The following is a 59,343-nucleotide window of genomic DNA, read 5'->3' on the forward strand; positions in this document are numbered from 1 at the left end:
GAGAAACCAGGAGGTAGGGGAGCCATGGGCTCTCTGTCTGGCAGACCAGCTTGCAAGGTGGGCTATGGATTGCTGGCAGACACTTTGAGCATGTTTTGGGGAGATTTTAGCTGGGGGCTGGGGAGCAGAACTCAGTCAAGTACCTCTTCGTGCTGTGTTTTTTCCATCCTGCCCCACTCGGGGGGCAGCCAGGTTCAACCAGAGCCCAGATCATCAGGCAAGGTAGTGAGGATGAGACAGGTCAAAGGTCAAACTGGGAAGTCACTCCACAGGTCAAGGACAGGTCCAGCAATTGCCAGGCAGCTCCGTGGAGATGGGGCAGGCCCAAGGTCAAGCCAACGTTAGGCCTCAAGTCAGGGCCCATGGCCAGGCAGGGCAGGGCTGCGGGAAGCTGGAGCATCCTGGAGCTCTGCTGCGGCATTGGGGACTGATAGCCCTGGGGGGCTGAAATCGGGTCCTGGGCCATGGGCAGGGTGGTGGGAAGCCCTGGGAGGGCAGTCAGGGCCATTACAGCCTGGTGGTGCCTGACAGAGAGGAGGAAAATAGGCTATGGCCTCCCAAATGCCTTATCCTCTTTCTCACAGGAAATCCATATATGCTAGAGTTTCAAAGTCAGAAATACCAAAATGAAGTATTTTTTAATTTGTAATTTTTGTAATTTTACCTTGCAATTTGTAATTACTTTGTAATTCTGTAATTACTTTGTAATTTTACTTCAGAACCCTTGTGCATGTGCATCCTGATGCAATATTTCATTACACAATCACATTGTTTCCTCTGCTTCCTTCTCCACTCATCTGCTTCCTCATTCAGGAAGGATAAAGCTTATGAAATGATCGACTCTTCAGTCTTTTCCTTTAGATATCTCACAGGCACCCCTATGCTTTCTTTTTCTGTGCATTTTTTGAAGCTTACGCTGAGGAAACATTTGATACATTCATGGGATTTTCTGTGGCATCTATCACTACAAATGAGTGGAATGGATCATCTCCAGCCTTTAAGAGAGATGGTGTAAAGGGGGTATGATAAAGGTCCGCAAAATCTTGAATGGGATGGAAAGGGTGAATAGGAATCTGCTGCTCACTGTCTTTTCCGATTCAAGAGCTAGAGGTTCTCCAGTGAAGCCGGTAAGAGCTAGACTGAAATCAAACAAAAGGAGATGGTTTACCATGCAGCAGCCAGAAGATGTGTGGAACTTTTTGCTTTTCAAATGATGTTCTAGATGAAGCAGATCAGATGGGTTCCAAGAGAGACATTTGGAAGAGGGATCTATTGAGAATCACTAGACAGATGCAACCTGACAGATCCAGGAAGCCTTCTGAGACAGAGCCTTGAGGAATACTTGTATGAAGGTGTCATAAAGGCTTGCCCTTCTTGTTTTTCCCTGGTCATCCATCTGTGGTCACCATAGAATGCAGGATGCTGGGCTGGATGGAGCCTACCTTTCACAGATACAAATAAATGTATTTTTACAACAGACCTGTGAGTTATTGCAGCAACATTTATTGCCTTTACTGCTGCAATAGGTTGAGATTCATGAAAAGCAGGGAGTGAGATAGAAGCAGCTGGATCTTCCACTGAGGTCTGTACTCAGCTGTGACATTTAATAGGCACTGCATGTCTTTGAGGGAATAGATTTTTCCTATGCAGAGAGGGATGTATTTGCCAGTGCCAACTACACAACTCATGCCTGCTGTGTTTCAGTGAGTCCATGCATACATCTCCAGTGTAGCTGTGCTTCAGGATATATGATTCCCAGCCTGGTCCAGAAGTGAAAACCAGAAAGCAAGAGGTACTGTAATTTTTTATTGGCAAGGCCCATCTCCATGATCATCAAAAAGATTTGCAAGGACATATGTCATCTGGCCTACTCTTTGAGGGGACAGATGATTCCAATACAGGGCTAGGTTATAACTACAATTGTTTAATCCCATCGGGCTCTGAGGACCCGGTGGTCATGAAGGGATCTGGGCACACCAGCACCAAACATGCCAGACATCTGCGTAATGGCTATGTGTTTAGGAAATCTCCTGCCTACCTCTGAGGACAAGCAAACTGCTTTCTGCTACTGAATGTGACTTTTATCTGCTTTTACCTACTTTACTCCCTAAGCAATTCAAACAATTGAACAATCCCTATCCCTCTGGTTCCTCTTTGCAGACAGTGTATTTCCTCTACCGCCATAACAACAGGCAGCTTTCTGGCCACAGTGGCTAGACCATGAAGACATTCCCTGCCCTCTTTTATTGAAAAAAGAGACATCCTTAACTGGAGGGAAAAAACCCCCAACACTTCTGAATTCATTATCAACAGGTTGTAGTAAGGAGAAAAGTTACTTTCAGCTTCAGGTCTAGCTATTGACTCAAAAAACAGGTTCTCTAGCACATCATGGGGTGCACAGCAGTGATGGTGGGCTACGTACTGGATTTGACTTCTCTGCATGAGAGCCCTATGAGCTCTTTTTTTTTCTGAGAACAGACGACATACTTAAAATACAGAAGTGCCTATTGTCATCAGAGTTTTTCTATACTGTAAAATGCAAGCAAGCAAATTCATAGAAAGATTGTTGGCTTGAGACAGGCCTCACTTAACTGCCCTCTGGGGACAGCATGCCCCACGAGAAGACTGAAAAAAGAGACACTGAAGAAGAGAAAACACTAATAAGTCTGACCAGCCCTTATTACTGGGATAAGAACATGGTAATTGGGATATCATCAGGCATATATCCTTTCTTTGCTATGGCCAGATGAGGTTAAACATAGGTCTCTCCCAAGCCATGGAAGGACAGGCTCCCCTGTCGCTATTGCTTCTTTCCTCCGGAGTCCTGCAGCCGTGCAGACTGCAACCTGTTTTGCCACAGTGTTTGAGATGTTGACATACATTAACTCTGTCAGTCTCTCACACCCAGTTTAAGGGATGCTTACCCATTTGCTAGTTAAATACTGTCCATTTTCACAGTCTATAGCCAAACATAAATAGGATAGGCAAATAGCAGAATAGCAAAAGATACAAACAGAAAAAGAACAAATCCTGTCTCCTTCAGCCATCCGTAGAGAGCCTCCAATGGCCTCATTCTTAGCAGCTTTTACCTCCTTCCTACTTTCTAGCCCTCTGTTGCCAGCTCAATGCCAGCCACTGAGTTGTGTTTCACTGCAGTAAATGTGAGGATGTATCCTGCCTGTACCACAGTTTTGAAGAGACATGCACTGTGTGAAGAAGCAAAAGCATCGTAGCAACACTCTGGGATATTGGTGCATGGTACTATAAACTATGTGTTATGCCCGGTAAAATGTGTCTGCTCTTACAAACTCCACCCCAAGGAATGATACTCCTAAATACAGGTCATCCAGCCTGCTTGAAAAGATGCCAATAAGGTATTGACTGCAAACATGCTGGCAGGATCTCTCTTAGGTTATTCTGGAGGGCAAGGACCTGAACCCATAGACTTTACAGGATACTGTAGTCACAACAGGAGAGTACGGTCGAAATACCAAGGAGTTTTGAAAGCACACTGGAATACAGGGAATCTGGTCTTTTAGGCAGTGGTTAGGATATTGTAGCATTTTTGGTTATAAAAATTGCCCAGCATAACATGGGACATCTGTGCATGAGCTGTGGTTATAATCTAGACTTCTGGAGCAGTGATTATCCATACGTATCACTTGTCCTTTCTTTGATCACTGTCTCCTCTGAGGAGTCCCCTCTAAAAACCTTTCTTTCTGGACTAGGCAGCCAGCTTCTCCGAGTGGAAGGTCCCAGCTGCCTGTGCTGGGATGCTGGGAAGGGGGAAGGCAGCATCATGGCACTGGCCATGACCTACCACGACAATAACCCTCGCTGATCCAGCCGGGATTAACCTTCCTGCCGATTCCAGATGATTTTCACCATAATGACTTTTTATCCTTTCAGTGTTAACTGTTGTCTGTTGATGCCAGATCTTCCTTTGGCATGCCGAGTTATGCCACCTGAGATTTTTGGATTTTCACATCCACAGTCTAGGCAGGAGTGATAAAGCAATGAATGCTAAGTCCAAGTAGGAAAAGGAAACTGGGGAGATACATTATCAAACATTCAGGTGCTTGATATATTAGGAGTAAAATTCACAAGACTCTGCAAGGAAAAGTAATACAGTTATTGATTTAAGGATCAAAAGGTAAAGGATATGTATATCAGGCTGAATTAGGCTTCAAGAACACGTGCATATAACTCTCTAAAGCTACTGGATCCATATATTTGCAAAAGGTTTTGCTGAACTTCTTTAATAAGTGGTGAATGGAGTTACATCCAGTTGGCGGCCGGTCACGAGCGGTGTTCCCCAGGGCTCAGTACTGGGGCCGGTCTTGTTTAATATCTTTATTGATGATCTGGATGAGGGGATTGAGTGCACCCTCAGTAAGTTTGCAGATGACACCAAGCTGGGCGGGAGTGTTGATCTGCTCGAGGGTAGGAAGGCTCTGCAGAGGGACCTGGACAGGCTGGATCGATGGGCCCAGGCCAACTGTATGAGGTTCAACAAGGACAAGTGCCGGGTCCTGCACTTTGGCCACAACAACCCCATGCAGCGCTACAGGCTTGGGGAAGAGTGGCTGGAAAGCTGCCTGGCGGAAAAGGACCTGGGGGTGTTGGTCGACAGCCGGCTGAACATGAGCCGGCAGTGTGCCCAGGCGGCCAAGAAGGCCAATGGCATCCTGGCCTGTATCAGAAATAGTGTGGCCAGCAGGAGTAGGGAAGTGATCGTGCCCCTGTACTCGGCCCTGGTGAGGCCGCACCTCGAATACTGTGTTCAGTTTTGGGCCCCTCACTACAAGAAGGACGTTGAGGTGCTGGAGTGTGTCCAGAGAAGGGCAACGAGGCTGGTGAGGGGTCTGGAGAACAAGTCTGATGAGGAGCGGCTGAGGGAACTGGGACTGTTTAGCCTGGAGAAAAGGAGGCTGAGGGGAGACCTCATCGCTCTCTACAACTCCCTGAAAGGAGGTTGTAGCGAGGTGGGTGTTGGTCTTTTCTCTGAAGTAACAAGCGATAGGACGAGAGGAAATGGCCTCAAGTTGTGCCAGGGGAGGTTTAGATTGGATGTAAGGAAAAATGTCTTTACTGAAAGAGTGGTGAAACATTGGAACAGGCTGCCCAGGGAAGTGGTGGAGTCCCCATCCCTGGAGGTATTTAAAAGACGTGTAGATGAGGCGCTTAGGGACATGGTTTAGTGGGCATGGTGGTGTTGGGTTGACGGTTGGACTCGATGATCTTAGAGGTCTTTTCCAACCTCAATGATTCTATGATTCTATGATTCTATGACCTGCTTGACCACAACACTTGGTATAATCATATAACCACACGTTTGCCAAAAATCTTTCTTTCCCCTTTCTCTCTGCTACTGTATAACGCTGCAGTGCAACTTGCCATAAGCCAGGGAGTTAATTATTAAAAACAGGTCCCTATCTTCAGTACAGTGCAGCCTGATTTGAGTGGTGGCTTGACGTACTAATGTAATAAAATGACAGGAAGTAACGTGTGTATATAAAATGGAAGAGAACATAAAGAGTCTTCATTTATTTGCACATTTTACCTCACATACAGGGTCAGCACAGTAGTGCTGGGGAACACATTGAAGTTCATTGCTAGTACTGATACAAAGAATAGCAACCTGAAAAGGCACGGATGTGGACTGGGGTGTTGGGTTGCTCAGCTCCGGTGGTTTGCAGCTTGTGATCCCTGGGCCTCTAGACACTTCTCAGGGGACCCACAGGAGGTGACCAAGAAGGACCACATTTCATTCAGTAGGATCCTCTCTCTCTAAGGATCCTTAGATCTGAAAACCACTGCCCTGCCAGCTTAAGAGTGGCGTGGAGGCAGTGTGGACTATCTGCAGCACACAGCTACCAGGAGCCCGGAGCAAAAATTGTAGCTAGGTGACACCGCAGGGCAGCCTCACAGACTCTGACAGCACCACGTGTGGTTTAGAAGCCACACAGGCGGCTGCTAAGGAAACAGTAAGCCTGCTTGAAGAGGCAACTCTTAGGATCCAAAAGCAAGTTTAGCCTTCACATACAGGTGGCAGGGCAAAATGTAATCAACGGGTATGGGTGCTACAGTGAACAGATTCTGAGCTCAGCAAAACTGGAATTTCACGGCTGACTTTAGTGGAGTTACACCAAATTTATAGCAAAAATGCTGAAAGGACGTTTTGTGTCAGGATGTGGTCTGTTTAGCTAGAATATACTATTAAAAAGTAGGTGGTCAATGTGTAATTTTAGCGTGTACATAAAGTCTCATGTGAGACTCTGTGTAGGCTTAGAACGCAAAGCAAAAATGTACACATAACTTTTCTCCTTCGGGAGACAAGAATCTCTGTTTATGAGAGATATGCATTGTGCTACATAACCATGTTACACTCATTTCATTAGAAGAAGTAGCTGAACCACTTTGATTAGAAGGCTATCATGCCAAAACCCTAATCCCCAAGAGAAGTTCAGATTCTGAATGTGGCGACATTATTGTAGATACATTCCTAGTGAAATTGTTCTGATTTTACACGTAGGTCAGACTATGGCTTTGCTTACGGAGCTTCAGTGTATTTGGGATTCCCTAACACAGTTGCAAACCAGAGAATAAAATACATCATGCATCTGGTTGTCTTTGTAAGCCCACTTCAACAAATGCAATCAGTAGCATGACAGCAGTCTTCAGTCCAAGCATTTTGCCACATGACCTTAATTTATGCCCTTATCAGGCTGGCACCCCAGTAATGACAATTCAGAGTAAATCCACTGTGATAATTACCTACCTGAATTTCTTCTACAGTGAACTTGACATCCTGCACTCACCCTAAAAACCATTTTTCCAGTCTTCGCTGACAGCCATTAATGTTATGTATTTTCCAAAGAGTTGCAGCAAATAGTATTTGTTTTGTTATTAAAGAATTAGTAACTTCATGTTAAAAGGAAGTTCACTTGTCAAATAATACTTACCAGTTAAATAAAGTAGGGACAGAAAAGATAACTTTTTTTTTTGTCTAATTCAACCCCTGTGAATTCCACTGCTGTGAGCAAAGCTGAGTGGAGGTGAATGTTGCATCCTTTGCAATTATTGCATCCTTTGGTCGTGCTGAAAAACAATTCTACATCTTCATTGTTCCTGAGAGCTCTTAAAATGGAGGTATAGGGGCAGTTAGGGAGCCTCAAGTGATATAAAGAGGGCAATTCCTCTTCATGCTTCATTCCTGCTTTCTTGCAACCTCCTTTAATTCAAGACTAAGCCTGATATTGTTCTGTTTGAAGTCCATCTAACAGTTTTTCAGATCCAACATGGTCTGCAAATATGGTGCTTAACAGATGCATGTGTGCATGTATGTGCATGTATAGACGCAGAGATACACACACACCTGTGCGCGCACACACACAATTTGTTATACACCTATTGAAAGACAAGTTAAAACAGTGCAGTTTGGTTCATCACTTTTAACTGCAGAAATATGACAATATGAACAACAGACAATAATCCTACCCTTGCCAAATTATTACCCCCCTATGCTTCACTGGATTCTGTCATAAATCCAGTATTTTCAGAGAACTATTTAGCTATCACTGCTTAGATGCTTAACTCTTAGGAAAAATCAATTGTGATGAGCACTAAAAGCATTTTTTAAAAATAATAATAAAATTCTCTGGAGAAACCCTAACATTTTCCTCAAAATTTTCTTGCCAAAATGCTTATGAGAAAGGAAGAAGACTGTAAGTCCCCTGCCTTCACGTGTTTCTTTGTTCTAATACACAGGCATGTCACTAGTAAGAGATGCCTGTGCCATGACTACAAGTGGGCTGACCCATTACTATCTAGCCTCACATTTGGCTTGTAAACAATAGTAGGAACTGAGCCCATAGAAAATATCTCACTCTCGCCAGCCTGCCACATTGTTTGAGCTGGGAAATCGAGACAAACTGCTACATTCTTGGTTAAAAATAAGAGGCCTTTGAATTTTGTCTCTACTCTGAACTTTCCACCAAGGGTTGACTTTTGTCATTTTGGCACATCTTTTGAGGTCTGAATATAGCTTAGCTTTCATGTAGGGCTTTCTGTACTTAAAGAATTGTGCAGTACCGGAACAGGCTCAGACCTGTTAATAAAGGAAGTGCAAAATGTGTCTTACTGCCCCAGACACCAGCATCCTACCATGCCCTAACGTGGGGGCTTTGTTGTGATGGGGGCAAGACAGTGTTATGGCAGGTGCCTCAGCCCCAGGCCGCTTCGTTCTCCTGGAGGAAGCCTAATCTTGGTTCATATTTAGCTCTAGAGCACCACTGACTGCAGCCACACCTGGGCTGAATCTGTCCCATCTGTTATTTTGATTTTGCATCCTCCACAAATCCCTCACAATGAGTGACTCAGCCTTTCCACCAAGCAACAAAGGCATTTAGAAGGTCACAACTCACTGGCACACTCCAAAAATTGTTTCAAGCTGCAAATGATAAAATCAGTTAAATTGTGTGTGTACAAAGTACAATACTGCAAGGGATATTCACAGAGAAGGATTCATAGAGAAGGTAACTTCTAATAAAATGTACATGTTGTGTTGAGCTTATTATTGTCAAGCCCTCAATAAAGGGATTTTCCATGATGGCTACTACATGTTCAGATATTATTTCTTTATTTTAATTTTGGTAGAGAAATATCATTGTTTAAAAGGATTATAAATTTCATATTCTACCTGGCAACAAGGTAGAATAGTTGTAATGCTATGTTACTTACCATGTTATAATACCTCAGTTTAGCATTTTGATTGACGTCAAATACATCAATATAAAAATATGTATATTATAATATATATATAAAAAGATATATGTCAGTGGACACTTGCAACATGTTATATGTACTGGCACACTCATAATTACCACATGCATTAACAAAAACCAACACCGAATCTGTAAGTTTGCAACTTACCTGAATTATAAAAGGACCTGAGGGGCCCTGTTGCTGCAAGCTTTTAATTCCCACTGATTTAATAGGGAGTAAATTGAGATCAGTTTTTGGTTATAGTATATCTATTCTTCATCTTTTTGCACTGATGTATTTACACTATAGTGAGTTAAATTTGGTTTATAAAATGCAGCAAAATCTTTTCTTCTGTTAAGCTTGTATGGGTTGCCTTGCTTGAATTCAAATGAGAGGTTCCATTACACATCTGTCTTTTCTCATGGTTCAGGTTTTCCCCTGAAACCTGAAGACCTGATGGGACCAATCTTGTGTTTAAAGTTAAGCATGTGCACCAATGTATTGCTTGTTAATGTATTGCTTGTATTGGGAATGTTGAGACTGTGTAGAACTGCAACTTGAATGTGGAGGAAGCTGGAAAACGTGGGACTCGGAACTCAAATCCTTCCCACCTCTGTTACCGCAGCAGCCCCACAAGCACGGGCCATGAACAAGGGTAGCAAACTCTAGATGGAAGACAGCTGTTTGCCCCCACTCCCCTCAATAATGAACAATTCTAGATTATCTGGTGGTGACGAGTCTATTATCGGTTTAGATTCAGTGGTAGCTAGTTTATACTCACTAGTTCTCAGCGTAGTATCCTTTGACTTGCATAGTTCTTCCTACCCAGTGTTTACCCTTGTTACTCTCTGAAACCACATCTGGTAGAGCTAAACAAGACACTTTCTGGCCTATACTGAAGGTATCAGTATTTCCTTGGCCATTTTAAGGTCCTCTTTCCTGAACTTCTCCCAGTATGTATTAATCTTTCTTCACTGTGAGAGAGTTGTTCCGAGTACTCTGCATAAGATCTCAGCTTATACGGTTGCATAAATATTTTCCTTTAACCTACTTGAAATACAGCACCTACAGATCTTTAGATTTCATGATGATGTCACAGTAGTGGTCTTTAGACATCCTGTGATGGACAACTGACTAAATCAGCCAGGCCTTTCTCTTCATCTTTTGTCAGCAGCTGATGGACCTGTACTTACTGAAGAAATTCTTCCTAGTCTCTGAGTCCCTTGCCTTTGTTGTGTTACGAGTTCTGTGAATTGAGCCCTTGCTTTATGGCAGTTCAGTCCTACTGTGCGTGCCAGATATCTTCTTTCTGTCAGTAGTGTATTTCATTAATTGTTTCTATTCTTTGGACATAATCGTTAACAGAAATGATAAATGCAGTCAATCCCTAATCCACAGTTACACGAATCATCTCCTTATAGCCTGAGCAGTCTCCTGTAAGTACAGCCATTGCTGTTGCTCTTCAGCTGGTTTCTTCCCTCTGATTTTCCTCCATCATCCCACTGACTTCCACGTAACACCATGTCAGTCACTTTACTGAAATCTATATGGATTTGCTTTATTGCAATTCCATTCTCTAAAAACATTGTGTATTTCAGCAAAGAAAAATATCAAGTTAATTTGGCACAATCTATCTTCAGTAACTACTTCTCCCATTTTTATGTACTTCTATATGTCTATGTCTTTCACAAAACGTTGAGTCCTTGTAGGCAATTTAGATCATCCTAATACACTTTTGTGGATCACTTTTCTCCTTAAAGATCGCTACTTCGTTTTTTATTTTTTTAATCATATGGTATTGCCATCCGTTTTAGTAAATGCATTAAAACTCTTACCACTGGCTTTATGATCTCAGTTACTGGGCCTCCTTGAGAGCTGAGCTCTTTGCCCTTTGGTTTCACCTTGCACATGACAATTTCTCTTTCCACATTCATTCTCATGAACATCCTTGGGTTTGCCTCTGTGTACTGTGGCATTATCATTACTGACGCTGAGCCAAATACTCAGGTAGTTTGGGGCGGGACCTAGATTATCTTTAATTGCAACCACATCTATGTTTTATAAGGTATCCACTTCTTTTTTATTGTTTATATGGCCAAGGTACCTTTTACTATTTGCTTGGATTTCTTTTGCAGCCTCTACCTAAGCTTGACTTTTGACATTTTCACCTGATAATATTGGGAGGGAAGCAAATAATTCCATTGGAAAATAATAGAATAAATTTGTCCTGAATTTTTTTACACCAAATTGTTCATCAAGATCCACCTACAAATGGGGCGGGGGTGGGGGGGGTGGGGTAGTGCACGAATCCCTGTATCGAGCCTACTGACTTACAGTGAGCGACCTGCCATTTCAAGATCAGATTATTTTCCTGTGACTTTGCTGAGAGCCACCACGAGAGGGCCATTTGCCTGCAACCCCTTCCAGGGGGCTCCTGCCCACCCTCCCTGCACAGCCTGCTCTCGTAATCCGTTGTGCTTTCAAAACAGTATTTTCCCAATTTGCCTCTCATTCACAAACCCTATAACATTCTTACAGTGGGAAATCTAATGATGGTTCTTCTTGTGGAGTTCAGGAAGAAGGTATGCACTTCAGGCACTGAGAAACATGCTCTGGGAAACAAATGAACTTGAATTTTCTTTTGATTTCCCTGCAGAGCCTTTCCTTTTGCTCATCCTTGCTGACAGAGGCTGCAGTGGCTAACTCAGCTCCTCCCCGGAGCTAGCTAGTTTAGTTGAGCAGCAGGAGACCACAGCGTGAATGGCGCTAGAAAAAGCAGCTATGTAAGTAGGAATGTTTTGCTCAATCCTGTGCATTATTTGTTGTTTTACCACTGTTGGGTAAAATCAGCCCTCATTTGATATATTAAAAAAAATTACCATACAAGAATCCAGAAGAAAAAAATCATGACACTGTGATAAATAATAATACTGATGTTGAAGAGAAGAAGATCAGTAAGTGTTGGGACCAGTTACACCGTAAGATTTATTTATGGCATCCTCCAAATACCAGGAATTTCTTCCACTGTGGAATGAGCGGGGGTTCCCCTCTAAGTGCTCCCAAAATCTGGGCAGGGAATTGTCAGTGCAGGGGCCAGAGCATGCACATAGCTGTGCCACCTCCCCACAGCACAGGTACGGCAGGAGCTGTCCCACCAGAAACTCTCCACACACGTTTGTACCGCCTCTGGGACACCTCCTCGGGAGTGAGCCCTGAGCCACCAGAGTGAGGTCTGTGGACCTCAGGTCCTCTGGAAGAGGCTTGCGAGAGCCCTGCTGCACAACCTCTCCCCGGGAAGGCTCAGCTTAAGTGCCCGATTCCGACTCAGGCACAACGTGGTGTCACTAGATGGCGACGGATACCTTCTGTACTGTGCAAAATAGCCACATGCTATTTCAAAACAGAAAAAAGAAAAAAGAAAAAAGAAAAAAGAAAAAAGAGGAAGAGGAAGAGGAAGAGGAAGAGGAAGAGGAAGAGGAAGAGGAAGAGGAAGAGGAAGAGGAAGAGGAAGAGGAAGAGGAAGAGGAGGGAAGGGGAGGGGAGGGGAGGGGAGGGGAGGGAAGGGGAGGGAAGGGAAGGGAAGGGAAGGGAAGGGAAGGGAAGGGAAGGGAAGGGAAGGGAAGGGAAGGGAAGGGAAGGGAAGGGAAGGGAAGGGAAGGGAAGGGAAGGGCAAAAGTTGAAGTTGCATTACACTGTTGTTTTTAATAATACAGCCATAAGCCATTTCTCAAATAACGTATTCTCGTTTTCTCTCCAGGCTCAAGTACGGAGGTAATATCTTGGGCTTCTTTGGTAATTCTTTTGTTTGCATACAGTATTTCTATTACTACAATCACCTTTAAAACTGGTCGCACATCTTCCTTCCTTGACTGTAAAACTTAATTATTTTTGTCAGTACTAGCATATTGTTTTCAGACAGAAACACAGCCTTGTTAAATACAAGTCATTAATGAATCAATTGAGCATAAACCTAATTTAATTGAAAAGTTTGGTCTATGCTATCTGTGTACCCTTTCTCCCCCCTTCAGTTACAAATTTTCATTAAAATCTAACCAAAAAGATATTTAAAACATACTAGCTTTTCCAATATGCATGTAAATACAGCATTTCAAACTTCCAACATGTTTGAAAGTTGCTCACTTTTCAATTTGCATTCTGAAGAAGATTTGGTGCATTTTCCTGTTAAAAAAATGCACAGGGAAAACTGTTTTAAGAACTTCTTGTGCGCAATGAAATATTTTTCCTTCCAGCGTTGGCTTGTTAATAAAGGTGTGTCAGGAGAGTTCTCAGTAAATTTAGAAACTTTTTTGAATGTTAGAACAGAAGATTGCTTCATATGGGTGGAGACCTATAAGGTTTCACTCAATGTTACCCAAGTGAATGAAATCACTGCAGTCTGCAAATGAACATAAATCATGAATCTTCTTGACAACAGAAAATCCTTTCCCAGTGTTCTGAGTCACTTTGGTCTCACCACAGCATTTTAAGTATGTGGAGCTCAGCAGTTTTCTAAAGAGCAATTAAGTTATTTCCAAGTGATTGATAAACATGAAATACTGGTAGCTAACTCCATGACAAAACTGAATTTGCATTTGTTAATGAACTGTACATGCAGGTATGCAAAAAATGCAAGGAGCAAAAGATCTTAAACCTGTGGAAGGTACTCAGATACCATGATGATGAACCTAGTGTGAATATTCAAATATTATGTGGGGTGTCTGCAGTGATCCGGGCCCAGAAGGTGGTGGTCAGTAGCACAAAGTCTAGTTGGAGGCCAGTACTAGCGCTGTACTGGGTCAATACTGGGCCCAGTCCTGTTCAACATCTTCAGTAATGACCTGGATGATGGGGCAGAGCGTACCCTCAGCAAGTGTGCTGATTACACCAAACTGGGAGGGGTGGCTGTTACACCAGAGGGTCGTGCTGCCATCCAGAGGGACCTCGACAGGCTGAAGAAATGGGCTGACGGGAACCTCATGAACTTCAACAAGGAGAAGTGCAAAGTCCTGCACCTGGAGAGGAACAACTCCATGCAGCAATATATGCTGGGGGTCACCCAGCTGGAAAGCAGCTTGGCAGAAAAGGGCCTGGGGCTCCTGGTGGACACCAAGTCGAACAGGAGTCAGCAACGTGCCCTTGCTGCAAAGAAGGCTAATGGTATCCTGGTCTATGTTAGACAAAGTATTGCCAGCAGGTCAAGGGAGGTGATCCTTCCTCTCTACTCAGCACTGGTGAGGTCACACCTGGAGTCCTGTGTCCAGGTTTGGGCTCCTCAGAACAAGATATACATGGAGCTTCTGGAGAGAGTCCAGAAAATGTCCACAAAGGTGATAAAGGGACTGGAGCATCTCTCCTATGGATGATGAGAAGAGGCTGAGAGACCTGGGACTGTTCAGCCTAGAGGAGAGAAGGCTTGGGGGGGGGGGGGGTGTCTTATTAACGTATATAAAAGCCTGAAGGGAGGGAGCAAAGAGGATGGAGCCAGGCTCTTTTCAGTGGTGCCCAGTGACAGGACCAGAGGCAGTGGGCACAAACTGAAATAAAGGAGGCTCTGTCTGAACATCAGGAAAGAAGTTTTTTTTACTATGCGGGTGACTGTGCACTGGCACAGGTTGCCCAGAAAGGTGGTGGAGTCTCCATCCTTGGAGATATTCAAAAGCCCTCTGGAGGCAGTCCTGGGCAACAGGCTCTAGGTGACCCTGCTTGAGCAGGAGGGTTGGACCAGATGACCTCCAGAGGTCCCTTCCAACCTCAGCCATTCTGTGATTCTGTGATATAAAAGATTTATTACAATGTTCAGTTGTGATGATAATCTTTGAAAAGAGTCATCAGTAAATTAATTATACAAATTATAAAGATTGAAGTACATACTTGTTCATACATTTTCCAGCCACATGGCATGCCATGAATACCACCCTCATTAGGAATCTCTTTGTGCAGTATCCTAGAATTGCTCTTGCTCCAGCTTTGGAGCATAAAATATATGTTCAAAGATGGTTGTGGTCAAAATGTTAACATCTTTTTTTCTGTGCAGAAAAAGAAGAGGCATATAAATTCATGCCAAAGAGCTACATTTTATACTTGATGATACCAAAGATAGATGTACTTTCAACAGCAGAACTTAGCTGGAATCTTGCCTGCCCTTCAGGCAGGCTTGTAACTTGGTAAGAAGACCAGTGTACTGAATGTGGGTGTCTCTCTCACCCATGATAGTGTCAGTAGTAAATACCTTTTTAAAATGATTTATAAAGACTTTTAAGTGTATTTACACACAGATGCCTTTAAAAAGCTCACTGCTGTTCGCAGTTTCTAGAGGACAGTTACTGAAGATGTGTACACTTGACTATTTTTGAGTTTCCCAATAACCTAAATCTAATCTAAAGGACTAAATGTGTTGTCTCACCACTGATGAGGCCAGATATACTCAGAGATATCTTTTATAAATAATTGAAGTTACAATGTTGGTTCTTTCACTAGAACCAGCTGAACAGTTTTGAAATTAATTCTGAAAGGGACATATTATGAAAGGGGCATACTTATTCCACTGTGTATGCAATGTTTGCACATACTATACATTGTAATGACAAATTATACTTTCTATTTTGTCAAAGGTTTAGATAAACACTGCCTAACATGAACATGTGTGGGCCTGCTGAACACCTCCTTTGAGAAGTCTGGCAGGCAACAACCTTCTGCAGGAGACTAAACAAAGCTGCTTAAAAACCAGTCTAGTTTTCCAGGCGTGAAGTTAAATATTTGCTACAAATGTTAACTTCCCACCATGCACCTGCCAATCTTCATATATTCTTCCCCCTGAGGGATCTTTTGTTCTCCCAGGTGACAAGTGAAATAAAGGTTTCAAAGTCAGGTTCTAACAGTTTTGCCAGATGTAAAAACAACAATGCAGCTAATTACAGCCGTGAGAAACTAACCACAGGGTTGTCCATGCTAGAGAGCTCAAAGGCCATCAGAACAAGGCTCCTGGCAGCCTTTTTCTCAGGAACCACTTGTCAGAGGGATGTATGCTGAATTATTTGAGTGATATGGAAGACTTGTTCAGGCTTCTTTTCCTTTGGAGGGAATGCTGCTCATTTCCTCTCATCACGTGAGTTAAGAACCTGCCCCACGTCAGAGAAGAGAAGCACCCATGCAGGTACTGAGATCTGGAAAATACTGTTGTGGAAATGCCGCTTTTCCCTTCCATCTCCATGTGTGTGGAAAAGATAGCATGGGCGCAAACTGCAGCTGCACAGAAAAAATCTGCAACAGGTCTAATTTCACATGCAGAGGAATTTCTCTTGCTCTTGTGACACAGTGGAAAGATTTCATTTTTGTGGCATTACTATCAACTAATGCTATTTGTGTCTAATCACCCAGGGGCCTCTGCTTGGGTGTGGTCTCTCACATCTGGCTAGTGCAAGCTTGGAATCTGATGACCGAGAAGCTCCTGGAAGTCCATTATTGACCTGATATTTAATGGGAGGCTTCTCGTCCAAGCCTTGCTGCTCCTCAGTTCTGGAAACATGAGAGGGGCACTCGCAGCACAAGAGTGAATGAGAAAGCAGGATTATGGTCCTTGCTATTCAAGCATAGACTATGGCGACTATTAACCAGTGACTCCCTTTGTTCATCTCAATTGCCTTTACTCTTTGTAAAAACATCAGATGATTCAGCAGTTCTCAAACTTTTTTGTCACTTTCCTCCCCTCCCTCCACACACCTATGGGGAGCGTATCTTGTAGGGAGAAATAATTGCTAGAGCTGCTGGCAGCAAAGTAATTGTGTCAGCAGGGGACAGAAAGTTGGGGTAGGGAATCTGGGGCACAGACAGACCATAAAAGGGGCTGGGGAAAGAAGAAGGGAGGAGGAAGAGGAAGGAGGAGAGGCAGGGTGCAGGCAGCGCACAGACCACTTGGGGGCTCTCAGAGCTGCTCCGTTACATCACAGAGGAGGCCCCTAAACATGACATAATCACCACGAACAGCTGCAATTTGACTCAGCAGCTCCCAGGAGCCTGGGACTCTTTCTGGTCCTCGTCCTCCTCCGCATTGTCTGCCTCCGTCCCCTGGCAGAGCCCTTCGTCACAGCCCCACTTCACTCTGTCCCCCTCCCAGCCCCAGCCACCAGCCCCATCCTGATCCCAGTAGCTGCAGGATAGAAAGGACCAAACTACTTCTATTGCTATTATAAAAGCATGATTAATGCACGTGACTGAAGGTTTATCGTGCCACTGACATTCGGACTGAGGATAGGTAAAGAAGAATAAGGAAGCTATATTGTGTGGTCCTGCTATAAATATTCTAAGTTGGAATAAACTTCCCTGCATAGGTTAAGACCACTACTACACCCACCAACCAGTGAATTGTCAGCAGTGTCACTGAAAGTGTCGGTGTCACAGAAGATCCTTATTGTCAAAAACCCTTTTATTGTTTTGCTTGCCTTTTGGCGGACTGTAAGTTCTGTAAGTAACTCTGCTCACAGAGTATATCTGGATTCTCTTAAGGCTTGGTACCAAACGATAGACTTAAAAGAGAATGAGCTGGATTTACAAACTGGTTTACAGACCAGTCTCCAAGGCTTGCCATTTATGGTTATTAACGTGGTATCAACGAGCAGAGTCGCACAGGGCTCAGCTCATGGGCCAAAACTGTTTAATAGTTTTATAGTTGTGACAATTATACAAAATCTGTGGTAAAGTTTGCTGCTGATAAAACGTTTATTTTGTTAGCAGATAATGAAGAGAGATTACCATAAGAGTAATTTAAATTGCTTTATTAAAAGATACCAGCCCAGAAGTATTGTAATGCAGTTAAATACTTAAGGTGATATTGGTTTGGAGGAAACAATGACATAAATTGTATTTATGGATCAAAGGCCTGGATTCTGGTGAGGACCTAACAGTAACAGTGGATAACCACCCCAGCATAAACTCTCAAACAATGCTGTACATAAAAAGATTATGTAATCTTTGAACGTATAAGGGGAGAGTATTGCATAAGGCAAGGAAGTGACCCCATCCTTGTCCCCATACATAAGAATGCTGTAGACTCGTGTCAGGCAGCCTCAACACCCCAGCAGTCCATGCACCATACCTAACACAACCCAAATACAATCATGTGGTGCTTACTGCCACCAAGCTTCACACCTCCTCAGCACACCCCACAGGTCTGAGCACCCCAGTCTCGTTTCCCTTCCTCCCTCCCTGAGCCTGGCAAATGCTACTTATCTGCAGCGTCACCTCCTGCAGACTCCAGTCCTCCTCCTGCCCACTTGCTGATGTTCTTCCTCTCCCCAGCAAATGCAGGCTCCAAAATGAAGCTGTTGAGTTGATGGAGCTCGGGAAGAGGAAAAAATTTGTGAAGGGATGGCACTAAAGGCACTGTCTCACAGTGGCATGGGGAAGTGGGGGGCAGAGCATCCCTGCGATGCCAGCACGTTAAGTTTAGAGACACAAACCCCCAAGCACTAATTCCTTAAACCTAAAGGTGTAAGAGCTTTGTTGTAGATGGCAATTTCACGTCACTTTTTATATGAATATATATATATTTATACGACATGAAAGGCTCAAGTGATATTCAGGGCACAGTTCACGTGCCTGCCACACACAGAGGGCCCAAGACCATCGCCAGGGCCTTGGACCAGGGGCACACCTTGTAACCTTTAGAGGATTCGAGCATTTTGGGAAGGTATCCCGAGGCTTCCTGTACAACTCCTAGGTGGGACCTGCGGCCCCCACGAGACGCGACGGGAGACCAGGCCACGCCAGGCTGTTCCCTCAGGAGCGAGGTCGCCGGAGGAGCCCCTCAGACGGCGCCAGGCGACGGTGAGGCAGAGCCTTCCCTGACAGGGCCGCGGAGCGGCAGCACCCCAGCACCGGCGGCCGCCCCAACCGCCGCGGGGAGCCCCACCCCCAGCAACCTCACCCCACCCCGAACAACGGGAGAAGCGAGGGCGAGCGGTGACGCTTCCGGGTTACGCGCATGACGTCAGGGCGGTGGGCCGGGCCGGGGGAGCTGGTAAGATGGCGGCGGCGGCGGGCGGATGCACGTCCTCCACCACCACCCACGGGCGCCGCTGAGGAAGCGGCGGCAGCAGCAGCAGCGTCCGCGGCCCGCCCCGCCCCGCCACAGCCCTCCCCCTCCGCGGGCCGCCCGGCCATGTAGACGGGGCGGCGCGGCCGCCCTTCTCCGCGCAGCCGCCCCTCTGCCGGCGAGCGCCATGGAGGACGTCGGTTCGGGCGTGAACGCGGACGCGGAGGTGCGGAAGCTGCAGGAGCTGGTGAAGAAGCTGGAGAAGCAGAACGAGCAGCTCCGCAGCCGCCACGGCGCCCTGCCCTCCGCCCCCGCCAGCCCCAAGCGCCTCCTGAGCGGCGGGCCCTCCCCGTCGCCCCCCGCTGCCTCCCCGCCTGACGGCCGCTGCCTTAGCCCCAGGGCCGCCGCCCGGCGGCCGCCCCCCGAGGAGCTCGGCGGCGGCGCGGCCGGCGAGGAGGGCAACGGCCTCCTGGACGACGCGGCGCTGCTCAGGCCGGAGGAGCTGGAGCGGTTGGCCGGCTGCGAGGAGGACGAGACCGGCTGGTGAGGAGGCGACCGGGGTGGGGATGGGATGGGGTGGGGGCGCCCCTCTCCGCCGGCCCCCGCCGCCGGGAGGTGGGGAAGACACCGTCGTCCCCTTACCCCGCCGTCCGCGGGAGGAAGGGGTCGTTTCTAGACGTGTGCCTGGTGTCGGAGGTGGTCTGGGGGCTTTGTGTAGGGAGGCAGCCTCGCCCTCTGGGGCTGGATGAAGGGATTAGCTCTCCAAGATGTACTGAAGCCTGCAGGGGAAGGGTGTTTTGGTTTCTGCACATCACATCGCACCTCCCTGGAGGCCTGCAGCTCTGCTTTTGTTTGGTCGCGGTGAGGAGTATTACGTCGGGTCACTTGGAGACTGGAGCAGGCTCCAGTTCCGCTGCAAAATCAATTGCCAGTGTGTTCACAAGTTCAGAAGGTGTGGAGGTGTTGGGAAGCTTGTGGGAAAATTCTGGGGTAGTGCAGAATTAGCCCACAGGTACTGTCACACTTCTTCAAATGTGCATCAAACATGTTTTAAACCTTGATTTCTTTCAGCTGTGAAGGCAGCAAATGTAACATACTCCTTCATCTCAAATGTGTTGTCCTTAGGTGTTTTCATTTATTGCTAATGATGTAGGACCATGGTTTACCTTAGGTGGTACCTCTCTTTTTTAAATGGACTGCTTACCCTGCTGCTCCAGCAGAAACACCTGCAGGTGGCTGTTCACTTTGTCTTTATTACACTTGGATGAGCTTCTACTAAGAATTAAGAAGGCTTGCTCTCTTAACATCATGCTGTTCTCCAGCTGTCTTTTTGAAGTTTTCTATGGCACTAGTTGAGGAGCAGCATTAGAGCTGCAGGAGAAGTAGTGGGGAGGAGTACAGCGTCAACAGAGAAACAGAAGGGAAGCATGTACAGGGAGGAAAAGTGTAACAAAAGCAGTCTGACTCGGGTCAGAACTGGTTGTAACTTCATCTACAAAGGTCTCTTTCTGGAGTGAAAATGCAGACAAATTTAAACAAACAAAAATATCTTTCAGAGTTAGAAACACCTTTAAAAATGCTGGAATGATTCCATACATGAGCAATGTTTTAGTTGCTCAGGGAGGAGACAATGTGTGCACTTCCTCGGAGAAGTCATTTGCCTGACATCCAGCCTGATCCACTGGAGAAGTATGAGAGCATAAGTTTATTCTCATCCAACACGAGCTTACTAAATTAACACAAGGCATCATCTTCCAGATGATGAGTCTGTGCAAGGCAGCTACTCTTATTTCTCAGCTTGTGCCTTGTAATCTACTGGCTTATAGCATGAGGGTAATAGAATATGCTAAATTTGCACAGTAAATTTGGAGTGGGATGGCCAAATTTGTGAATGTAATTAATTCTAGTGACAATAGTTGTTATCGTTTTATATATTAATCCTAAATCATGGGCAACATAATGCATCTCTTCAGTGAAAGTTAATGTCACAACAGAGCATACAGTGACAGTGATGGCATAAATACTGTGTGTTTTTGTTTATGCAGTTCTGGACACTCAGGGGCAGGCCACGTAGTTCATTGAGCACTGCTCTTGCTGGTGTCAGGTGTTTGGCATATTACTTATGCTGCCTGTTATTATGGCTTCAGTCATGTCTCTATGTAAGTTCTAGTCCTCAAAAGACAATGAAACTTAAATGCAGTCTATTACACGTCTTCATTCCTTTCCTAATATTTTAGCAACTGTAATACTAATTTTCAATCTCAGACATGGGACAATGACTGAGACACAAAAGCATACACCTAGAAAAGAGCAGTTGTTAAAACTTACTTAGTCGTACATATCAAGAAATATGGCTATGTAATTAAAAAAACTTTGTCTTTTCATGCTATAGTTTAATATGCACTTAATGATAAATGTGGTTTGACTAGATGTATGATTTTTTTTGTTTTTCCAAATTGCTCTATAAAAATGGAAATCAAACTCCTGGAATTTTTGAACACCATTTACTTCAACTGTTGAGGCACTAAATACTCTAAAACCAATTTTTTTTCTTATGAAGGTAAGATGACTTTGTATTTGTGCATTTGATGAATGGAGGTTATTACTCTAAGTGAAGTTGGAAATTTTCAGAGGGCTAGCGGAGCAATCAAAAAGAAACAAGCCTGTTAAAATAGGAGGGATGATGTAAGTGGATTTCCCTTAAACTGTTTCATAAAGATCCCACTCTTAAGGCCTCGATTATGCAAGGTTACTCAAAAAGTAATTGAATCAACTGAAAGGGTGAATGTACTTGATGAAATTTAAACCTCATGTGAACTCTTTTCAGGTTCAAATGGATTTGGATCACTACTGCTTAACCCAAAATCCTGTTTAAACTATGGGATTATACCACTGTGTAGAAATCAAAGACCACTTACAAGCTGAGGAAACCTCATGTGGAAATAAACTAAATTTAAGTCACAGTTTGTGCATAAAAAATTGCTTCATATTGTCTGTTTTGGTTGTCTACATAGAGAAGCTCAGAGACCTTGCTGTGGGAGATGATAGATGATGAAGGGTGCTGGTTATCTCTGTTCTTCTCTCTGCTTTGTGTAATACAGGCATTTTTTCAGTCCATGTATTCATATACCCCGTTATGAAATTGTGTGCAGCCTTGTAATGGCAGAAGAAATAGTTTTCTTCACTGCTAAAATTACATTGTTTTACATTTAATGCTCACATGAGATTAGTACCTGTGAAGTTTGGCTATGAATTTAAGATGGAATAGTTGAAACTGTGACTGAAATTGATACTGGAACGTAACATGGTTTTTTAAATCTACGTTTTGGAGTTGATCAGCTCATTTTTAGGTTTTAATTCTTTAAATGCTTTTAGATAAGTCTATACAGGACAGAAGTGTAAAGTGAAAAATGAAAGGAGAAGATAGAACTAGCCTAAATTAAAGTGAAAAGAACTTTGATACTGCTGCTGTAGTAGCAGCATTAGCTATTAAAACAGCCTTACAGTATTAGTGAAGTTTGGGATTGTTTATATTTTTGTGTGTTTTTTTTTCTTTGCTGTAGTTAGTTAAATCCAGGTATGTTTTAGGTTTTAAACAGTTTAGCACATAAGACAATCTTCAAATCATATGGTAAATTACTAAAAATATTTCAGTGAATTTAGATTGAGTTTCTTGGCCATATGCTTCCGAATCCTGTTTAATGTGCCGAAACTTTCTTCCTACTAGGGTACTGAAGGCTGCAAATAGGCACATATGCACATGCACACAGTACTGAGCTGTACCTAGTCCCATGGAGACTTTGCTTTAGGCCCGCTAATTACTTCCTTGAGAAGTTACCAGTGACTTTGGTAATCTGTTCTATGGGTGTTCCTATTTAGCTGTTCTTGAACCAGATTGGATAAATTTAATTTTTTTCAAATTTCAATCTGAACAGGTCTTTTTTTATTAATCAATTAAAAAGACAAAAGGGCAGGAAGGGGGACCAGAGTGGAGAAATCTTCAGAGAGGCAGGACAAGGTTTACAGCTCCTTGCCTTACTTGCTGGGTAAGGTTGGGTGTGGATGCGTAGCACATTCGAGACAACTTGGTAACAGTATGCAAGGTGGCTTGCTGAGCTGCTTTTCAAAAGTGAGCTGTCCCCAGTTTATTGCAGGGTAAGTGTGCACGCGTGGGCAATTGCTGTGGATTAGTTAATGTGCTGTGCATCCACTATAACTTGCTTTGTGGTAACTTGTTACACAGTCACATACCTAAACTTTCTGAGGAGCTTTCTTCTAAATGTGAGGAAAATATATAGTGCTTTTTCTTCAAAATTTATATGCAGTATGTGCATAAAAGAATGTAGAGCTTGCTGTGTATCGGTTTTGTACATATAATTCCTCAGCAAACTTCAGAACAGTTGCGTCCTCTTTAAATGATAGTGCTATAAAAGCTAGTGTAGCACTTATCAGTGTTTTTATGTCACTGCAATCTAAAGTCTCCTTGGTAGGGCTGAAATAGCTAACAGCTGACTGACTTCATTTACAAAGGGCAGTTACTGTGTGTTTAAAGTGAAATTACTGGTGGGTTGTTAATATTGATAGTTCAAAGTGATATTTTTAGTGTTTTTGAAGACCTCATATTGGTTTGGTATCCTGTTTAGTTAAAATGGAAAGCAAGTACTTTTACTATTATACACATTCTCATTCAGCAGCTATTTCTATTAAATTGGCACCTATTTTTAATAGTCTACGTTGCCATTCTAGTCATCCATTCCAGTTAGTTGGCTAAGTGGCTGTTACGAGATACAGAGGATGAAAACATAATTGTCATCTGTAATTACTGTCTTTCAGCTCATATTGCTTAATGTCCTTTGAGCACTAATTTTGTTTTGGAACCCTAAAGTTTGCCATAGTGAGCTAGTAAAGTGTAGGGTGAGTGATTCAGGATAGAGCTGCACCTGAATGAACCCCCACTGCTGAAATTGTATTGCAGCATTTCCTCTTCAGCTGCTAAAATGGCATTGTATTAATGTGGTTTAGGCCTCCTGGAAACTGGACAGGTTCTGATCAATTCCTGCCCTGTGACCTAAGTAAAAGAGAAATTGATGCTTTTAATTTTGTGGCAGATTAAATGTCAATCTCATTTAAAGTAGCTTTTTTAACCAAATTCAGATAATGGCTTCTCAAACTAGGAAGATAACTTGAAAAGAAGCATGTGAGAGAACTCAGGATTAGAGAAGTTAAGTTTGTCAAATGAAAGAACTAGTGTAACATCAAATAATATTCCATTTGACTAATGTCTTTGAGATATGTTTGTTGTGAAATGGATTTTGAGGACTGTAGGAAGAACTTTTTTCCATTTCTAACTTCTTGTGTGATATTTATGGCTTTTAAACGTTTGATATTTTGATATTATGAAAGCTTCATTACGAATTTCCTGTATTGTCTTAATGGTATTCCTGAAATTTACCTCATAATCATGTCTTGTTTAGACATAATTCACATTTCTACTTTTTGTAGGTGTTGGTAGAGCCTAGTAATTAAGCAGACTTCTATTTTGGAACACATTTAATAGGACAGAGAACTTCTCAACTTTTCTCTATTCCATATAAGTATCAACAATACCATGTTAGAGCATATATGCTGCAACAAATTCCTTCTGAAAAGCTTCTCAAACAGTGGACAGTTGTACAGAGTTTGTGTGACAGTTCTGGGGAAGCTACATGATGGTGTTACAGGAGTCTTCCAAGCTTTGAAGGCCCCTTTTCCCGTTCTACAACATCCCTTTCAAACAGCAACATGTTCTTTTGAGATGAGGAAATGCATAATGGCTATAATTTCCAGCAACTAGCCAGAGCACAGCTAACTATCTTTAATTGTTGGTGACAGGAAGGTAGTTGTTTCCAGTTGTGCTTTGCAACCTCTCTGAATCCTCCCAATTCTACTTGAAAATCACATCATGTATGAGATGTGCTGCTTTAATATGAAGGTTTAATGGGATTGTCAAAGCATTTTTGTAGTATTCATCTCCTTATTTTGAGAGACCTGGAGTTTTGCTGTAACTCATGCATCTCGGAACTAGAAGCATTCCGTTAAGTATACCAACAAATTAGTAATTACAGGCTGAGCAATGTGTCTCAGTCAGTTACAACTGCAGGATAGGAACTTTGCAGGGGTGGGGGAGGAGGAAAGCAGAAATCTGTGGGCCAGATATGTGCAAGGATGTCACTTAGTTTTTGTATATTTTTTCTTTACAACCAGAGATTTTCTTCAGATCTTTATCTGCAGCTGTTTATTCAAAATCCATCTTAAATACTTATTTAAATTGCTCCAAATAGGATCTCCTGAAAGTTTTAGACTGAGCTAAAAGGGTTTAGATTGACACTGTTGTATTCTAAATTGTCTATTTCCAAGACTGTCCAGTATTATTGTCTCCTGACTTATTTATTTTTAGTAGCTTTTCATTGTGGAATTTCCCTCCTGTATTTTAGGGGAATTTCTTAACGATCTGTCCTTAGATTTCTATTTTTTCTTCGCAATCTTCTCTTCAGGTTGCTTTCTCGATCCTGCTTTTGCCCGCAATGTGTTTTGTCTGCTCTCTTGTTTCATCGCCTCTATTGTACCTGCCAGTTTCAGCTGAAAGTTAATGTAGCTAAAATAAACAAGCTCTAACTCAAGTTCCTTCCACTTGCCATCTTCTTTCTAATTCAGAACTGTGACTTCATATTTATCTGCATGTTTTTCCCTCACTCTTGTACTGAGCAGTAGAAGGATTTTGATACAAAAAGACTCTTCCTTTCTTCCTGATTAGAATCTTGGCTTCTGGTTTTGTGACTGCAGCAGCTATCCTCTTGTATTTTAATGCACTGGGAGGTGTTCCTCAGGTGAGGTAATCCTTATGCAGATATTCCATTCCTACCTCAATGTTGTGCCTCTTTCTTCAAAGCCTTTTCCGACTCAGCTGTGTCCCAGTGCAACATGCTACAGCTTGCCCTGTTTGGTTGACATCATATGAGCTTGTAGTGACACTAGTCTTTCTGCAAAAGCTCTGCCCGTTGTGCTGCGTCTTCCTGGAACTAATCAGTAGAGCCCCTGGCTGCTTTAAACTTCAGATTGGTGCTGCTGTGGTATAGTTGACTAGTGACAGCTGAAGGAAGGGAATATTACTGTGTGCACCAGAATCACAGTGTCTGGGCTTCTTAATGCTGTTTCAAAATAGATCGAAGTCCCTGGGCTTCTTTTTATATACCGTTTTCTTTTACTTGACCTTGTGTCACTGAATTGTAGAGTCTACTCTCTTGTGGAGAAATTGGAGTGTAGGTTTCTGTTGTGTTAACATTTGTAGTATGGGTGGTAACTGTAAGCTGTCAGCTTCCTCAATCGTTTTCAACTTCCTGTTTTAAGAAAGTGGTTTAATAGTGTTTAAAGATGTATGAAGTCATACCAGTAATCTTCAATCTTGAAGTTGCTGTGCTGCCAGTCAGTGCTGTTGCATTGCTGTAGAATGCATTAACAGGTACAAATGTTACCTCTTCTGGAAAGCTCTTCAGCTAAGGAGGACCTATATCTTTTAGGTCAAACAGTAGTTTGACAAAGAAGATCACTTAGCTGTATGAAGTTATTTGTACATGCTTCATAGTCGTCTTTCTGTTCTTTTTCCCTTCCTGCTGTTGGGAAGAGAGGAGGAAGTAGTAGAAGCATCACTCTGATTCTTAGCCTTGCCCTTGGTCTTATTTTTTTAATCCAAATTAGGCAAAGCAAGTAGAATTAAGTCAGTTTCAAAACTTGAGATTGGCTGTTCTTTGTCAGATGGGAAGTTAAGATCACTGCTTTATAATAATGAGACTTTGTAATTGCATGATGTGCAAGAAACTGTCCTGAAAGAGCCATTGTGTTACTGCATTGATGCACATGTGTTTGTCATGAGGTAGTGGATTTGCATGAAATAGGTATATTCTAAAGTTCTGTTTTTTCTTGAAATGTAAGGTGTGGAACAAAGGATGTTAAAGGAAAAACAGTTGACTGGAAAGAGATGGGAGAATCTGCAATATATGTTTGGTTAGAAAGGGAGGTGGAAAAGTGGGAGCTGTGTGAGCCTGGATTGCTTCAGTGAATAAACTACTTGTGAAACAAATGTAACAATTGGAAATTGCAGAAAAGAATGTGTTGGTGCTTAAAATACCAGGTGCCATTTTGATTAGAGTAGTCTCGTAGGTTTGTTGAAGATATCCCTTTTGTGTGTCTTTCAAAGATGACATGCACTTTAATTTCTTGCCTGCTATAGTGGGTATTACTGTAAACACTTCAAATGTGCATGGAACTTCTCAAACACAGCAAGGCATGTCAGCTACCCAGAGAGCTCGGAGTGAGTCTAGCCTGTATGGCACAAAAGTTGGCTTTGTTGCCTTTGACATTCTTTGTATTGTGTAAACATACCTTAGGACAGAAAAGAGTACAGGCAAATAAACGCTAAAAAGACAGTAAATTTGAAGTGTTTAGAGAGCTAGTAAATGTTAAACACTACTTTTAACTATATGCAGATAATCACAGAAAGTACAGCAGTTTATGTAGTTGCTTACATAGAACTGTAAAAATTGAGTGATTCTTGTGCTTTCCAAGGATCTTCAGGGCTATAAATACGTGATGGGCTCTTAGCTTTTCTTGTGGGCAGAGTGCTTTTAAGGATTGTAAGGATTTCTCCAAAATCAGTTTTAATGACCAGCATGATACTGGCCAGAGCATAAGCCACACAGACTATAGGATGTGGGCAGTGGCTATTTGCATTGTTACAAACAGCTTCATTTTTGTTTGAAAACCTGGCAGCTAATAAAAATCCTCTCTCCTGCATTTGCAAACATAGCTTTCTAATTTCAGTGTTTATGAGGGAAGAGTGTTTCAGAGCATGCTCTAAACAGTGATCAGTGTTTCGGGTGAGATATTTGTGGTGGTTTTATAAGCATGCTTCTTGGGAAGCTTTTGTAAGAAGTGACCTTAAGGGTAGTAAATTAAAAAAAACACAACTTTTAAAGCTGTTTATAAAACAAACTGAGTTCAAGTTCTAGAATTACAGAGGAAGGATCAGCTAATAATCTCGTAATAGAGCTGTGGGAAATAACCTCTGTGTTGCTGATGTCATTGGCATAATTGTCTGATTAGGCTGTCAAATGTTCCTACATTAGTGTGGCATACAACCATATTCACTTGGAGTATGAAGTCTGTCATTACTTCTAGAAGAAACACTTGTTTAACTGTTTCTGCATATGCGTAAACTCCAGTTAGAGCTGTAGATCTTGCAGTTCACTGTTGCCTTTTGCTGAAATGCATTTCCAAGTTTGGTTCTAGTCCAAAGATAAGGCTTAAATATCCCTATTTTGAGTGTGTGATTGGTTATGACTTATCCTTTAATCTGTTTGTTGAGGGAGGAGAAATTTTCAGCTAAATTTCTAGAGCCTTTAAACTGGAATACTTCTTTCTTCAGTCATAGAATGCTGATGTTAAAATAAGTGAATGGAGATGCTGACGGGCAAAGGCCTCAGCATGTCCTGCAGAACAATATAATATCATTGTTTTTCTCTACTCTCCTATGTGCATTATCTCTTGTTCCTTGTTTTTAATGCTTGACTGTATACTGCTTAGGACAGAGATAGTTCCTTTGTTCTGTATTCAAAAGAAGACTAAAGGATCAGGTGCTAGGATACAAATTATAAGTAAAAATAAAATGTTATTGTTCAAGGCTACTGAAATAGTAGATGTGTTCTGTGCACTTTAGCACTGTTCCTGGGCTATTAAGGTGCTTATCACTTGCTGTATCTTTGTGTTTAGGAAACCAACAGTTGCGTATTGCATAGTGCTTTATTTCCTTCTTTCAGATGAATGTTACTTAAATCTGAAAAGATTAATCTTGATTTGTACATTTATGTGAAATTGTCCATACACCTAACGTGTCTGAAAAGTGGAGACTTTTTTTTCTGGCATATCAGTCAGTATATTGCAGTGTAGCAATATAGGCATCGCTTCCTGCCAGAAGTCCTTGGGTAGCCACATGTTATCAGTATTATACTGTATCCAAAATAGTTAATTAAAAGGTAAAACTTGTGCTTTCTTTATATTTTGGGATTGTACTGTAGATATAGTATAAAAATAGGAATAGCATGGTATGTGGTGTATTGTTACATGCCTGATCTTATGCTCATTTTGTCTGTCTTCATAGATATTTTTTTTCCTCTCCTTTTCAGGTTATATATGTCCCCAAAGAAGAAACTGACTCCAGTGCAAAAATGTGTCAGTCCATTAGTTTGGTGCAGGCAGGTATTGGATTACCCAAGTCCTGACATTGAATGTGCTAAAAAGTCGCTGATTCACAGGCTGGAACAGACAATGTCAGGTGAGTTCCTGCATACTAACACCGCTGGGTTGTACATGTTTATTCTGAAACAGAGTCGGAATTAGCTGATAGTTGTTAGAGAAGAGGGTGACATCCAGCAGTTACTTCTATCTAAAGTTTTTAGTATGGCTTGCAAACAGTAACTCATTCCACTCATTTTCTGGACTGTATGAATAAAATGAAAGGAAGCATTAGATCCTGAGTCATGATTTCAGAGTTTTATACTACCTGCATAGTTACGATTTGGTCAGAAGTTTTTCAGGAAGAAACAATGTCCTTAACTTGGAGGTTTTCTTGTCTTATTTTAAGAGAAGCCTGTATTGAACTATCGTAATTGTTAGGTGCTTGTCAGCATGTTAACACGGAGCTTAGTTTTCTGCTAGATGAGCTATTCTTTTTTTCATCTAAAGAAATGGAGGCTGAAGTTCTTGAATACTTTGGGGAGGTAATACTGATTTCTTTTCCTCCCATCCCCAGTAACTTAAGATCTTGTCACAGATTAAAAAAGTCCAGAGTTCATGATTCTTCCTTGATACAAATTAGTTGGTTATATTCAAAACTGGAGAAGGACTGAGCATTTGGCCCTGTGAGGATGAAAGCCTAGATTCTCCACCCTCTTACTCCCAGCCTTTTTGATGTCAAACCAGCAGCAAAACGCTGAAGGTCTGATTAGAATTCTCTGTCCATCTGGTTTCTTGCTTTATTTTAATTTCTTTGTTAGAGCCTATTATTTTTTTAAAAAAAGTTATGCTGAGACATAACTTTCTTTCTTGCTATTAATATCTGTTCTCTCCCTGTATTTCCATCTTTTTGCAGTCTTGTGCTACCTGTGATCTATCTTTTTTTAACTGTTATCTTCAGGAATTAGCAGAATGGCTGGACTTGAGCTAAGAATATATGAACACACAGTTCCAGGAGTGTTCCCAACTACTGTCTCCTTTACATGGTTATACATAAACTTTGTGCTGAGCTTATTTGACTGTAACTTTTTTCCCCTCCTTGGATTCTTTTCTGGAGTGATTCAGTCTTTATTTTGGTTTGTACTAAAATCGTCCATAATAAAATTTGAAAACATTGCTGGTAGATCACATGAGAAGTCCATTTCTTATTTTCATAAAAATCGGGGGTATAATGGTGAAAGTGCCTTCAGTATGAGTCACCTTTGATCTTCCCCTATTTCTTGTGCTTTGTGTATGCTGCTTTGACGAATGTCTATTAACAATTTTCCTGAACAGTTAACATGATATGTAGTTTGCTACAGGCAAAGACTGAAATTCTAAACAATGAAAAGTACCCAGATCCCAGGGATTTATGAACAATGATACAAGTTTGGGAATTCGAATACTACTGAGTATTTAGGACTGGATAGCAGTAAGTTAAGCATGAACAATTTTGTTCATGGTTTAACTTCTTTTCAGAACTGAGTAAAAATCTTCCCCAAGTACCACGAATTCTGTTACCCTTAGGGTATCTTTAAAAATTCAGTCATAGTTGAATCAGAGTGTCAGGAAGCTTCCCTATGAAATGGACAAACTTGAAAGTTTGATCATTCAAATGATGTGTCTGGGCAACTTTACCTCTTTTTTTTTTTTCATAGACCTGAGAATCTGCCTCTGGCAGTGATACTTGCAAGAATACTGCGATTCATCTATACTACTAATAGGGGAAAACATTAGTGGTAGAAGAGATGGGCACTAATACTGCTGGTTGGAGCAGATTGCATGAAAAAATGAATTTGTAACAAAAATACCTGTCCTTTAGAGCAACCAGCCTACTTAAAAATATAGGGTAGCAGGAAGCTCCACTGGAGAAGAGTAGTGGTGCTTGTAACCTTGTGTGTGTTTCCTACCCCACAAGTTCTGGAATATCTTGTGACTTCTATTTTACATAGTACTTGTACCTCATGGACCCATCATTTAACCTATTACTAGTTACTGGTTCAGTTTATCAATTTCAGTTCTGATCTCTGTGGATAAGGCTTTTCATACTACTGTTACTTTTTCTCCTGAATCCTTGTTGATGTTTCTTTTGCCTTGACTATTCTATCTTTGTCAGTTCCTGTTATGTCTTTCTAATCTAATATAATTTTGCTGTTTCTCAGTCTCAAATGCACTCTTGTATTCCACATTTTTCCTCTTCCTCCTTATAAAGAAATCTTTTCCATTGCATGATAATAAAGGAGGGAAGAGCGGCTTTCAGCTCCGTGCTACTGTGGGCAGTTACTGAGAACACAGGGTGCACAGTGCCTTGTCACTAGTTAGTTCAGGTTTACAATTGCAGAGCGAGTCCTGCTCAGTGTTAGAAGCATGTTCAGACTAGAGGGAACCTTAGGTATATTATGGTGCAAAGACCTCTCTTAGCCATGCCTCAAGTCCCTGGTGAAAAGTGCAAGAGTGCATTTCATGTTGGCTGGAAACCATGGCTTCCACATGGTGGTCTAAAATCGTATGGGGTAGAGCACATCAAGAAAGCAACTGCAGGAACAGAGAAATACTAGGCGGAAGAATTTCTGGAAGAGATCTTTCTTAAGACATAGTTGCACAGAATTAGAAAAGAGTAACTTTGGTCATATTGCAGTTTTTACTGAGGCAGCATTTCTATTTTAATTTTTGAAATCAAATGCATGATCAGTATAGCTGGTAGGAGAACTTTGTGGCTGTATGTGTAAAAACTGTCATTTTCCATGCTGAGTTTGACTTTTCAGTTAAGCATTGAGCTTGTCCAAAACCAACTGTTATTTAGCTAACTTTGGTCTCAGTGATAGACTTTGCTAATGATTGTTTTGAATTACTACAGGGACTGCTAGAATAAATTTGTCACTTAATCATAACAAAAATAAGTATCAGGCCTCTAGCATCTGGAAAGATTGCACCTGATTCATACATAGATCTTCTGAACCACCTAAGCATGAGTTTTCTGCACTCAAATTCTTCTATTCCTATTTTCTAGAGCAAAAGAGAGATTCAAGACCAATTTAACAAAATGTTGACTAAAATAAATTAGATGCTGCATTCTGTTTCTGAATGTTATAAAAGAAAATTTACATTAAAATAAAAATGTTCATCATTAACCCTCCCCTCTGGTGTTTTGAAGCTAATGTGTAATCTCTTGTAAGCTAATGTTTCATCTAATATAGCATTATTTTAGTGTTAAAATGAGTTATGTCTTGCTAATGTTGTCTGACACTCCTAATAAAGACTGTATCTCTAGTTGTTGTAAAAATAGTAATGTCTTCTGAAGTTACAGGAATTGCTGTTGGAAAAACTTTAGGAATTCTAGCCCAGAGAAATGGTTTGAATCCAGCTTTTTTTTCCTGGGGAAAAATACAGTGCTGAGGAAGGTAGAAGTTCACATTAGCTAGGATGAAACCTGCTGTACCATATAAAGTGTCATCATGTACCGGAGCATACTTTTTATATGTAACAAAAGTATGCTTTCTTTCATCTAAAGAAATCTGTATGTGATCAAATGTTTTGTATCATTATGGATATGTACAAAGAACCTGTTTTGAAGGTTATACAGTAGTACAATTGTTTTCTAATTTGTGGTTAATATTTTAAAATACTTGCCTGTGTAATAAGTACGAAATAAAGAACTATTGTGCAGACTACTTTTAGGGTTTTTTTACTTTTCATCTCCTGCTGAAAATGACAGTAAATTTTTTTTCGCATGAGAACAAAGATTGAGTTGGAATAGATGTTTTGGGGTTCCTGTGTGAATGCCAGGAGAACTTGCTATCAAAGGAGTTGTCTCATCAGAGTCAACCAGAATACAATGGGCTTGTAATTATTGGTTTTGTTAACTGAGCTTTGTAGTAAAATGGAGATTTCCCTTCTGACATTCAAAATAAACTGGAGGTACTTCAAGAATACTTGCTAGAATTCACTGAATTCACTAATTGCTGAAATTAGTGCATATCATTTAAGACTTGCAGTGAAAGCTGGAATATAAACTTTCCATCCTCTATCTATAATTGTCTTTTCACTCTAATTAAAACACTATTAATATTAACTGGTTTAAACACCAGAGAGGATCTTTACATGAGGTGCAATTTAAGGAATCTGCTGCAAAGTCAACTTTAATTTCTGCTGCTTCTGCCTCTGTGCTGTGTTCTGCCATCCATTTGGTGGGATGATATGTTTTTTGGGTGCTACTAAAAACTAATTCACTGATGCAATCAGTTAAAATACTCTAGCTGTTTTTAACCTAAATCCACTTTAGTAGGCTGGATAATAGTGTGGCCCCACCATTGCTTGTACTGAACAACTGAGGAGGTAGTCACCAAGAGCAAAGTGGGGTGGGAGGAGGAGCTGAAGCAGGCTTTGCTGCTGAAAGCAGCATTTCATGCAACTGTAGTCTCTTTTGGCTTCTTGTAATGTCAAAAAAAAAATCTTACACTGAATAAAAGGATTTCTAGTAAACAAATTAATGCCAAGTTGTTTGGCACAGTAGAATAGAGTTCAATTCCTTTTTTTTTTTGTTCACTACTGTCAGTAGCCTAATTATTACTGCACTAATTAAAGCCCTTTTTCAGTAACAGAAATGTCACACAACATTCTTTGAATAGCTTAATTTAGTTCTTTTTTTTTTTTAAGAACCACTTGAGTGTATTGCCATACATTTGCCAGGCCTATTGTCAGTTTGTAATACATATGCATAGTTTCAATACTGTTGTGTCTTGAAGAGAGTTTAGTTTCTAGCAGCTAGGTGAGCTGCAACTTAATCTAATCTAGATTTACGTATCATAAAGTTTGGATCTCTAGCTTTCAGTTTAATGTTTTGCAATTTAATTTGTTCTTTGTTAAAATACAATTCTGTTTGGCATAAAATGGAGGAACTGATTTTACCAGAAGTGACTAAATTTCCTTTGGTTCCCACTTGCCACATTGAAGTTCCATTTTCTATTATATTAAAATAAAATGTAAATTTCTGAACAAAATAGTCATTTAAGTAACTATGCAAATCATACACCTGGCAACTAGGGGAATTGCAGTATCATACTGAAAATGGTTGGCAGTGGTTAAAATTAATCTGAAAATACTTTAGCATTGAAAAATTTACAATAAATAGCAAAGTACTCAATTTTGGATCATATATATGGGGTTGAAGCCCACAGACATAAAAATCCCAAAGCATTAGAACAGGAGGTATACAGAAGGGAATAATCCTACTGTCGATTTGCTTTATTGTGCCCAGTAGGTTCATGGTACCCAGAAACATAAACAGAAGCGTTTGCCATGCTTATGGTTTTTCATTTTAGCGTACGTTTTGGGGAATTTTGTAGGTGGTATTGCTTAGTTCTGTGGTGCTGGTATTGGGGTTACTGTTGAAATATTGTGTGATCTAGACAGGTCTGTGAATTCTGGAGAACTAGACTTCATGGTGTGCTCTGGTTTGTGTGTAATTGTGCATAGGATGTATGTTACCGTAGCTTAGCTACTACTGTCTTTTGAGTTGCTTCCCTCCTCCTTCGCAATGCCTACACTGAACATCTTGAAGAGATCAGTTGTAGTGATCTTAGATCTGATTTTTACAAGGAAAATATTTGTTGCTATCTTGTCTTGTCCTCTTCTCCCACTCCTTCCACAGTGTGGTTGTATCTAGGAGATGAAGAAATCAGTTAATAAACTTCCTGGTGACTGAAGTGTTCTACTTGAGTTGTATAGTAGTTAAATCACACTGAAGATATAGAGTATTGTATTAATTTTTCACTGGTTCCTTCAGTATAATTTGTTGCTTTCCTCCTCTTTCACACAGCTCTCAAGAGGCAGAGTTTGTACAGCAGCCCTTTCAGTGCGGTCAGTTACACAAGCTCCTATAGTCCAAATACTAGTAGCCCCTACAGCAGTGGTTTCAACTCTCCCTCCTCAACACCAGTGAAATCTGCTTTAGTGAAACAGCTCATACCTCCTGGTACCTCAGGTAAGTGTGTGTGTGAGTGTCTGATCTCTCCCTTTCCCCTTCCTCCTCTTCCTTTCAAAAACATGTGCTCAAATAGATTACATTTGCATTGAACTGGAGTACGAAAGATACCAAAAACCTGAGTCTTTTGTAGCATGTTTGCATCATGCAGTATTTAAACTTTTTAGGAAAGGCTTTTTTCCAGACTTTCTGGCATGAGATACATTTAAAATGTTTTCTCTGGAGGTCCGTGTCCCTAAGATCACTGATGTGTATTAGCGGTTAGACCAAAACACATAGTGTTAATTCTGTGGAGTCCCAACACATGTAACCAGCTTCTAGAATTAGCCCTGTAATTGACTGGATGTAAGTTGCATAGTAAGTGTTTAAAGGTTAGGTGTTGGTAGTTGTAAAGTCTTTGCAACTACCCTATGACTTATTAACTGAAACGTTTGGTATGCAATGTATCCATCGGTACCTCTGAGACATGAACAATATAATCTAAGAAAGAAGCATGTATTTTAATTAAAGGCATTCCTTGAGGCTTTGCAGCCATCAACGTAAACACTAACTTCTGGCAACGTTTTCTGCCTTTATTCTGCACCACAGGCACTTCCTTTGCATCAGAAAAATTGAACATGTCTCTACTCTGAAGTCAGAATGTTGGCTTATTATATATACTTTAACTCAAGTTAGCTTGCAGGGAAGATGAAAAAACATTGCATTGACAATCCAACTATCTATAGTTTGTTGTGGACTTGTAAAGAGAAGCCTGCACTGCAGTATATTCACCAGGCCTATTACCCAGGTTTTGTTTTAATCTATGTAACTCTGCTCTGCATTGTGTGCTACAATGCTGTATCTGCCTGCAGGACAGAGAGATGAAATGTAACTGGCAATGGGGTGTCAGCCAGAAGGCAGCAAACAGGAAGAGTTTTTCTGGTATGTTATAGTTTAGCAAAGATGTGTACATAGAACAGGTAGTATTTTCAGATAAACTGTATTTTAAGCATTCCAAACTGAATCAATGTTCATTGGATCAGCAAGTCCTTATTGTCAAGAAAGATACAGTCAAACTTATGTCTTACAAGGTAGTGTGCAGAGATGAGAATGAAAGCACAAAGGGAACAGGTACGCAGTTTCTCTTTCTGTAAGAGCTGTGCAAACTTCATAGCGGTTGAAACTTGGTACAGGTAGACCAGATTATATGTTGTTAATTTGTTTTGCACTATTACAATGATTTTATGAAGTTGCTCAGTTTTAGAAGGTGATGGCTAAGCTCTGCTTGTGTAAATTATATGTTCAGCCTAGGTTCACAATCAAATGTTTCAAATGGTCTGTCAGACTCAACATCTCAGTCATAATCTGTTTTCAGATTGGTGGTTCTTTTACTAGGAAAGGCAATACAGCTTGCCTTTTTTTTTTTTTTTAACATTTCCTATTACTTTATTTTCTTTCTGTAGGTCATCTTAAAAGTTCGGCAGATAGAAATCCTCCACTAAGTCCACAGTCCTCTCTGGACAGTGAATTAAGCGCATCAGAGATGGATGAAGACTCTATTGGGTCTAATTACAAGCTAAATGATGTTACAGATGTGCAAATTTTAGCACGAATGCAGGAAGAAAGTAAGTATTTTGCATTCTGAAAACAAAGCAGTTGATCTTTTTTTATTGAATAACGGCAGTAGCACTTGCTCAGCAGGAATGGAAAAAGGGTGTAGATTCTACTATGCATGTACAAATGTAGTTCTTCTGAGAAGGCTGGCTAAGGACTTCTGCCTCTGGGATAAGGAAAGGAAGTTGCTGTGCAGAAGTGTTCTTTAGGAACAGTGGACAAAAGAAATGCTAGAGAGAGTATGAATTTGTAGCATATAGTATATGCTAAAAGGATGGTCGTTAGACTCTGCCACCAGTCTTCTCAGGAGATATGTGCCTTCCCAATGTAATCCAGTCTTGCTGACATCAATGCTTAAACCATGATTTAAATCACCGAAATGTAAAGTCAATATGGCAAAGAATAGTGAAGAAAAGCACCTATGTAGATGTCTGTGTTTCATTATAGGTTTAGTTGAGACTTTGTCTGTTTTTTTGTCCCTCTGAGATTGCAGACAGTGGTAGGAATTTCAGTTGTCTAACTAGGTGGTCTCCAGACTTTTTTATTGCATACCCCTATCAGTGGAAAAAAAACCCCAAATGTCCAATATATGTATTTTTTTATAAATTATATACATGTACTACTCTACTAATATGTACACAAAAATACACAAATGTACACAAAAATAGCAATTTAAAAAGGATGAGATAAAGATGAAATAAATGCTATTTTAAAAATACTATTTTATTAGTAGTACAAAATTTTCTTCCTGCACCCCAGTGGATAGTTTTGCGTGCACCCCACTTCAGAGACCACTGGTCTAACAACTCTAGTTTCTCTAGGGGTAGCTTATCATATAGGTTTTTTTGCTACATGTACTAATACATTGCAAGAGACATTTCATTGTGGCTGCTATAATTGTTATAGAATGTTAAATGATATCAAAATTAAGGAGTAGCCTGTGTTGCTAGTATCCAGCCTGGGAGAGGAGATGAACAAGTACACAACGCACCTATACTGATGATTGCTGTAGTATGGAAAGGAATGAGCTCACCTACTTATTTCAAGACGTTATCAGCTGGTACATAACTTTTTTGGTACTAATCTGGAGTTAATTTAATGCCTCAAATAAAAGGAGTTAAGGTGAGCCAAATGTGAGTTTAAGTGCTGGGTAGATATTTGTATGCGCTGTCTCTAGTTTGAACCATTTGTGGGCTGGAAGCAAGTAAACAATGTTCTCCTTTGTTACCAGGCCTCCGGCAAGAGTATGCAGCAACTGCTTCTCGGCGTAGTTCTGGTTCTTCTTGCAATTCTACAAGGCGAGGCACGTTCAGTGATCAGGAGCTTGATGCTCAGAGTTTAGAAGATGAAGAAGATGGCACACATCACACAGTGCACCCTGCTGTTAACAGGTTCTCACCATCACCTCGCAGTTCTCCCTGGCCTTCACCAAAACAATCTCCAAGGAATTCACCTCGGTCCCGATCACCTGCTCGAAGCATAGAATACAGTAGAGTGTCACCCCAACCTATGATTAGCCGTTTACAGCAACCTCGTCTTTCGCTTCAAGGCCATCCTACAGATTTGCAGACTAGTAATGTCAAAAGTGAAGGTAAAAAGCTCTGTCTCAAATTTATTATACAAGTAGTTGTGTAGTTCCTGTAAGGGATTTTGGTCTGTGTGCAGTGCTAAAACTATGTACCTGTGTAACATCATGGTTTAATCTCAGAGTTGTTGAAGAAAAAGCAGAGCAAGCAAAGCTTAAGTTCTGCTGGGGAACCCTTACAGTCAGATGAGTTGATAGGCTTGTATTTGTTTTAGATGTTATCCAGTCACTCTGAGTTTCGTGGTGACCGAGTTCTATCTTTGGCAGGCAAATGCACTAAAATAAAGCAGAGCCCAAGGGAAACTATCATTCACCAGTAGGGTTAGGCCTTGCAGATGATAGAATAAAATGCAGCGAAAGTAACTGTGGTCAGATGAGAGTAACACGGAAATTTATGCATGCCTGTAACCTGTGAGATAGCTGAATGCTTTCTTCTGGCAGTGCAGGGCTCTGAACTCTTTGAGCATGAACAAAGCCTTAAAAATATTAGTACTTAAGTCATGCCTTTGTTGGATACTTTAGATATCTCAAAGCTGTGCAAACTGCTGCGTAATAAAAAATAAAGCTTGCAGTAAACTTGACACAATTATATTATATTGGCATAGAATGAAATACCATATCCTGATATGATTTTCCTTCTTGAATGTACTTTTTCCTGGTAGCAATCTGGCAGAAACTCCTTTAATTGGGCTGAAGTTTCACAAGCGTATTCCCATTTTAACAAATGTAGTTGTTATATGGCAAATAAAATCTTCAGAAATAACATACATTTAAGTATTAAGAATTCACCTTATTTTTTCATCTTTCAGGTAAGCTGGATGCAAAGTGTCTGCAGTAGAGATGATGTAGAAATGCATTTTTAAGCAGTTTATTTTCTGGGTGTGTTTTCCCCCTAATATAGCAGAGGTCTATGCCACTTACAGAATTTCATTGACTAAGAAATTTTAGAATTTTAATCAGGAAAATCAGTGTGGGGAAGATGATCCTGCAAATTTAGTTAGCTGTTCAAGAATATCTTTGGAAGGGTTAGCTTAAGTCTCATCTAGTAATAGTAGTTTGGGGAAGTTTTAGGTATATAGGAAAATGTACAATACAAAAGCTAATGAATTATATTGTGACTTAGTTGAGAATTCCTTTCTTGTTCTTTTCTAGGGTTTAATGAAAGTCTTAATGCATGCTAGATGAGTTACAGCAAAAATAGCACGAGAGGCAAGGTACCAAAAGCTGGTATCCCACATACCAACGGGATCAAAATAGAGCATGCTATCATGTGTTTCTGAAACACTTCTAAGGAATTCTCTTGTAGTGGTTTTTGTGCAGTTGAATGTTGCTTGGATATTCAGAGTTGATATAGCAGCAGCCAAAAATGTTGTCTGGGTTTTTTTTCTCTTGAGCGGTTAGAGGGAAATTTGGTTGACAGGGTTCAACAATGTACCAACTGCAATGCAAACAGTACTAAGTGTAGAAAGTACACTTGTAGGAAAATTCAGCCTGCAAAGATTCTTACTTTTGTTTTCATCTTCAGTGCTTGTGTATGGTTAGCGTACTTCTTTACTGCATCCCTCCACAGAATCAGGTTGGCCACTCATCCTGACAAGGCATCTGCAGTCTTCTGTCCAAAGTATGTCATCAACCCAGCTATGCATGGGTTGGAGATATGCAGAATGTCATTAGACTTGAGAGATATTTAATGGCATCTTTTTGTGTTCTATGAGCAATGGTACAAATTTTAGAAGACCCTTGAGGAACCAGTATTAACTGAATAGATAGTCAAGTCATTTGTGAAAGATGAAGCATAACTGGACACTTCAATAATTTTGAATGCTGTGTGTGAAGAGTTTCTTTCCAAGTGGGTGGCTGTTATTTGTTGTATAACGTGCTGATATGGGACTGGGTAGTCCCAAAAATTGACTCAAAAAATCACTGTGTTTTTAATCATAGGCAAGTGTTCTATATTATTAATAACTTTCTAGGTAGAGACTTCAAAAAGTGTGCAAAACTGCAAATTAGGTTTGCCTATTCAGTTTCCGTTACGGTAGAACAAAAGCCAGAGAATCACAACCCAGATATGTTTCCATTTCAAAACACACTATGCTTGACTTTTTTCACCACAGGTAAAAAATGTACATTCTTGCTTTTTTATATAAATATTTTGTATATGATAGATCTGAGAATAATATAGAACTTTAATTCAAGATGATGGAAGAACTGTAATGTAACGAAATACGCTTTTAAATTGCAGTGTAGTTTGATATGGCTAACGTTTTGTGTCACACAGATTTGGGGTTCAACTATGGGTTCATAACCTGAACTTTGTCCGGCATCAGACTACATGTGGTATCTTGATATTGTTTCATACAGAAAAACTAAGGCGTAGTCTTCCAAACCTGTCCAGGACGTCTAACATCCAAGCTGAGTCTGTGAAAAACAGCAGAAGTGACTCAAACTTCCAAGTGCCAAATGGAGGAATACCTCGCATTCAACCTCAAGCCTCAGCCAGTAAGTACCTTTAGTGACACTGCAGTGTATATTTCAGAAGTGATGGTGCTCAGCTGTCTTCCAGTTTCATGGCAGAGAGAAACATTGCATGTCACACTGAAGGTGCTAATCTTGATTTTTAATCACACCTGTGTGAAAAACTGCTTTTTTTGGTACACAAAATCTGGTACTGAGTATATTCAAAGAATTCCTGATCTCTTATTAAGTATCATTCATAGTTTCCTAACAGCATATGTAGAAGGACTATAGTATAAATACAGTAGTGTTACACATTTCAGAAACCATTTATTTTCTGTGATTTACAGAAGTAAATAGTGCTTTGTACTGTTGAATTTTATTTTCAGACTATAAAAAACTTACTAGGCTACGAAAATACTTACCTAGATGATGTTTATTGCTTTTTTTTAAATAGTGAAACCTGATCTGAAATCATTCATGCAAGTTTAACCCTTTTTTGCTGTTTATTTTCTTCTTTTGTTTTGTCACCTGGAAATTATATTCAGTTGCAGATTTTATTTACTTTTTTAAGTGTCAGTATTTCTCAGAAAAGGTTTGGATGAACCTGTGCCCCAATTAGCCCATTGCTGGGCTAGCAGCTGCTAGTTTGCCCAAAAGTGAACTGCTGATGTGAGAACGCTGCTAATCTCACAAAGTCTCTTAAAAATGGTGACCTTAAAGAAGCCAAAGCAAATGAAACTTAAATGTTCAGTGCTTCTTTATATGTCAATATTGACAGTTCCTGTTTAAATGTTTCCTGACCATTTCATTTTAAAACAAGTTTCAGAATAATAACAACCTTGTGTGACATTTTCAAGGGAAGAATACATTATGAATATTATATGTAGAGCTTTGAACTATAAAAGTTCTCTGATAAAAGTTCATCAGTAATCTAAATATTTGATGGGAAATGTAAGATAATATTTGTGAATGAAACTAATTTTTTTTACCCATTGAATACTAAAGGCATACTGGCATATCTAGTTGGCCTTATTAACTAGTCCTTTCAAAGCAGTGTGTTTAATGCAACCAAATATAGTTAAATACAGAATAAGGAATACAGACCATGCCAATGACTACAAGATTTCAATCTTTGTAGTGACTCTGACCAGATGTAAGGGTTGTGTGGACAGTCAGTCCCAGGTGTGTGATACTGTAGCCAAAGAAGTTAATGTGACCTTGTGATTGTTCATACCGGTTATCCCTGCATCCTCTCGCCTTGCCTCTTCTTCCAATCTTCACAAATGCTCAGAAGGTGGGATTTACAACTGAAAGGGCATGTGTGTAGTTCAAATGCAGGACTGTCATCTCTTAGGCAGGCTTATCAAACTATAAAGCACTTGGAGCAGTTGGACATGAGCTCTCCAACTGTGTTGTTTTTGTGATGGGAAGAATAATCAAAATGACCTGAAAGAAAATGAAGGAAAATATTTTTAGTAAAAATCTCTACAGATTTTATTTGGTGTTTTTAACGTTGAGTGAACTGGGAAGGGAAGAGCATAGAGAGCAGCTTAGTTGGCTAGAAGGCTATTTCCAGTATTAAAAGTATATTCACAGTGAAACTTTAGGGAAAGATTGGACAGCAGAAGTCTCAATATTCAATATTTAGTGAGTTACTTCATTGCAGGAGCCAAAGTAGTGTGACTTACATTTTTTTTTATATATATATATATAAAAAAATTTTTCAACTTGTGGGTGGATTGAGAATCACAGAAATTATTAGGTAAATTTGCTTGCTTTTCATGGGAATCTTTCCCCAAATGTGAATCGCTCTAGACCAACTTACATTTAAATGTAAGTTAAGTATCATTAACAAAGCCCAGATTTCTAGCTTTTACAGTTTCCCTGCTCTTACAGATGTTTGTCAGAGTCTTGCTATTGACAATCGTAAAACGGTTTGTGTATGAAGTCAATGAGTAAGTATCTTTGCTTAGTCTGGATTAAAAAAATTTCTGCAAAACTGTACCTTGTATAAAAATTGCCAGAATTGTGTCCTTTTTATTGTCTACTTTTTGTTTTATTGGTTATATATTTTGTCACCTTGCGCAAAGCACTGTTAAATTGCAGCAAATTTTTGTTTTCCCTTGGCGATGACTTCTGGGTTGTGGGATTCAAAGCTTCCTCATATACCTGCTAGTTTTGCATGAGCTTACCTTTGCAAGGATGCTGGCTTACCACCCGAGGTCACTACTTTTCTCCTTGTCAAAGATCTGCTGTTCATAATTTACTTGCACATTTGCTGTGGCTGCAATACTGGACTTGCTATGGTTGCTGGCATTCAAAAATGAGTTAGGAATCCAGTAAGTTTCTGAAAAGACAATTCCTGTTATGGTTGCATAGGCAAATTGTACATGCTTGCTTAAAGAGTAGAGGGAAGATACTTGTAATATGTTTAGAGGTACAACTGTAAAACATGAAAACACTTGGCATTTTAAGTTTTAGGTGTAATGTGGTGAAAAATCCAAATTCTTTTTGAAAAGAGATTGAGAATGAGTGGATTAAATAGTAGTTGTAACTATTAGAATCTTCATTTACATCTGGTTCTCCATGCCGTTATGCAGAAAGTACTTTTTTACATGAAAACTATTAAATATTTCACAGTTAAAAAAAACACTGGAAGATACAGTAATACTTGTGTTCTCCAAGGAATAGGTATCTTTTAGACTTTAAAGTGTTAGAATGACGGGAAGCCTCTGTATTTGCATGCTACACCACATAGATTGTGCAAAGCTGCAGAACTTCCAGGGTGGCTTCCACATAGAAGCTACGTGCTTTCTAGTGGATTGTGTGTGATATTTTTGTACTTATCTGGCACTGTTAGCACACGAATGTTAAATCTTTAAGCAGAATTAAATATAATACTTTTTCAAAGAGCTAAGCTGTAGATTGTTCAAACTCTCAGTAAAGTAACTAGTCTGCTTGCCAAGATCCAGCTGCTTGGCATGTTCAGAGTAAAAGGAGAAAGTGTATGTTTTGAGGAAACAGAGTATTCCAATTCGGTTGATCAAAAGTAAACATAACTACGTATATTCAGCATGCGCCATTTGTGACAGGTAATGTAATAGTATATGGAGTGCTTCAAGACCAGCAAATAGTGTGGATAAGCATGCATTCCACGCTTATCTCAAACTGCATGTTTCCTCAGCATTGCTGAGATTGCACTGCCTGAAGTTCTTTTCAGTGATTCAGTGCACATAATTGTTTAGCTATTGAGCCTCTATTTCCTGGAGGCTCCATTGAGAAGGAAAGAAATTGACTTACATATTTATTAAATCCTTTCCATATCATCCCACATCTCTGACTTGCAAGCAGCGTAAATAATGATGGGGGAAGAAACTTAGTGCCATGTGCAGTAGCACATTTAAATCTAACTGAATGAATTAGGGCAAACTAAATTCAAGATCCATAAATATGAAGGAAGAAGCTGTTTTGATTTTGTGTGGTATAACAAAAACACTGATTCAGTAAGAAAATGATATAGTGGAATACTTGTGGACAGAAACACTCTGGCCAGTGGTCTGCCTCACTAAATTCCTAGGAATTGTGCTCATTTTTAAACATCTTACTGTGCTTAATTGGCTGTTTATGGGTATGCCTTAAAAATGTTTATAGCAAGACCATGTGCCAGAAGTTGAGTAAGAATTGCATATTGCCACATGCTCTTTTACGTTAGATTCTAGTTGGTAGAAGGAATGGTTTCTTTATTCTTAATAGTCACAAGCAGCATTTTATAATTTTTTATAAACACTTTAATTCCTTCTTGCTGCTTGTTGAAAATGACAGGATTTAGTTAGTTATTAAGACTAAAATGAATAGACCACCTAGTCATATTTTCAGAATGAAGGTAAAACACATGATGAACTACTTTTATAGTTCACAATATATTGTGAATTTTGCATGGACTGAAGGATAGGAAAGGTGATGGCAATTATTATATGCTATCAAGTTTAGAAAAGGATTAACTAATATTATTAGGATGCTAATTGCTCTTCCCCTATCTTCTTTATAGTGATACTCACCAATTGGTGATAGGATTACTGAGCTTTCTTACTGAGGGTCAGGATCTTTATGCACAGCTGTTCCCCCATCTTTCTTCCTTCTCACTATGGAAATAAGCCTTGCTAGTGCAATCAGGTTTATGCTGGTATAAAACTCCATACACTGAGGTGAGCAGAAATGTTTGTTCATACCGTATCATTTTAAGAAGCCTTTGTGTAGGCAAAGCTTTATTTCATTGACTACTTTCCTCCTTCCCCCCTTAAATATGCTGTGGTGAAAATATGCTGAGTCGATGCGTTCCTTCTGGCAATAGGTAACACTCTCCTTGCCAAGATTCTGCAGCTCTTGGAACACTGGCTTCTCTCTTGGTAATGGGTAGGTAGTGAGGTCATTTCAAGGCAGTATCAACCCTTGAACATTACTAGAAAATAGGCAGGACATAGGAGCAATAAAAAACCAAATTTTGTCGTGGTGTCTACATGCTGGCAGTTGATAATCTTAGTGTTATGTCTTCGTTTTGAATCCTCTTGCATACCTTTTGAGGGGAAAAAACCCCAGACATCTCTCAAAATGCGTTATGTTTGCATAACTGAAAAATATAACTTTTTTATATGATCACATTTAGACACAGATTTATGCTTTTGTGTAGTGTTAGAATATTTTTTTGAAAACTCCTTTAAAATGAAAAGTTTAATCTTGCTAGGCCAGATATGACAGTTTAATTTTCATCTTCGGATCTAATCTTGCACTCACATTGCTGTAGCATGTTTGCTAGGTGGCTTGTTCTCCCTTTAGTGTATTAATTTTTTTTGCCTTTCTGGGCTTTTTGCCCTGCAAGAAGCTTTACTCTTACAGAATCTGCGCGTTTTGCACTGCAAAATTTCTGACACACTCCTCTGTAACTCTTTGCCATTAAGAGCAAGCACCATTTAAAGAAACCCCATCACTTCCAGAGTCATAACAGCTTTTTTGAGTGTTTTACTCACTCTGTTCCTTGCTGCTTCACAAGATGCAATTCTGAAATTCCCAGTAAACTTAGTTTTCTTATCTTCTTAGACAAATATAACATTTCTTGTCTTTCAACAGCTCTGCAAAGGCAGAAAAATTTGCCTCGTGCTGCCTTCAAAACCAAACAGTTTCTTCAAACTCCATCTACAAAAGGAGGTAATTAACTTACAACCTCTTATCAAGCTCCAGCAAATCTCACATAATTGTTCACCTGCATTAAATCTCACATACTCTAGATTAATAAAATTGCTGTTGCATGTCGAGATTAACCAGGTGGTCCTTGCTGTATCAAAGTACATTTTGGTCTAAACATTAAAAAAAACAACCCTGCATCATGTAGGGAAAAAAGTATTAAAATGGGTTTTGAGATAAAATCCAAAGATTGGTGACTTCAAGCATTAATCAGGAAATCTGGATTAGAAAAGCAGACTCCTGAATCCATATTCATTAGGGCTACGTTTGGATAGGCGTTTTTTAAACTGTAAAATACAGGTTTTTTCAAACAAATTGTAAAAATTTTTTTTTATTGTGAAAAAATATGCAGACAAGTGAAAATATCATCCTTTGTGCTGGAAACAAAAGCTAACGAGTTTATCCTTGAAAAGATGAGTGTAGAATGTCAACTTGTTTTGCACATACATGTGCACGTACTTGCACTTTCTCTTTTCCTCTCAAAACTGGAAGAATAACCCCAACATACAGTAACTTAGATTTGTATTTTTTTCTCAAGGAATTAGACTATTGTATATAATATTCCAGTTTGCTAATGGCTGAAGTTTGCTTCTTTTTGAGGAGAAAATGAAATATGTTGAGCCTCTAATCCAAGTCGACAAGTTTTAACTGATTTTTAATTAATTCTGGCAGCCTTGTATGTGACACTGCCTCAATTTCACTACTAAGATAAAACAAGTTATTGATTTTGGTTTTAAGCATAGTTGGTCCTGTTGTCTATTACAATCTAGAAGATCTCATTTTAAAGATCATATTTCACTTGAGACCAATTCATAAGCTCTATATATGCTAGAATCCTTAAGGATTATGAGGGTGGCTGACAAAACACGTTTTCCTCTCAGTGGTTTAACAATGCTAACTTCTTTGAGTCAACTTCATTCCATGCAGAAAGTTTTAGTAAAGTATAATGACTTTGAAACAGATTCACATGGCTTAATAGGAGGTCTCCAAGTCTTCATAATATTCCATACCAAATGGAGAAAAGTTCTTTCAATGTTCTGCTTTGGCATAAGACCACTGTCTCGATTCCCCTGCAAAGCATTCTGTGCTGTCTTTCCAGTTGGCCATGCCTTTACCTTCATCTGGATGTCTGGAACACTTATTAGGTGTATGGCCTAGTCTGGAGCTGTGGAAGCGTACAGAAAATTAACTTCTCTTTGAGTTTATATTAGTTGCAAAATTTGTAAAATTTTATTAAACCTTAGAGAACATGTTGCACTGCCAGTTATGTATTCCAGTTTATAGTTGCTGTCATTCCTCACTGCAAATGAGGACCCAACATGTCCTTTCCAGTTATTTGCTATTTTATAGTCCTTTATGTGTTGGTTTTTCTTGCTTCTGATCTGAGATTCTCACAAGTATAGAAGCATTATGCAGTAATGAACCGACTTTTGCTTCAAAAGAATAAACAACTGTGAGCAACAATTGGGTTTAGTTTCTTAAAATACTGTTCATTACATAGCTTGACACCTTTCACACACAGATGTTGGCTGCTTTTTTTACCATTTTGTGTAAAACAGTTCAAAATACATTCAAATAACTAACTCTTTACCTCACTGTAACAGATTTGTTAAGGCTTATACAGCAATCCCATATCAGTCAGATCATAGAATCACAGAATGGTTTGGGTCATCTAATCCAACCCCCCTGCAATGAGCAGGGACATCTTCAACTAGCTCAGGTTGCTCAGAGCCCTGTCCAACCTAACCTTGAATGTTTCCAGGGATGGGGCATCTACAACCTCTGGGCAACCTGTTCCAGTGGTTTATCACCCTCATTGCAAAAAATTTCTTTCTTATATCTAGTCTGAATCTACCTTCTTTTAGTTTAAAACCATCACTCTAGGCCCTACTAAAAAGCCTGTCCCCATCTTTCTTATAAGCCTGCTTTAAGTACTGAAAGGCTGCAATAAGGTCTCCCTGGAGCCTTCTCTTCTCTAGGCTGAACAACCCCGACTCTCTCAGCCTTTCTTCATAGGAGAGGTGTTCCATCCCCCTGATCATTTTTGTGGCCCTCCTCTGGACCTGCTCCAACAGGTCCACGTCTGTCTTGTACTGAGATGACAGAACAGTTTGTTGATTCCCATCGTTTTACCTCATCTGTTCTTTCGTATCGGTCTGAATCATCTCATCATGATGGTTATGATTTAACAACTGCATCAGAATTTATTCTGGTTTCAAGTCAGTGTGCAGCAGCTGGCCTTGGGGTGCAAGCCAGATAAGGTTGTAGCTTAACAGCATCCTACTTTCAGGTGGGGATCTCTTGCTCCCTGCCCACAATCCAGGACAGAATCCAGAGAGGGTGGGAAATCTGAATGTCATGACTGCACAGTGCCATTTATTTTTATTGTTGCCAGATGTTTTAATTGTAGTTGGTTCTAGTTGTTTAGTTTCTAAGGAGATGGAGTTGCGTAAAGTTGTTAAGCACTACCCTTACACGTTTACGTGTTTTCATTAAACATGGATCAGCTCAATACTGCACATGGGTATATATTGTGGTTTAATCCCAGCCAGCAACTAAGCACCATGCAGCCGCTCACTCACTCCCCCCCACCTCCTTGTTGGGATGGGGGAGAGAATTGGAAGGGTAAAAGTGAGAAAACTTGTGGGTTGAGATAAAGACAGTTTAATAGGTAAAGCAAAAGCTGCACACACAAGCAAAGCAAAACAAGGAATTCATTCACTCCTTCCCATCGGCAGGCAGGTGTTCAGCCATCCCCAGGAAAGCAGGGCTCCATCATGCCTAATGGTTACTTGGGAAGACAAAACGCCATCACTCCGAACGTGTCCCATCCCCCTCCCCCTCCCCCTTCCTTCTTCTTCCCCCAGCTTTATATGCTGAGCATGACGTGATATGGTATGGAATATCCCTTTGGCCAGTTGGGGTCAGCTGTCCCGGCTGTGTCCCCTCCCAGCTTCTTGTGCACCCCCAGCCTGCTCGCTGGTGGGGTGGGGTGAGAAGCAGAAAAGGCCTTGACTCTGTGTAAGCACTGCTCAGCAAGAACGAAAACATCTCTGTGTTATCAACACTGTTTCCAGCACAAATCCAAAACATAACCCCATACTAGCTGCTGTGAAGAAAATTAACTCTATCCCAGCCAGAACCAGCACAGTATACAATTATCAGATAGTCTTTGACTAAGACAGTACCTCGCTCTTTGTGATCTGTCTTACAAATAGGCCAAACTGAGTTTATAAATATCTAAAACTGCTCTAAGACAAAATTCTTTATATGTAGAGCAGAATTATTAGGCAGTTTGCCAGAGATTGCATCATGTGGACTGTTTTGGAGATCACAGCCCACTGGAAGACAATTCATTCCTTTATGTACAAGAATGAATACAGCTCTCAGCAATGTTTGCAGTGCTGTGCTGACAGGAAATGTTTTATGAATTGACAGCTCAAATTGGAAGCATGGTAAAATATGGTCAACAGAAAACTGGAGAGAATGGAGAGGGCTTAATTTACTGGATGCTTACTTTCACTCGGAATGTGACAAGCGTTCTTCAGTTACAACTTTTCATTGCTTATATTCTGTACCTAAAAACCTTTTCCCTGCTGTGTCTGTAAGAGGCTCAAAGCTATATTCAGTTTTTATACACTGGCATTGCTCTGTTGGTCAGTTGCTAACATGATGCTGTGTTTGTGTTCCAAGCAAGTGGTGTAATGAGAAGTTCAGTGATAAAAGCTCCCTATGTTTATAGTGTAGAATCACTTGGAAATTCTGCAGATTCGATTGCACCAACGTTACAGGCAATGTCACATTTTTAAAAACTTCTGATATGTAATCTATCTTAGTTCTAGGAGCACTTCACTGCTCTTCTTGTCCAGTCATTCTGCTGTTAATGCTTTCCTTAATCCATTCTCTGGCTTGACGCCAAGGTTTTTATTTTAAGGGTTTTTATTTATTCTCCTCGATACTTACCAACTGTCATGTATTGTTGACATCTCTGCCAGCTTTTTTGTCAGCTTTTCCCATGAGCGGCTTCATGCTGTGTTTGATATCGCTATCAGTGGAAAGGCCCTCTTGGATCTGATTCCTTTCTGGATTATCCACTTCACATCTGCAGTGAGGCACATAATCTTCCTAGACATCCCTTGTAAGGAATGGCTTCAAAATACAACCTGAAAACCACCACTTCCTCTGTAGCCTGTCATTACTTGTCCCTTCTCTCACTCCTCATGCTCTTAGTGGATCTACCTTGTAAAATTATAATAAAAGCCATGTGAAGGACCATCTTCTTTATGTAAAGCATCTGTCAAGGAGGACTCAACTTTGGTCTCTGTGTAAAAAAGTTTATTTAGTGGAGGAAAGAATAGTTCATGCAAATTCACTAAATGTAAATGTGATTTTGTTTTACTTTCCTGATTGTTGACTGTTACTGACCTACCCTAATCAGTTTGAAAAGCTGATGAAATACCATTTAATTGTTAAGATGATGGATTAATTTAAGTATTCTGTTTAGTGATACATTATGCATATTTTGAAAATATTTCTCATACTCATGAAGAATTGTGCTTAAGGTTTGGCATTATCAAAGAACTGTTGAGTAGTCTTTTTGTCAGTATTTTTGCTGCGAGGATCAGTTGTCATTCACTGCTAGCTGTCTACTAAAATTCAGAAGTAATTCTGGAGTATATAATAAGAATTTTTGCTGTTGCATTAATAGCATTGAGTAAAATAGATATATAGTACAAAAATAAATTGTTAGTGGGGTACATTTGCATGTGCACCTTGTTGCACAGACAATGTGCTGTATTGTAAGTCCAAGCCTCTAAATGGATTTTCACTGGCTTAACCTTTCCCAGAAAGGACTTGATAGAGAACTATATTTCACATACTAACTCAGATACAAAGTATTTGAATTCAGATATTAGTTATACTGATAATTTAGATAATGTTTGTAAGAAGGCGGCAGCTATAAATTGTTATAGTTGTCTGGTTGAAGTTACATAGCAGCACCTTAATCTCTTTGGTGTTGGGGGTTGGCTGACCCTATCTTTTTTTCCCCCATCAGCCAATAAATCTGGAACATGACCATATCTTTAGGTGAAGTTTAATTCAATGGATTTGGTTAAAGAGAAGAGCATAAAAGAAACATTAAGATGCTCTGCACTCAGAATTTCGTCACTGAAAGCTGATACACGCTTTGAATCTATTTAAAGACTGTATCACACTAGAATCCCATATTCAACATGTTTTTTCAGGGATGGGAGTTAGGTTCACGGGTTTCTGAAGCAGCTAAATTTCTTAACAAATATGTTCTCCTCTGTTTCTTTTGACTTGACTGTTACAATGCTTAGAGCCTGACTAGTATTACTTATAAATGCAGAAAAATAAATATTTGTAATAAACAAATGGGGCATTAGAGTTACGATATCAAAAACACATGAAAAAGAGGACATCTGAATTCCTGTTTCTCATTGCTGCTCGATTGGCTGTATTCCATTATACATTCCATATTGTTTGAATTTTCACATTAAGTAATTTCCTGTTTTTAATTTCAATTATACTGTAACTTAAGCTTGAAAGTTACTTCTGTATTTTATTTTCCAGTACCTTCTTCAAGTAAATTCCGCTCACCTGCAGCACCATCTCCCCTAGCTCTCCGACAACCAGTGAAAGCATTTAGTAACCATGGACCCGGTTCAGTTGCTGCTCCAGAAGCCATGCAGCTGACACACAGTAGTTCTTCACCAGGGCCTCTTGCAGGCCAGAGTTCAGGCTTGCCAAGCCCTGCCAGCAGTATTAACAGTACTACTCTTACCAGACCGGCAGGGACAGCAGGGATGAGGAGTGGTTTGCCCAGACCCAGTGCCCCTTCTACAGGGGGCATCCCAGTGCCTCGTAGCAAACTTGCACAGCCTATTCGCAGGTGAGTATGTGACAGGGCAGTCTTAGTTTGAAGTTTTCATAATGAATTTTGTACGTTGTGTATTTGTGCTGCAATTCTTATTTTGGTCTCAAGGTATTTAGAATGGAAATGGAGACCTCTACGTGAAGAATTTGACTGTTTTTCCAAAATAGATTTAAAGCAAAACCAAGAGAAAAAGATGCTCGAGTTAAGAGAGTGAAGGTGAAGGAGTGAAAGTGAAATGAGTAACAAAAGATACTGAACTAAGTAAATAGAGTGTCTTAGTCTGGGCTGAGAAGGCAATAAAAATTGGTCTGCATGTGGTAAAAAGTTATCAAAATATAGCTGGCAAGTGAAAATTAATTTGTACCACTGAGTGACACGTTCTGAAGTCAGAACTATTGCAGTTCCTTTTGTAATCCATATGTCAAGCAGTGGTACCATGGTGAGAACAGTTTCTCTCCTTGGGCAGCTAGAAACTTCAGGAAGGAAGACACATCAGGATGGAGGAGGCATCCATAGCACTTGCTAAATGTAACATAAAAATAAATGCAGTTAACCCACAGGACAAAACAATTTTCAGCTCAAACTTAACCTCTGTGCTAGCACTCAGCTGTATAAGTTGCTTAATGTCCGAGTGCTTTGGAAAACAACCACAAGAGAGACTAAATATTAACTGGAAAGGCTACATATACAGACAATTTCTCTTCAGGAGAATCAGAAAGAAGTGATGCATAATTTAGAATATGTGCTCTTAATGCCATGCTAATGTGGATTTTCACTGAAGGTATCAAGTGGAAGCCAGCTGACGTAAAGAAGCAGTCATCCACGAGGAATATTAAGAACCCCGTTAAACAGAAAGGTCTTCAGTACCGCAGAAAAGATGAAACAGCAGTAAATGGCAAAGTGGAGGAGTTCTGTTCTGCAATGAGTGCTTGGCAGGGGAATGACAAGTGACTGTCACAGTATTGGCTGTTTTGCACTCCGAGTCTGCACTGCCAGCAGTATGAAACTTCGTGTAATAAAAAGCAGTTGTGTTTGACTGGAAGTTCTTAATAGTAGCGAAGTGCGGTTGTCCAAATCACATCTTACAGAAAAGTGTTTCACTTATTAAACTTATACAGCTATTTTTCCTTGAAAGTTTACGTACGTAATGCAGTATCTGTACACAATGCAATAATGAAGTATCTATGAATGTCAAGATTTTGATGTAAGCAAAATGTAATACTCTAAACAAGGATTTCACTGTTTATACATCACTGACAAAAAGGCATATTTTTAGATGGCAGCAGACGAAGTTTGTATTCTCACAGAGTATAATAGCAAAAAGTTTTCTATTTATGCAGATGTTTTTTCTGACATGGTAGTTGCCAAGATATGCAACACACAGAACCTGAAACTGAAAATACTTTGGGGTTTATCTGAAGTCTACTATATTGCAGAGAAGTAAATGAGTGAAGTGTATATTTCAATTATTTATAAAATGTTTACATTTGTATGTATTATAGATGAAGATTTCAGCAGTTATGTATGAAACTGAAAAATATCTCATTTTATTTTAGATCATTACCCACTCCCAAAACCTATGGCAACGTGAAAGACGAGAGTTGGAAAGATGGCTGCTACTGAACTGCAAAGCTTAATGCAAAGTTCCAGTGCTCATGGATGCTTCCTCACCAGGCTAAAAGACAGCTTGATTATACAAACTGTTCAGATGTGACTTTTGGGATTTGTAAAAATTCCAGACCTCTCTGTCTCTAATTAGCACAAACTGGCAGAGATTATAAAGCAGCACTTTAATGACATCTAACATCAGATGTTTGGTGATCATACAATCACTGCTACATTAAATTGCTATCAGTTCTGGGTTTTTTTTCTTGCTTGCTAAAGGTGTATCAATATGAGCATTTATGACAGTGGCCAATGTCTGGGCAAAAACCTAATGAATGCCAAAGAAATGCCCATCTTGAAAAACAGCAAGTATAACAGTCAACTTACATTGTCCAAAACTTCATTTTCAGCCCGTTTTAATTCAGCAGAAAGATTGGTGAACATTTACTATTGAAACAAGGCTACGTTAATCAGAGCTAATACTCTGACTGCAGACTGCTACAGTGCTAGTGAAACGTTGCTTTTAACAATTGTATGAGATTCTCATTGGGGAAAGTGGTACGTACATCCTTCAGAAAGAATCAGAAGTTACTCTGGAGGATTAGGCAGAACAGTAATTAGTAGCCATGGCTTTTATTAACATTAAAGGTTTGAATGTAGCAGACACACAAATGCAATAGTATAGATTGCATCTTTCCTATGTTGATGATCAGCTTTACATGCTCTTCTATGTTTGATTGCCAAAAGGGCTTAGTATCAGTTGTACAATCTTTCTAACCTTAAAGTTCCTGGCTCAGGAAAGATGGCCTTTGCTATTGTAGCCACATTTTTATCACATGGCTCGCTATTTGGGAAAAACTTTTTTTTTATAGCAGGTTTCCTTAAAAAGGAAAGAGCAAGTTGTAATGTTAATGTGTTCTAATACAATACCACTATGCTTGCAGCCTGGAGCAACTGTAAATGCTGATAGTTAAGGAGAAGGAAACACAACTATGCACTTGTAACATACAAATTTTAAGGTAATGAGTTGACTCTTGATGCCAAATGATATTCATTTAGGTGATGTTCCATGGTATGAGGGAGTTTTCTGTATCCTATTTTTTTACTTTCATCCATTTCTTAAATTGGTTTATTTTAAATTGTAAATATTTTTACAGAAGATATTGCCCATGTAAGTGTGTTTAAATATGTACTTTGCCTTACATACGTGTATCTTACATTACTGGTAACAGAGTATGAAACCTGCTATGTCTGTTTACAAGCTGTTAAATTCTTCTGGTGGCTCTGACTTACTCTAATGCATTTTGCTCAGAACAACTCATTCATATAATTAGCATTTGAACCATTGTTTTCTGTTTTGGAAGACATCATGCAAACACTTGTAACTACAGTTGTATTGGGTGGGACTAGTTAAATGGAAGGGATTTTCTTTGAAGCTTTTTCAGTATTTTGGATGTACAGTTGATGAAGTAAGAGAATGTGAATGGTATATCTTTTGTGCAATGACTGACGAACACTACAAGTTGGATTGGACGGTAGGTAGCCTTCAACCCCGTTAGTATCTGAGTTTGGAACTGCTGGTGTATTTTGACTCCCACCACTAAGAGGATAACTAACCCTGAAATTCTAGCACTTGAATTTTAGGCCAGCATTAACATATTCTTGGATGAAAAGCCATGCAATGCTACTTGACTTGGAAGAAGCCAAATAGGAAGGAGTGGAGACCAATTTGCAGCTCTAATTACTCACGCAAAATTTGGGTTGATGAATGACTTCACGCTCCAGACCAAGATGTGTGCTGAGACTTTGAAGTCAGGGTATCGAATATACTGTAATTCAGTAAGATTTCAGCACGGGTAAAGAAACTACCTTGCACCAGTAGACCAGTACATACCACCAATCTAGCCTTGCGTCCTTCGCTGGCACAGATAATGGCTGTCAGTTAGTATCTCATGTCACCATTAAGCAGAAGAGAGGACTAGACCAAATGTGCATATTCTTGCTAAAGCCTGAATTTTAACTTTTCAGCGTTTTACAAAGCAATGCTGCAGTCTTCATTGAAAAAAGGTGAATTTTAATTGGTGGATTTTAACAAATGCTTGATTGACTTTTAAATTTCTACAGTCAGTTTAGATGACGATATTGGGGGTTTTACCATGGCTGCATCAAACTGCTATGTACCTTTCCTTAAGTTAAGTAATTCATCACTTGGGTAAGTTCAGCTTAAGTTTTTTAAGGATTCTTTTCTCTGCTGTTCTCCCCCTGAAATACAGTGAACGACTTCCTGCGAAGATAGACTGTCTGTTTTGTGCGTTACCAGTTTATTGATATCAGGAAATCACGGGGCTCTGTGTTTAGAGATTTACTGCAGAAGTGTGGAAATACGGATTTGATAAACTAGTGCCTATGATTTACTTAACTTATGTTTGATATAGTAGTAAGGGTTTTATGAATGTGGATTACTTTTTGTGCCAACAGCTCGGAATTGTTGTATGTGTGTAGGCAGAAGGACTTGTTCTGCTTCCAAAGTTATTTAATTTTTTTTGTTTGAATGTTTTTGTAAGTGTTAAAAGTGTAAAAAAAAATATATATAAAATATTCTTACCACAAAATACTTCCTGGATCATTATTTTTATAACAAATTGTTTTTAAAAGCCTTTAGAAATTTAGAGGGGTTTAGGGCTTTTTTGGTTGGTTGGGTTGTTTTTTAAGAGCCATATTCACTTTTCCAGAAGTTACCAACATCAGCTTCTGCGCCCTGTAATTCATGAACTGCGTACAACACTGTGTTTGGGTGAGATCTGAGATTTCATTGACAGACTGAGGTAGGCTTGTGTTGTGCCCCTGCTCTGGAAGGATGATGTCTAATTCAGAGTTACATGAAAAACTGTATTCTGAATTTTCATCCAGAGTGATTTGTTTATGCAATTCTAAGTACACAAGCTGCCTTTCTATTTTTACAGGATTCGTGCTCACTTCACCACATGAAACAAATTTTTCATTTTGAAAATTCTGGAATTTATGCAGAAAATTGAGCAAGGTAAAGGTGTACCTAGTTAAGTAATCTGCATTTTGCTACAAAGCCACATATCCAGTAGTAATGTGAATGCCATCTTTTTCTTATCTTGGTATTAATAAAGTTAAGCTAGGTTTACTTCTATTTGGTGGCCACTTAATATTAAATCTGTTTAACAAAATTTAACCCATGAGGCTCGCTATTAATTGTTTATCCCAGTGTAGTCCCCTATCTTGTAATTAAGCTGGTAGATTAAAATGTTTCCCCCTAGTTAGCTGATCTACTTACGCAGAGCTGACTTCACACCTACCGATTGTAAAATGCTATCCACTCCCGCTTCCCTCATCGCTTTTTAGATCAGCAGTCGGGCACCGTTTGCCTCGCACCCCTTCAGGAAAAGAGAGCAGTGTCAAAATCACAGGCAATTAATAGCCTTTCCCGCTTCTCTCTTTTAGTAGGTTTCTGTAACAAACTCTTCTATATTAAACTATTGTTTATATTTAGCATTGTCATATTGCAAGACTCAGAAAATATTGTTTCTACAGTTCTCTTAACTTCAAGCGAAGGTATGACAACTCCTTTGGTTTTTGGTATAGAAGCGCTAGATCATGTTTTATTCAATGGTGTGTTACCCTCTAGGAGTCTGATTGCAACGGTGAAGAAAAACAAGCGATGAACGTGTAAGGAGGCAGAAGGTTGAAGCTGCTTATGCTGCTGAAGTCTTGGGGTGGCTGCAGAGCATGCAGTTGTGATCATTTAAAGCTAATCTTTTTCATAGAGATATTTCTGAGAAAAACAGATGTGGGAAACTTAAACATGACAGCAATATGTCTTTAGTTCTCCCTCTCTTCAGCTGTAAGAACAGGAGTAAACTGGAGATTTTTTTTTTATTCTTTTTAAGGAAAACAGGTGTGATGTGAGTTTGCTTTGATTTAAAAAACAAAACAAAGCCCACCTGCTCTTGACTTGTATATTGGCCATTCTGTAGTACGAGGCTGACACCTACAGGCAGCCTATCTGTAGTAGTCTTGTTTCAGGAAGATGAGGCTGGGTTTCGGGCGCTCTCTGGAGTATCCATGTTTTACACACAACTTCGCAGTAAGGAAGGTGCTCTCTGCTCCAAGAGGTGAAGAACTGAAAGGAGCAGATTCCATCAGGCTCGCTTTCCACAGGATTGTTTTATAATTGTATTTTCAGCCCTGGTATCTCGGGGCTGAAAGTTGTACTGTGTGTCACTGCCCTCTTTACACTAAATGATAAACTCTGTTGCAACTGTTATGTTGCAAAACATAACTGTAGTGATTAAGCTGACTTGCCGATCTGCAGCAGGATTTAAAGGAACAGGTAGCTAAAATGATTCCTGACCAGCAAAGTGACTTTTCAACTTGGTGCATCATCCACACCTGTTACAAACAGGGAATTACAGAGAAAAAAAAAAATATTAGCTTTGGAGGCTGGAAAGACAGATTCTCTATGTAGTGCGGCACTCTCACGAAACTGGACTGTACCTTTCAGAAGACTAAGACTAAACAAAAGATATTTCTGCTGTTGTAAGCCGAGTCTGTCATCAACATAAACATGGGTAATCATATGTAACTCCATTTTGGAAAATGCTTTTAATATCTTACAAAGATAAAGCTTAAAAGAGAATGGCTTGCGATACCTTCTCTCCCAGTGTGTTCAGCCCTCCTTGCTGCTTTTTAAATTATCCCCAAAAGCTTACTTCTGTTGTCAGCTACAGCAAGTGAGAGTCAAAAAATAAGCATATTAGGGATAAGTAGTACATGCCTTACTGAGAAGGTGACTGTGTGGTCCATCTCCAGTGTCACTCAACTTTTGGTCATCCTGCACAACACGCAGAATACAAACCATGAATTCTTCTCTTCTGTTCTTTTCCATTTTCTTTGCCATGATTTTCTTGAGACTGTAGCCAAAATTGCAACTTTTCACAAACCTGCTGTTTGAAAACCTTGCTGGTACAAACAACTTGGTGCGATGTCAGACAAGCTACTCCCCTCACCCAGCACATGGTCTCAAGAAGCCTGACACCAACTACCTCCATGGTCCTCCAGCAACAAGGTTGTGAGAAGAACCGGGTCAACACCTGCCACCCTGGCCAGCTCAACTTCAAAGTCAATTTGGGAGATACTTAGTGTCATATATTTTTCAAGCTTTCTTACAGCTATGTCCATTGATAAAATGGAAATGAATGAAATCAATTCTCATGTGAACAATAGCTCATTTCTGAAGACACCAGCATTTCTTGGTCTGACATAGCTATTTTCTTGCTAAAAGTATTTGGTGAAATTTAGTCAAGTTGGGGGGTTTTTGTTGGTTTTCTGTTTGTTTTTACTTTTCTGTTGGTTTCTACATAAGTTTGCTTTTTTGCGTTCAAGGAAGGAGCATTCATAGAGCAATTCAATTAGTTTCTTTCTGTAAGAAGGGCAGCTAATGTCTTCAAAAACGTTAAAGTGGTCCATGTTAGGGTTTAGGTTTTCTTTGCATGAAAACTCACTGTATAGTAACAGGAAGATGAATAAGGACACTCATGTTCTGTGTTGTTCCCTGCCTCTGTCCTGCCCAAGAAAAAAAAAGTGCTGATTAATAGGGGAGTAGGTCAGCAATGACTTGACTTGGGATGCTGCGTGGCCTTTAGCTGCTTAAAGCCACACAGGTGAACAAGAAATGTCTGGGTTGTGACATGCTGGTGGTGGGAATGTGGTCAGGGGGACAGGCATGCTGGGCTTTCCCCAGTCTTGTGTTCTTTCCAGGCATCCTCCCTTGGCCATGGACAGACAGGCTGCTGGGCTGGACTAGGTGCCCCCTGCTCTAACCCCAGCATCAGTTCACTTGCAGTCATTCCTAG

At 40.2% G+C, this 59,343-nt stretch overlaps 1 protein-coding gene across 3 annotated transcripts; it reads left to right on the top strand.

The window, feature by feature from the left end:
* Positions 1-18,943: 18,943 nt before the first annotated feature.
* Positions 18,944-56,068, top strand: SLAIN2 (SLAIN motif family member 2). Of its 3 annotated transcripts, none has more exons than XM_076336212.1 (9): positions 18,944-19,339; positions 29,014-29,162; positions 34,920-35,084; positions 36,527-36,688; positions 37,909-38,268; positions 40,624-40,761; positions 45,844-45,921; positions 51,553-51,871; positions 53,413-56,068. In XM_076336212.1, exons 1-9 carry the CDS (start codon positions 18,984-18,986, stop codon positions 53,477-53,479), a joined length of 1,794 nt encoding a protein of 597 aa, XP_076192327.1. In that variant the 5' UTR covers positions 18,944-18,983; the 3' UTR covers positions 53,480-56,068. The 3 variants fall into 3 exon arrangements, with proteins under 3 accessions (XP_076192327.1, XP_076192328.1, XP_076192329.1); XM_076336213.1 differs by lacking the exon at positions 53,413-56,068 and adding an exon at positions 52,638-53,402; XM_076336214.1 differs by lacking the exon at positions 45,844-45,921.
* The last annotated feature ends 3,275 nt before the right edge of the window (positions 56,069-59,343 follow it).

The sequence above is a fragment of the Aptenodytes patagonicus genome, chromosome 4 (genome assembly GCF_965638725.1).
Source record: "Aptenodytes patagonicus chromosome 4, bAptPat1.pri.cur, whole genome shotgun sequence".
Lineage (NCBI taxonomy): Eukaryota > Metazoa > Chordata > Aves > Sphenisciformes > Spheniscidae > Aptenodytes > Aptenodytes patagonicus.

What these genes read in the sequence shown, in the direction of transcription:
- SLAIN2 (XM_076336212.1), top strand. Translation starts at nt 18,984, where the DNA reads ATGGAGGACGTCGGTTCGGGCGTGAACGCGGACGCGGAGGTGCGGAAG. An exon ending in AGCACGAATGCAGGAAGAAA is followed by an intron (nt 36,689 to 37,908) that starts GTAAGTATTTTG and finishes CTTTGTTACCAG; the next exon opens with GCCTCCGGCAAGAGTATGCA. An exon ending in AACTCCATCTACAAAAGGAG is followed by an intron (nt 45,922 to 51,552) that starts GTAATTAACTTA and finishes TTTATTTTCCAG; the next exon opens with TACCTTCTTCAAGTAAATTC.